At 35.3% G+C, this 72,089-nt stretch overlaps 6 protein-coding genes across 8 annotated transcripts; 4 read left to right on the top strand and 2 right to left on the bottom strand.

The window, feature by feature from the left end:
- Positions 1-1,639: 1,639 nt before the first annotated feature.
- LOC143532099 (uncharacterized) lies at positions 1,640-14,818 on the bottom strand. The gene is made up of 3 exons (XM_077027244.1): positions 14,108-14,818; positions 13,089-13,835; positions 1,640-1,855 (listed from the first exon to the last, which is right to left on the bottom strand). Exons 1-2 carry the CDS (start codon positions 14,816-14,818, stop codon positions 13,233-13,235), a joined length of 1,314 nt encoding a protein of 437 aa, XP_076883359.1. The 3' UTR covers positions 1,640-1,855; positions 13,089-13,232.
- Positions 14,634-20,038, bottom strand: LOC143532074 (uncharacterized). Of its 3 annotated transcripts, XM_077027222.1 has the most exons (5): positions 19,968-20,038; positions 16,826-19,459; positions 15,746-16,288; positions 14,993-15,619; positions 14,634-14,782 (listed from the first exon to the last, which is right to left on the bottom strand). In XM_077027222.1, exons 2-4 carry the CDS (start codon positions 19,448-19,450, stop codon positions 15,074-15,076), a joined length of 3,714 nt encoding a protein of 1,237 aa, XP_076883337.1. In that variant the 5' UTR covers positions 19,451-19,459; positions 19,968-20,038; the 3' UTR covers positions 14,634-14,782; positions 14,993-15,073. The 3 variants fall into 3 exon arrangements, with proteins under 3 accessions (XP_076883337.1, XP_076883335.1, XP_076883336.1); XM_077027220.1 differs by lacking the exon at positions 19,968-20,038 and having other exon boundaries at positions 16,826-19,607; XM_077027221.1 differs by lacking the exons at positions 14,634-14,782; positions 19,968-20,038 and having other exon boundaries at positions 14,913-15,619; positions 16,826-19,607.
- Positions 20,039-31,532: 11,494 nt separating this feature from the next.
- LOC143532044 (UDP-glycosyltransferase 83A1-like) lies at positions 31,533-34,439 on the top strand. The gene is made up of 3 exons (XM_077027196.1): positions 31,533-32,006; positions 32,893-33,105; positions 33,513-34,439. The coding sequence occupies exons 1-3, from the start codon at positions 31,541-31,543 to the stop codon at positions 33,968-33,970; spliced, it is 1,137 nt and encodes a 378-aa protein (XP_076883311.1). The 5' UTR covers positions 31,533-31,540; the 3' UTR covers positions 33,971-34,439.
- A 17,050-nt stretch (positions 34,440-51,489) lies between these two features.
- Positions 51,490-53,817, top strand: LOC143532076 (UDP-glycosyltransferase 83A1-like). Its single transcript, XM_077027224.1, has 3 exons — positions 51,490-52,034; positions 52,545-52,985; positions 53,147-53,817. Exons 1-3 carry the CDS (start codon positions 51,554-51,556, stop codon positions 53,590-53,592), a joined length of 1,368 nt encoding a protein of 455 aa, XP_076883339.1. The 5' UTR covers positions 51,490-51,553; the 3' UTR covers positions 53,593-53,817.
- Positions 53,818-56,919: 3,102 nt separating this feature from the next.
- LOC143532075 (UDP-glycosyltransferase 83A1-like) lies at positions 56,920-59,540 on the top strand. Its single transcript, XM_077027223.1, has 2 exons — positions 56,920-57,405; positions 58,416-59,540. The coding sequence occupies exons 1-2, from the start codon at positions 56,925-56,927 to the stop codon at positions 59,342-59,344; spliced, it is 1,410 nt and encodes a 469-aa protein (XP_076883338.1). The 5' UTR covers positions 56,920-56,924; the 3' UTR covers positions 59,345-59,540.
- A 1,890-nt stretch (positions 59,541-61,430) lies between these two features.
- On the top strand, positions 61,431-68,073 carry LOC143532078 (protein RIK-like). Its single transcript, XM_077027229.1, has 12 exons — positions 61,431-61,518; positions 61,867-62,026; positions 62,543-62,641; positions 62,736-62,770; positions 62,850-62,925; positions 63,524-63,619; positions 63,707-63,793; positions 63,988-64,078; positions 64,189-64,303; positions 65,221-65,608; positions 66,681-66,909; positions 67,835-68,073. Exons 1-12 carry the CDS (start codon positions 61,451-61,453, stop codon positions 67,957-67,959), a joined length of 1,569 nt encoding a protein of 522 aa, XP_076883344.1. The 5' UTR covers positions 61,431-61,450; the 3' UTR covers positions 67,960-68,073.
- Positions 68,074-72,089: the final 4,016 nt, after the last annotated feature.

The following is a 72,089-nucleotide window of genomic DNA, read 5'->3' on the forward strand; positions in this document are numbered from 1 at the left end:
TTGTAGGTCTCGTGACCGGATCAAACAACACAACAAACTAAGTACTAGTTGTTCTTGGATCAACCTCATAACTAGTTGGCGGAAACAACTAGCTAGACCGAGATCTCGGATCTTGTGGTGATGCTAAGGGAGGTCGAAACTAGGAGGGGTGAGGAGGTAGAGAGAGTTTAGGAGTTGGATAATAATAATAATGCAAAGGGTTTATTCACAAAGGTTGTTGGTGAAATGGGTTAACTGATCCTTTATATAGGTCCCCAATTTCTCCAAGTTTACATAACATGATACAAAATAAACGTACTGAGGTACGTATTACACCGACTCTAAGCAAATATTATAAAGATACACACAATCCTAAAACTAATATAGAATATTGTCCCTACAGCTTATATGTCTTATATGTGTTTCTATGTCTTATAATGACTTACTAGTGCTTATATGTCTTACAAGTGCTTATAATTAGGGCTGACAATAAATACACGAGACCGAATACACGACACGCACATACACGATAATACTTACTAGTGCATGTCTTATATGTGTTATGTCTTATAATGACATACTAGTGCATGTTTTAAATGTGCTTATATGTCTTGTAATGACTTACTAGTGCTTATATGTCTTATATGTGCTTATATATCTTATAATGACTTACTAGTGCTTATATGTCTTACACATGCTGATAAATTACAATGATACCAATCCCTATGACCTTATATCCTATTTCCATACTTGTATGTTTTTTCAGACTTACACCGGCCCGATTCAAATATTTTATTAACACCAGTTCATTTAGAAAACCGCTCCATACCCACAAATCTCATTTGTTGTAAATAAATCTATAATATAAATTATAAATTAATTAATTAAGATAAAGCTTCTACAAATGTTATGAAACCTTTGCAAAAATACATATATTAATAATAAATCAATAAAGAAACCGTAAAGACTCGTATATTTCTTCTAGGGGTTGTCCATGCCCTGGTTAACGGTTTTTGGTTCAAACCGTGACCAAACCATTACTATCGGTTTTTTTATAATTGAAAACCGAAACCCAATCGTCAACAATATATCAATACCGAATTATTACCAACGGTTTAGTTCCGGTTTTTGGTTTCACACGGTTTAAACTTATTAGGTGTTTATAATAGAAACTCACTAAAGATAAAATAAACTTTGCCCAAAATGCATAGAACTAGCTTGTTATATGAACATACTACCTCTTTATAATTATATATGTATCTCATTATACAAACAAAAATTTATCATAATTTTATCATAGAACGTAACTAGCTGATAGAGCATTAATCAGCATGTAATATTTACATTAAACAACATTTTTAACACCATAATATTATCATACCTTGCATTTGTAAGGATTTAAACTCATTATCATACTTATATAAGCGCAAACACCATACAATCCACTAGACCAATTAGTCATGAGTAATTTGTCCATTGAAGACTTCATACGTACACGCATACGTACTTTACTACACACATAGTTGAGTGAAAAAATAAGTTACAAATTGATGGTTACAATATTATTTCTTTTGAAATTAAGTTATATTTTCTTAGTATAGAAAATAGATGGTTGTCCTTTAACTTATTGGCTCACCATCAAACTTTGCTAACAAAAAAAACTTACTTGGATAATTGGATTCTACACATAAAACTCAACCAAAAAAAAAGTAAATTACATAACTTAGTGATGAAAGTTTACCTTAAAAAAACCTTGCAAATAAAACATATGATCTGCATGTACTAGAATTGATGCCCCTGCAGTAAAATGATGAACATAAAATTTGTGAAAATTAGCCTTTTTCATAACCATCAAAGAATGAAACAACATAATGACCTTTTGTAGGTTCCCAGCCGGATTTACACGGAATATCTCGTTCTACGTAGGTGCGGAATCCCTACGTAAGACGATACGAGCGTAGAAGACGATACACGTTAACACGATCAAACACACGTTACAATAAACAAAGACACGTTGTATTGCAACTGGAAACACGTGATTCACTGATCACCGATTACACAAACTGAATAACTCGTAAACTAAAACTCTAACTCGTCTCTCGATCTAGCCGTAACCTAGCAGTTTATATAACACGACAACTTCGCCTAGCATGTTTAGGCGAAGTTGTCCCTAACTTCGCTTGTTCCACAAGTTCGCCTATATCAGCGAACTTGTGAGAACTTCGCTTACATCCAAATACAAATCCAACTAACTCGATTATAGACACTAGACACTGAACTACTGACATCAAGTACCAACAGACTCCCCCTTGGCAGTAGCTTCATATCTCTATCTTCAAGCACGTGTCTTGTAATCTTCAACAATCTTGTATCTTTCATCTTCAAGCATGAACTCCTTCTCGTACACAAACCGAAACAACTCTTTGATATTTCTTTGCTTCTTCTTTCCAAGCAGGAATATAAAATATTTTCTTCTCGTTTAGCATCTGCAGATCAGCTTGAGACAAATTCACCAAGTGCATTGGATCATACACTCTCAGCAGCTCTTGTTCATCTTTATTCTCCATTACTGCTTCAGCTGTTTCACAATCAACATACCACCACTTCAAATCTTTGAGCACATCCTTGGGCATTTGTTTCATCGGCACTTCTTTTAAACACCGGATCGGCTTATACTTCATGATCATCCAAGGCTTGCCATCTGCTCTCATTCCTCTATATTTATCTTCAATAAGTTTTCCTTTCTGTGGTTTCAACAGCTCGAACTTTTTCTCCTTTATACTTTCCTTCCAAACAATCTTTCCAATGACCCTAGCCATGTTATCATCACTTCTGTTTATCAACCCCAATCTGGCTAAGTCCTTCACTTCACACTCAGGCAATGTATTCAACGATCTCAACAGCCTCTTGAAGTACTGAACACCATTATACCTTTTAATCACAAAGAGCCTCAACTGCTCATCATATAACCAGCATATAATCCCCTTTTTCGATTCAGCATAACCCCTGATGTTGTAACTTTTCTTGAACATAGTAGGGACCGCCGGTTTCTTAGTCTTTACGAACCACTGAGTGTAGCCTTCTTTCCATCTTGGCTGCTCTTCCCATTCCGTCTCATCGCTTCCCATATCTTGACCCATATCTGCCTTATCAACTTCCAGAATCTCATGCTCAATGTTCTCCTCTACAATCTCTCCTTCTTCAATCTCACTATCAATGACAATCTCTGCCCCAATATTCTCTATCTCATCAACCGGTAACACATCCTCATCACCTACAATATCACCTCTTCAGCATCCACGACCACCACATCATCACCCGAACCGCCAACTGCACTCGTTGACTCCCCCTGAGATGTGGAAGTCCCAAGAGCTTGTTCAGTTCTTGGCAACTCTCCACCTGCACCTTTCGATGCATTGGGATCATCGTCTCGATCATTACGCTTCTTCGTCCTCAGCTCATCACCCTTACAGCCCGTCTCCCCCTGAGATGCCAAGAACTGTTTCAAAGCATCAATTATTTTTCCATGTTCAATCAGTAGGGACGACTGTATCTGATTCTCTGCAACGAGGCGCTGAATAGCATGGGTCTGGATAAGATTTACCCTTGATCGTTCTGCCACTACCCTTTCAAGCGCTGCTATTCGTTCCGAGTCGGATAAGGTTGCATCGAAATCAAACCTCAGATGTGATATATCTTGAGTGTACTGAGGAGGGATTTCCAATGTAACCGGGACCTCAGAAGTAGGCGTAAACTTAACCGCAGGTGGTATCGTAACTGACAACCCTGCAGTAGCTACAACTGTCGACTCAATAAATCTTGCCACGACCTCCGTTGGAGTAAGAGTTGGAGGTGGCAAAGATACAATCTCCGGAGTCGAGAGTTGGAATGTAGTGGGTGGTAGGCCGAATGAGGATGAGGTAGCCACCACGGGAACATCCGTGGCGCTTGGCCTTGTAACTGGTAATAATGTCGGAACCATGGTCATACCGGACAGTGCGGGTGGAGTGAAACGTACCACCCTTGAGCTCTCACCAGCTCCCGAACCTGCACCTGTCCGTTCCCTTCTCGATCTACGAACCAACTGATGTAAATCTTCTTCAAAATCTGAATCACTGTCATCATCGTCTCTCTTTCTCTTCCCTTGAACCCTTTCTTGTGTTACTAAAATCCGTCTCGCTTCAGCCACATCATCATCTGACGAATCAGAATCAGCCACCGTCGGAGCTGCCCTAGCCACATTCACACTAGAAACCCGGGCTACCGAGACCTGTACATTTTCTTCAGGATCAACACGCTCCATATCAAAAAATCCTTGACCGCCAAACGCTGAATCAAGGTCTACATTTTCCTCCGGTGACACAACAGGAGCAGCAGGTATAGCTTGTTGTACCTCAGGTGGTTGAGGTGCTCCAGCCTGTTGTGGTTGAGGATCCCGAAACTCGTCCCCTCGAGCTGGAACATACTCTGGGTTGATTAAGTACCCGAATAATAGAGTATGTCGAGGACGGAGCTCAGGCTTGCTTCTTGCACTCGATGATCTACACTGAGCGAAGATCCTCTTGCTGACACTTTCCACATATCTAATTGGGCGGCGCTGAGGTAACGTGGGAGCAACATGATTCAAGATCATTTGTAGGAATCTTGGATACATAAGAAATCTCTCACGCGCCACCGCTCGTCTTTGACGATCTATCTCGTAAAATACCATCTGACTAAAGCTGTAACGCTTATTGTAAGTCAGTGCAGTCATCGCCGACTGCATGGTCGCGCCCATTCCATCTGTACCAGCCTTTCTCCCCGACATACACACGATCATCACGTGCATGAGAAAGCGCCACTAGTCTAGCAAGAACCCCTTGCGTCTCTGAGTATCCCCCAAAGGACCAGAATATCCCATCCTCAGAAACGCACCATCTCAGAATGGAGCTACAAAGTCTGTAGGATCGTCTCACGTTTCATCCCCAAACTGTAAAGCCACCCTGATCTGTTCAGACGAGAACTGTACTATCTGATTATTGACCGTTGCACGCATAACCGGGGGCTCGACTCGACAGTCATATTCCACTGTCTGCCAGAAATCTTCAATGTTTGGCAAAGATATAGGCAGTGTTGTGGTAATAGCGTGGAATATACGCGAGCGAAGTAGAAATGTGATGATCTCGCGGAAATCATCAACACCACTCGCATCCGGGTCCAATGTGATGTACATGTTATGCCCCGGGAAAAACTGTCGGTTGTTGTCTCCACCTTCATCACCACCTGCACCACTTGCTCCAGCTACAGCTGCCATTTCTGCAACAAAACAGACTAAGTTAGAGAAACGTCGAGGCAAATCACAAGTTCGCCTGTTACCATGAGTGAAGTTATGATTTATTCTGTATAGGCGAAGTTAGAGGTGGGGCGAAGTTGGGACAACTTCGCCTCAACTTGAACTTCGCCTAATAAATGTTAAATAAAAAGGGCAAGGCGAAGTTAACGATAACTTCGCCTAACCACAACTTCAGAGTAGTAAACAACTGCAAGTCCCGAATCTGGATCACTGCAGTTTCTTGACACGCTATCTTCACGGGAATCAGAACACTCACGGGCTCGTGTATGACTGGGTAATCGCTTTTCTGCCTATCATTCGGAAAGATATATATGGAGACATGCACAACTCCTAAGGAGTTTCCATGTAAAATCGAGTAGATTTAGTTAGTATCACTTCTACTTTTACGCACCATAAAAAGCTACCATGACATACAATGACTGTTCTAAAGCCTTTTAGGCCTAATAACTTCACTAGTTAAGCACACAGAATCAGTATATCTATCACTTTCCAAGGTTGGATCAATTTTCTATTAAACATAGTAAAGGAACTTCTTACGAAGTAGTAGACTTGAAAAATAATTTCATCTCCCAAAAAAAAATTTTAACTTCTATCGCCCCGATCAAGTCGAAGTCTTCAGGTAAACGGCTATCCTGAAGATCCAATGGATCAACTGGACCGACCACATACGAGTATGTGTCCTTCTAACTAAGTATGAATGACTAATTTTCAGCGAAAGAATAAAAACACATCATAAACCGCCCCGGTCACTTTTAGTCATCTGGTTAATGGCTATCCTCATATTCTACAAGTAGAAATGAGGACCAAACATATCCGAAGATATGTCCTTCAACCTGAGGCAACCGACATAATTCTAAGCGTTAGTGATTTTTTTTTTAAAACAAAGACAAGAAAACATGGTTACTCGGGATTGATCATCCCATTCAGCTCAACAAGGTTTTGAAATCGAGTTTTGTCAAACGCTTTAGTAAACAAGTCAGCGAAATTATCTAACGTATCAACCTTTTCGAGCACAATCAATTTCTTCTCAGCACAATCCCGTATAAAATGATGACGGATGTCAATGTGTTTAGTTTTGCTATGCTTTACGGGATTGTTAGTTACTGAGATAGCAGCAGTGTTATCAATGCAAATAGGAGTATGAGTGAAATTCAGACCATAATCGCGCAATTGCTGTTGTATCCAAAGAACCTGGGAGCAGCAGTTCGATGCTGCCATGTATTCTGCTTCACAGGTAGAAATGGCGACTGAGGTCTGCTTCTTGCACTGCCATGACACTAATCTGCCTCCAAGAAACTGACATCCACCTGTTGTTGACTTCCGATTCTGATTGCATCCTCCATAATCAGAATCTGTGTAGGCGACTAACTCCAAGTCTCCTCCTTTCGTGTACCACAACCCTAGCTTAGGCTTGCCTTTGAGATATCGCAATATCCTCTTCACACCCTTCAAGTGAGATTCCTTTGGGTTTGCCTGAAAGCGAGCACAAAGACAAACTGCAAACATAATATCAGGTCTTGAAGCAGTTAAGTACATTAAAGAACCTATGATTGCCCGATATTGGGTGGGGTCCACGTCTGCATCACTGTCTGAATCAGCACCCAATTTATGGCTGACGTAAACCGGAGTATCAAATGGAGTGCTGTCCTCCATCTTGAAGCGTTTGAGAACGTCATGGACATACTTAGTCTGATGAATGAACATCCCATCTTTCTTCTGATCAACCTGCAATCCTAAAAAGAAAGTTAGTTCACCCATAGCACTCATTTCAAACCTCTTTTTCATGACGGCTTCAAATTCCTGACACATGACGACTTTTGATGCAGCAAAGATGATGTCGTCCACGTAGACTTGCACCAGAAGAAAGTCGCTTCCTTTTCTCTTAAAGAATAGTGTGCTATCGATCTTTCCCCTTTCAAATTCATTCTCAAGCAAGTAATCGGATAGAGTTGAGTACCAGGAACGAGGGGCCTGATGTAGCCCATATAGCGCTTTACTTAGCTTGTACACGTGATCAGGAAAGTCTGGGTCAGGAAAACCCGGAGGTTGCTCAACGTACACAACCTCATCGACTTTACCGTTAAGAAACGCACTCTTCACGTCTAACTGGAACACCTTCATCTCCTTGTGTGCAGCAAATGCCAAAAACAGTCGAATCGCTTCCAATCTCGCCACAGGAGCAAACACTTCATTGTAGTCGATCCCCTCTTGCTGATTAAAACCCTTTACAACCAGCCTCGCCTTGTTCCTGATAATTATCCCTTTTTCATCTCTCTTGCATTTGTAAACCCATTTTGTGCCAATCGCATGCACATTTTTCGGTTTTGCAACCAAATTCCATACCTCCATCTTCTTGAACTGGGCTAACTCTTCTTGCATGGCTTCAACCCACGAGCTATCCTTGAAAGCCATTTGATAGTTCTTTGGTTCAATCTGGCTGATGAAGCAGGTGTACAAGCATTCGTTAATGATGCCTGTATCTTTAATGCTTGTGTAAACACAGGTGTGCTCATTCAAGCTTTGTCTTGTTTGTACACCGTCGGACAGATCACCTATCACGTTCTCCAAAGGGTGATTTTTGTGAACTCTCGTAGTCGGAACCGAACTGACTTGCAGATTGTCTTCCAGGTTCGAAGATAGCTCATCAATGGGTGATTGTTGTTGAGAGTTAAACGGATTGAAGAATTCCTCTTCTATAGAGGCAGCAGGGGTATCAACAGCATTTGACGAGGAAGGCTGACATTCATCGTACTGCGGTCGTTGCACATAATTGTCTTCCTCATCATAAAGCATCTTCGTAGCAATTCTCTCATCAACTTCTGCACAATCCAAGTAAGGCATGTTAAAAGATTTAAAAAGCCTATCATAGTCGAAATCCCCAGCGGGTCCCGTGCTTGGTTTTGGTGATTTGTAACTTGTGATACCAGTGTTACACACCACCTCAACCTTGCTGGTCGATGTATTAAAGACTCGTCTGTTGGGAGTCCCAACAACATATCCGACTAAAATACCTTCGTCGGCTATTTCACCAAATTTTGAGTTCGTCTTTAATATCGAACACGGGGACCCGAATGGTTCGAGACCACTCAAGTTAGGCTTTCTCCCATGCATAAGTTCATAACATGTTTTATTCAATCTTTTAACAGTTAACACTCTATTAAGGATATAACAGGCTGTTGCAACAGCTTCAGCCCAGAACACCACAGGAAGTTTCGAATCAGCCAGCATGGTTCTGGCTCCTTCAATTAACGTTCTGTTCTTCCTCTCAGCCACCCCATTTTGTTGCGGAGTATACGGGGCGCTGTACTGGTGGTCTATCCCTTTCTGTAAGCAGAAGATCTCCATCTGATAGTTTTTGAACTCTGTCCCATTGTCACTCCTGATGTATTTAACCTTTTTCCCCATAATATTCTCAACCTTGGTAATCAAATTTATTACCATATGAACTGTTTCATCCTTTGTCTTCAGGAAATATACCCAAGAATATCGAGAGAAATCATCAGTGATCACCAAACAGTATGATGTTCCACCTAGGCTTTTTACATTCACGGGACCGAAGAGATCCATGTGAAGTAGGTCTAGGGTACTGACTATTGAATTAACCTTCTTGGTGTGATGGGATTTCTTGTGTTGCTTTCCCTTTTTGCACGATAAGCATTGGTCTTCAAAGTTGAAATTCTTCAAGGGAACACCCAGCACCAGCCCATTCTTGACAATGTAGTTCATTTTCCGAAGATGAATATGCCCCATTCTTCGATGCCATAACTCGGACTCCGATTCAGTTGCTTTTGACAGAAGACACGATTCTTCTGTTGCCATCTCAGTCGATCTCATGTCCATAACATACGTATTCTTTTCCCTTGGAGCCTTCATTACTATCCAATCCTCTGGTATCTTGAAACCAGGATACAGTACGATCGCTTCATTCTTGGTAAAGTGCACAGTGTAATCTTTGTCACAGATCTGCGATACACTCAGCAGATTATGCTTCAGTTCTTCAACGAAATTCACTTTCTCTAACGTCATTTTACCATTAGTCACCGTCCCAATTCCAGTAATCCTTCCACCACTCTCTCCAGCAAAACTCACTCTTCCTCCCTGAACAGGTTTCCATTCGTGTAATAAATTCTTGTTACCCGTCATGTGCCGGGAACAGCCGCTATCCACAACCCATAGATTGTTTGCAGCCCTGTTCAACTGTTCCTGCACGATTAAAGCAGAGGATTAAAATCTGGGGACCCAAGACCTATTGGTCTTGGGTCGATACATCCCGTACTTTGGCTGTCCAAAGTTAGTATTAGTATGATTTCTGTAAGTCCTAAAAAGATACCTTCTTGTAGATTGACTATGAGGCCATCCAAACCTTCGTGAATTAAATGAATTATTACTAATGGTTTGGTTGTTAACAGGGAAAAACTAAGATCGATTTCTTTGAAAACCTGGATTAGACCAATATCTGAACTTTGATGAATTTTCATTTTTACAATTATAGTAATTACCGTTAGTTCTATTCTCAGTTTTTGAAGGCCTCATACCTCTGAATCTCTGCTTCAGACGGCAATCAGCAATCAGGTGTCCTAATTGATTGCATCTGAAACAACTCCTGTGTTCAACTTTCGTATCAACAGTTGTTTTAGATGTTGAGGCTGCATTACTGCCCGTTTGTCTAACATATGGTGGGACATACGGGTTTAGTGGAGAATTCTTTTCAGTTGGTTTATGTTCCTCTCCACGTTTTGGTAACACTGCCTCTTCTTTTGTCTCACTCGACTCGGATGACTTGTCCGAATTTGATGAGACAGGACTAGGAACAGAAATCTTAACATTAGAAACAGGCTTACTCGTTTCGCCTTTACTAACTTCTGGATCTTTAATCGTAACCTTAACCGGAACTGTCTGGCCAATTTCAACATCAACGGATTTCTGATTACTAGGATCATAAGTGTAGTATAAGGTGGTGGAACTTCATTATATCCAATTCCTCCCCTTTTAACTGGGGAACGTTGATCACTTACAAGGTGATCAAGTATAGCAGAGGAATTTCTAAATTGCTCAAGCTTTCTGTTAAGTTCCACCACTTTCACCTGGTGATCAGCTATCTGTTTATCCCTTTCAGCTATTAGTTTGGTTTTCTCTTCTAACACTTCATAGCTAAGATCAATTACTTGTATTTTTTCAGCTAGACTGGCTTTAAGACTTCTGATATCTTTCTCACTAGCTTTTATTTTTACCTTGTAACTATTTTCTCTAGCTTTAGTGTAATGATGATCTTCTTTTAATGTTTTAAATTGAGCATCCAAACTAACAAACTGATCAGTTATTGTTGTCAATTGTTCAGACAGATTTTCACATTTCGTACAAGGGAGTTTAGTACTTACCTCGGAGAGCTGATCTGTCACTTCTGCCATGCAAGCTTGATTTTCTCCAGTCACTTTCTCACTTCCTGCAGTTTCGATGTTCGCCAAATTGGCCTGTTCGAACACTTCCTCAACATGCAGATTCCAATTGTATTCCCCGTTCTGTCTGGATATCATCGCCCTATTCTCACTACTTCCACCACTCTGTTGTGTAGACCTGTTCTGACTACGTTCAACTTTGTCATTTGTGCATTCTTTAGCAAAGTGGCCATTCTGTTGACAGTTGTAACACCGAACCTTTGACTTATCAAAACCTGGTCTTTCACCAACAAACTTTCTACCAGTCTTCTTCATAAACCTTTTAACCCTTCTCACAATCATCGCCATCTGCCACTGCAGATCCATCTCTTCCAGATCATCAGCATCGATCTGATCATAGTCTTCGTCTAAAGTTGCAGGATCAACAATCTTGCCTTTAATGTAATTTTCATACGAAGCAATGAAAGATGCATAGAGAGCAAACTGCTGTTCAGCAGATTTAACACTCATGGGCATCTTAGAGTAGTTGTTGTTAGGAACACTTGAAGAGAAACTACCCTTGGTTGTTTGAGGTTTAGAAGCATTTGTACCACCAGCTACAAAACACACATCACCATCCATGTTGAGAGTTACATGACCATCATGTGTTGAGTTAGCGCCCGAGTCTCCCTTAGAGTAGTAAGTAGATGATTCAGACTTCGAACTTGAACTTGAGTTAACTTTTGCACCATACATTCCCGGATCCTGAACCTGATCAGCTGGTGTCTCTTTTCGAACCATGTTAAGTTCAAAAGTTCGTAGTTTGTTGACTGCTGTTTCCAAGTCATAGTCGGCAAACTCTTTGTCTTCTCTCATCAAGACAATGTACATCTCCCATTTCGGTGGGAGAGCATCAAGGAGTTTTTTCACGATCTCCTCTTCTTTGTAAGCAATGGAATAGTTGCTGAGTTCGGTCATCAGGTGATAATATCTCGTGATGATATCATCAAGTGATTCATTCTTCAAATACTTGAACACCGAGAATTGGGTTTTGAGTAGTTTAATCTTGGATGCACGAATCCCCACATTACCCTCAAATCGGTTTTCAAGTGCTTCCCATAGCTCTCTAGCGGTTTTATACTTCCTGAAGGTGTGAAGAATCTCTTGTGGAAGAGCCATTGTAATCGCAGCATGAGCTTTGCTTTCAGCCTCATACATCTTCTTTTCTTCCTCTTCCATCTTGTTGTATTTCTTAATCTGTTCACGACCCTCATACAAAGCAGTTGGTGGAATGTATCCGTCTTGAATGCACACCCACATCTTAGCGTCTTGGTATTTAACGTACTGCTCAAACCGATCTTTCCACGCCACAAAATCGGTACCCTTAAGCATTTTCGGTGCCTTAGTAGCTGAACCCGCTTCCACTTCCATCTTTACCAGTTCCGTAATATTTATTGAAGTCATCTTTTACGAAACGAAAACACAAAGAAACCCAAAATATAAAATTTTTTTTCTTAACAGTACTGTAGGCGAAGTTGTGGATAACTTCGCTTGAGTCTAAACTTCGCTTGAATTCTTAACTTCGCTCCCTTTTAAATTCGCCTGATTTGGCGAAGTTGTGGATAACTTCGCTTGAGATAAGCGAACTTGTGAGGTAGGCGAAGTTGTGGATAACTTCGCTTGAGATAAGCGAACTTGTGAGGTAGGCAAAGTTGTGGATAACTTCGCTTAACCTTATATCTTCGCCTAAACCCTACAAACAGTAGCGGCAACTTCGCCTGATGAACACGATGATTTTGCAGGTTTGATTTTGACGTTTTGCGAGGTATGCGAAGGTGTAATGGGTTGTTTTTGATGGTGGGAGGTGAGTAGGACACAACAACTCGGTAAACTCGTCCCGCGAATAGCCGAACGGAACGATTTCTACACCCGCGTGATAATACCGAACCACACAATCACGAGCAAAAGCTCTGATACCAATTGTAGGTTCCCAGCCGGATCTACACGCAATATCTCGTTCTACGTAGGTGCGGAATCCCTACGTAAGACGATACGAGCGTAGAAGACGATACACGTTAACACGATCAAACACACGTTACAATAAACAAAGACACGTTGTATTGCAACTGGAAACACGTGATTCACTGATCACCGATTACACAAACTGAATAACTCGTAAACTAAAACTCTAACTCGTCTCTCGATCTAGCCGTAACCTAGCAGTTTATATAACACGACAACTTCGCCTAGCATGTTTAGGCGAAGTTGTCCCTAACTTCGCTTGTTCCACAAGTTCGCCTATATCAGCGAACTTGTGAGAACTTCGCTTACATCCAAATACAAATCCAACTAACTCGATTATAGACACTAGACACTGAACTACTGACATCATGTACCAACACCTTTAAATACATACCTCTTCTTGTTTGGTCTTAATAAAGGAGTTGAGTTCTCCTCGTACATAACACGACCCAAAACTTGTTTCTATTACTTTCAGCTTCGGCGTAGCCAAATGTCCCTTGGTGAAAACTTTGATCGAGAGGCATTCATTGATTTGTAGCGTATCCAACAATGGCCATGAAAAAAGATTTACTCCCTAAACAAAATCCCTTGAGACTCGAAAGATATTCTAGTTTTAGGGACTTTAGACGAGGTAACGTAATCTCGTTTACTTTGGCGTCGGAGCCTTCTTCGTCTTTGACAATTACCTCTATATTGTCACACATACTAATATGTAAATTTTGGAGTTGAAGTAGACTACCAACCATAGAACATGTAAAAACATGTTCCAAACTATAGCAAAGGTGAATAGACACACTTGTTAGATTTGGGAACTCCAATACCATCCACTTATTGCACTTCCATAAATATTTGAGACCATCTAGCCACTCTAAGTTCACTTGTCTAAGGTTTGGAATCTTAACAACAGTTTGTGATTCATTGAAACCGCTATTATCTATCACTTCAAATACCTCCTCTGCGGAATTACATGACTTTAAGTTAATTTGTTCAAGTTTTTGCAATTGTAGCAGCACATTAGATGGAATAATTGTATCAACATCTCTTTCCCGCATAAATAATTCTACCAAATTATGAAAAGAGCAAGGCATCCCTTTTGAAATAATAGGATATGAACTTGGGAATGTGGTCTGCATCAACATCACAAAAGAAAAACACAAGGCGTTAACGTCTTAATAACCCAAGCCTAAAACATAAAGAAAATCCTTACTATTTCGGCAAATTTGTATCCCTACGATATTTTAGCATGAAATTTCTTACAACTCACATTATTATAAACCAAGTTGTTATTTATAGTTATATGCTAATTAAGATATATCCAACATTTTTTAAGACTAAGCTAAATACCTTTACATGGGATTGTTACTTTACTAGATAATCCAAAAAAAATTTTTAAATGTACCTGATTGATCGTTCCGTGAAAGTTAAGACCACATTCAAGGCTATGCTTTCCTAAGCTTGTGTGTATATACTTGAGCTTTGCAGTGTTTGACTCACCAGATGTAAACACCATCAATTGAGGACAATCTTTGATCATAACATTATCCAATGAGGGCCAACGAAAGTTATTCGCTCCCAAGAAGAAAACCTTAAGGTTTGGTAGATCATCAAGTTCAAGAGTCTCTATACGAGGAAACACCACAACTTTTGAGGACATCCCATTTTCTTCCTTTATGATCACTTGTATTGCGTAGCATCTTTCTACTTTCACCTCTTTGAGTTGCTTGAGGCTTTCAAGAGTGGAGAAAGTGAACACATGCGATAGAATGTCGCACCCGATAATATGCACGCTCTTTAGGTTGGAGAGTTGAGGGACAACAACAGCAATATTTTTTAGTGTTGGGCTTGTTAATGTAGCCTTTCCTCCGTCGACATTGTAAGTACCGTCGTTGATTGGATCACTTTCAAATACCTCCATCATGGTTTTGCAAAACTTTATTTTCAGTTTTTCAAGCTTTTTCATTTTTCCCGCTGCGTACCATGGAATTAGATTTGGCAATGTATCACAATTGTCTATGGAGATCTGTCTGGCGTATTGGCACAACGACCAACAAACACTGATAATCACTTGAGCAGTCTGCAATAAGTCACATATTAATATGTGTAATGTCATGATATATATGAGTTTTTCAATCTTAACATATCATATTTATTTTACAATATTTAAGTTCTTAAATGCATGTTTTATATAAGACCATAAACTATTTCATTCTAAATCACATGCTTGTGATTTTTTTTAATAAAAAAGTTGTAGGTGTCTACATGTTATATAATCCTAATAACATACCTGGAATTGATCATGAATGGTATTAGTAATATTGGAGGAAATTTCACCGCTCCTCCTTGCATCACGACCATCAATACACTTTTAACATGACAGATTACTAATCACAAGAATATCCAAATGAGGAAAAAATGTGGCGTTTTTGTGGGAAGATGTCAATGCAGTATTTTCTCCATTTTCATCATCTCTATCTGAAATAATTTCTTCAATACCATCACATTCATCTATATTGATCCACTTTAACTGTGATATATATTTCACCATTAGAGGTGAAAACAAGTACTTTACTTTGTGACAATTCCACAAGGATATGTCTACCAGATTATGGAATGGAAATTCCAAAGGTTGATGTTGAGGAATTATGAGTTTATTCCAATTACACTTCCAAACATGACTCATCTCCTTCAACTCGTATAATTCTAGAATATTAAGATACGGAAGCAGTAGTGGCGATGAAGTATCTTGAATTGTTGGTAACTCTCTACTAGTTGGATTATCCATATCAAACACCACCTTCACTCTTTCATCGTCTCCTAATCGAAGATGTTGAAGGTAATGGCATGTATGCAGAAGATAAGACGGATATGTGACATTAGAATTATAAGCATCCATTTCTGATATAGTCCTAATCTGCATGTTTATAAAAATAAATTTAGTTAACAATTTCATTCCTCAATTGAAAACATACAAACTCACACGTGCGCGCACACATGTAGTTATCAAGAAAATGAAAGCATATAGGATCATATGACATACCTCTTGGTCATTATCGGGCGATTTATTCATTCTATTCCTTCCTTCCAAATCCTTCCCCGTGTTATACGAAATGTACGTAGTAAGTGCTTTGAGGTCAAAATTGGTTGTGGTAGGTGTGAATATATTTGCGAAGTTGTAACAGCGTTCTATCTCGATCCTTTCTACACATTTAAATCCATCGATAAGGGTTTCATAGTTATATAAACCTTTCATTCTCCATATCTCTTTTAGCTTCCCTAAATCATCAACTTTAATGCTTCTTAGCCTGCTAATGTATCCTTCCATTCCACAAAGACTTTTGCAGTTAATGTTGAATAACACTTGAATAGACCCACACTCATGAACTTCAAGCTCTTCTAAATGATTCAGTAATGGCAATGGATTGGCTGGAAAAAGATTTATAAGACTATTACATTCTCTCACAATAATGTGCCTCAGCGTCGAAACGCTATTAATCTCGGTGGTAGAAATATGACATGGCCATATCTGCTGCATATTCTCCATTCTAGAAATTTCTAATTTCTCCAAATTAGAAATCACTACCTGCATAATATTTAACCTAGCTTGTTAGACCTATAAATATCATATATATAAGGGGAAGGTTCATGTACATTTTAATATTAACATGAGATGATGAGAACGTAGAAACCAATACCAATTTATAACAAAATGAGAACGTAAGAAACAATACCAACTACAATAGCAATCTACATAAACAATTATTTATAATAACAAAGAAAAAAAACCTAAAAATTACAACAAAAGAATCAAAATCAAGAACAAAATAATAACAGCAAATACCAGCAAATATTTTTAACAGCAAAAGAAAAAATCTAATGTTAACAACAAATATAAATCAGCAAATATTTTAACGTCTCATAATCGAAAACCTAGCAAATACAAACAAAAATAACAACAAACACTTATAAAAATAAACCTAATAATAACAGCAAATTGGTTCTTACTGTTTTCATGTTAAGAATAAAATGTATTTAATCTTGTTTCTCATATATCATATGGCATGTGTAATAAAATATAAATTATCTATAAGTTTAGATGTTATATTAAAATGAATTGTACCTCTTTGTTCAATAATGATTTCATTGCTGACATATTATTATCAGGATAAATGCTTGTGAAGTTTGGAAGGCTATCAAGTATCAACTCCGTCAATTCTGGTAATTCGATCCCGCTGTCACAAAAAGTTGCCATCACCGGTAGACCCTCCAAAGACATAAACTTCAACTTGTCAAATTTAATCACCTCACCTCCATTAATCTCATCAACCAATGCTCTAAATACAGGGCATTCGGAAATTGTGAGTCGCTCAAGTTTCTTCAAACCACGTACCATAGGAACCGTGAAGAGGTATATCAAGTCGACACACTTATAAACATGAAGAACTCTTAAACTAGAAAAAGAATGTTGCATTGAAACATCTTCGAGATGATTCATATCATTCACTTGTAAATGAAGTTCTTCCGTTTCTTCAAACAGGTCACTGATCTCGCATTCTAGAAGCTCGTTGCAATCAATGGAAAGACTGATTGTGTTTCTGAATGAGTCATTTTCATTGTAGTCCAACTCGCAGCCGATAGATATCCTAAACCTTTCAAGGTTCTTTAAAGACACATTTGTTGGTTGGGCCTTATTCTCGTAAAACTCCAACTCTAACGTGGAAAGACGTTGTGATAGTTTCTCTAGTTCGTCACAGTTGGCATCGGTGAACCTAATGGGACTACCATTGTAAGCTCTCATATAAAGCTCTTCAAGACTTTCCAAGTTTTGGAAGACACAATCGTCAATACAAAGGTCAACACATCCCGTCAAATCTAGCAACTTTAGTTTTCTTAAGTTCCCTATTGACGACGGCAACCAACTTATGTTACATCTAGAAAAGCTCAATGTTTCCAAGTTGGTAAGACTTCCAAGAAAAGATATGTCATTCATCAATGTGCATGATTGAAGACATAGCGTTCGAAGTTTGGTTAAGTGTTTGAGTGTATCCTGAAGCGATGGAATAGAGAAATTTTCATAAGCCACAACTTGAAGCTTTTTCATTCTTTCATAATTATCTTCACGAAACTTAAAGAGCTTATTCCCATCCATTAAGATTAAGAGTGTGAGTTTTGGGTAATTAAAGTTTATAGGAAATTCAGACATACCCGTGCATTTTAATAGAATCCTTTCATAAGACTCGTTTATATCTTTCGTAAATACAGACATGTTGTCATGGTTGACAAGTGATGCTTGTTTTACTTTTGAAAAATTACTTAAAACAAAAGCACGCACGAGATCATGCATTTTGACACATCCAATGTGATCGCTTTCGATCAACAAGTTTGCACGTATGAGATTGCTAACACAAATCTTCACATGGCGTCTTGCTGTAGCTATAGTTTTGACATCTGTAAAAAAGTTCAATCCCCATCCGTACCTCAACAAGTCCTCTATACGAATATCAAAATCATATGGAAACAAGCCGCTAAGAAGAAAAAGCGCTTTATCGTCTTCCTCTTTTAGATTTTCATAACTCATCTCAAATATTCTATGTGTGATGCTTTCAAGATCTTTAAGGTCATCTTTCTCTAAACGCCAAAGCGCCTTTTGCCATGCCTCCTTTATGTTACCGCTAAGACTTTTAGCAATGGTTATTATAGCTATAGGCAAACCACCACATTTCTTCACAATATTGTCTCCTATCTTTTGGAGTTGAGGATCATCACCTTCTGAAATAGGTCCCGCAATTCCAAAAAACAACGTTTTGGCTTCCGCTTCATTTAAGACACGTAAATTAAATATTGAATCACGTTTAACACCCATCTGAGTGCAAACGAATTCAAATCTTGATGTCAACTTGAACCCATTTGGCAAAGGGCTTAGTCCGACATCTTTGAGGTCGACCTCCTTCCATATATCATCCATTATTACCAAAATTTTCTTTTTCCCGTCTTCTGACATGTCAACCAACTTTTCACGAAGACGATCAGCCCTTGCATCCTTATTTGTTTCGGTTAAATCTTTACCAATGTATTGTGCAATAGCTTGTTGAATAGAAATCGGGTCAGTGTTTTCCCCAATCACCACCTTGACAACCCAATCAAACATTTTTGGATCTTTTACCGCGTTCTTTAGTTGTTCCATCATTGTGGTCTTGCCTACACCACCCATTCCACATAAAGCGATCATCGTGTGGGTCTCGTTATTTGGTTGGAGGGATTTCAATGCTTCCTTGAATATCCAATCTCTAGACCCGAAGATAAACTGGGTACCATCACGTGTTGTGACAACGTTGGATAGTACCTTAGCAAGAGATTTTTGTTCATTCGTCCAACTGATATCCAATTTGTTTCGTTCTATGAGAGCTTTTATCTGGCGGAGAATAGCATAAGAACGTTTTCCTGTTTTGTATCGCTTTGCCACATTGAACCATCTGACTCCGTTTGTTGGAATATTTAGCGTCTTATCCTTCATACTTTTAACATCTTCGAGCCAAGCATACACATGGTGAGATACCTCATGATTGTTTGACTTAGCTATGTTCTTTTTATCTTGAATATCTTGCTCTCTGAGTTTCAATCGGTCCATTTCCTCCTTCATATCTTTAACGTACTTTGTCGAGTATACCAAGAAACATAAGCGTTTCTTAACGGGGATATACAAAGATTCAACAATAGGACTAATAAGTGGACTTACAAAATCCATTTCTGACAACTGCATATACAAACAATAAACACAATTAATAGCCAAGTGTGCCAACTATTAATACCATAAGTCATGCATTCCTTACTCTATTAATTTACAAAACAGTGTCTTTCATTTTTAGATATATACAATGGTTATTATTTAAAGTTTTCCCTCATAGTCAAATTATACTAAGCAAATTATCTGAATTCTACACAGAGAACTCAAGCTTTAAAAGAAAAATGAACTAATAATCAACTAGATTATAACCCCTAATCGCCTTCAAACTATTGTTAATTAGCACCAAATTAATTAAATGAATTAGCTCTTGTAGGTATTTAGGAGATTTTCAATATTTGGTTAATTGAGTTTCATTTGAAAACCACACACTTACTGCCTTCTAGCTTTAAGTATTTCAAAAAATTGTAAAAACACACACACACACTGACACACACTTGGTCTTACACAAACCTAGATTAATTCATTCACTATTTGAGATTGAAACGCGTAAAAATTTAAAATAAATAGAAGAGAATACCTGTGCAATTTATCCTTTGAGGTTGAGGAATTATACTTGCATTTTGTAAGATAAGGTTATGACTTTTGAGAAATGACTATAAGAACAACTCCAAGCCACAAGTTGTAAGGTGTACATGCACCTTTGTGTTTATAGACACCGGCTATTAACCAGAATGTGACACTTACTTTCAACTCTCAACTCTCAAGAAATAGATAACAAGTTTAATACATTACACCACATCTCTGTAACATTTAAATACTATTAAAGCAAAACATATTGTTCACATGTCATTCAACTAGCCTCTCCACATCAATTGTCCACATGTCATTCAACTAGCCTCTTCACATTAATGCCACATCATTGCCAAGTCATCTATTTCGTTTCTTATTATTGCCAAATCATCTCACACACTATATTTAAACCTAAAGATTTTCCACCATAATCATTTTATGCTCTCTCTCTTTCTCTCTCTCTCTCTCTCTCTCTGCTTACTAACTCCACCATCCACCATCTTCTATATTCCGGTAATGTAGATCGGGATTAATCATTTTCCGGTAAGGTTATATATTATACTCTAATGGCCAACAATATTATATGATTTTCCTGCAAGGTTATATCTTTTTCCGGTAAGGTTTTCCGATATGGTTTTATATTTATTTTAATTGGTATATGACTTTTTAATAATCTCTTTAGGTTGTATATCAAAATCCAAGATTGAATTGATATTTTGAAGTTATTACGGTTTTCCGGTAAAGTTTCCGGTAAGATTTTAGTTTTTCGTTTTTTATAATATTAATTATTATGTGATTTTTTTATAATCTCTTTAGGTTCTATATCAAAATCGAAGATACAATGGAGATTTTCCCTATTTCGTTTTTCCGGTAACGCGATTCATATGTTCCGGTTATCAACTAGAATATTTGTTTACATAATTCAAATCTTCTATAATTGGTAATTTATTTATTATGTGATATTAATATTTAATTTTCTCATTTCAGGTTATGTCTCCAACTTGATATAGTTAATTTCATGGATTGATGATTTGTTGATAAGATTTCTTATTTTTTGTTTAATATTGATGTATATTTTTGTTATTATTCATGTATTTATGTATTTTTGTTTAATATAGATGTATATTTTTGTTATTATTTATGTATTTATGCATATTTTTGCACTTCCAAAAAAATATTTCTCAACTGTCAATATTATTGTCAATCTCCATTAGTTAGATTAAGTTTTGAGTAGTTCCTAAATTTTACACACTTTCCATCTTTTTTGTTTAACCAATGTATAATGAGGCATAAATGTCACAATTAATGCTTATGGGTGTCATCATTTGGTTATGGAAACTGTAACAATTAATACACTATAAAAAATCAAAATATTATTTGAATTTGAATTCTAAAAAAAAGATATATTACAGTTGGTTATGGAAAATTTTGGTTTCCATTGTCAATATTATTATGTTTATTAGTTTCCAATCTCGAAAATCTTCCTATCTTATATGTTTGACCAATTTATAATTAGACATAAATGTCACAATTAATGATAATGGGTTTGTAACAAAATTGAATGCTGATTTCATTGACGATAATAAAATAATATTAATTATGGATCGACTAAAAAAACTAATAATTTCAAGATTACATTATGCCATGATTTTTGTAATATTTTTTGTATATAGGATCTTTGACTATAACAAATTTCAGTTAACGTTTTTGGTAAACAAATTTATAACTTAAATAACAATTTATTATATTCTAATTTAATCAAATCATATAATAAAGTTGAAAGTCATTATTTATAATAATTATTTTTTACGTGTATTCATGTAGGTCCCGTGACCGGATCAAACAACACAACAAACTAAGTACTTGTCGTTCTTGGATCAACCTCACAACTAGTTGGCGGAAACAACTAGCTAGACCGAGATCTCGGATCTTGTGGTGATGCTAAGGGAGGCCGAAACTAGGAAGGGTGAGGAGGTAAAGAGAGTTTGGGAGTTGGATAATAATAATAATGCAAAAGGTTTATTCACAAATGTTGTTGGTGAAATGGGTTAAGTACCCCTTTATACAGGGTCCCCAATTTCTCCAAGTTTACATAACATGATACAAAATAAACGTACTGAGGTACGTATTACACAGACTCTAAGCAAATATAAAGACATACACAATCCTAAAACTAATATAGAATATTGGCCATACAATCTCCCTCTAGGATTGAGTATGTCCAGGAATCTTCATCAAGTTCCTTGCTTCGTATTTAATTCTTGAAAACTAGTACTTTTCTTGATCCAAAAGCTTGAACGATATTGGATCTTGAACAGTTCTTTATTTTTCGATATTAAAGACTTGAACTTCAATCTTATTTCCAGGGAAGGATCGGCAACGACAAATTTTAGAAACATAAGATGCGGGAGGCTCGGCATCTAATTTTCCTTTGTTGACTTTCTTGTGCCGACTTGTTTCTTTGCTTTGTCCTTCGACTGATCTTCAAACACGATCAGTTCATTTTTGGGTTCAACCGCCAACTGTCACGTTCTCGTTTTCTTTTAAGCGCTTCAGCATCGGCAACTTCAGTCTATGCAGCCCAGGACACTTGATTTTGATCTACCTGTCCATGTACTGCTGCACAAGACATAGAGCGAATAAGATTCGTTCACAGACCCTCTCGAGGGTCAAAGAAGAATTTTCTTTTTCAAAACATGCCCTTGGTTTGAAGTATTTGCAGTATAACTCTGAAATTTTATTTTATCTTGACTTTTCATAAAATATTAATTTCAGTCCCTCAACTTGTAAATGATTCGCTTAAGTCCCAGGTTTCCAACGAACTTTGTATGAACGACCTTGACAACAAAACACATGATTTTGAATAAAACAAAGGTTTAATAAAATATGTACAAACACATAAAAACTTAAAATCTTTTTGGAATTTTCATATATCAAATATTTCAAATATATATGCATATAATATTTTGAAGTTGAAATATAAAATAAAACAAGAAAAATGAAAAAGGTAGAAGTAAAGATGAATTTAATATTATATAACAATAATATATACATAATTTTCTAGTGACTTTAATATTTTTGCGAAAAATATCACAACATAGAATCACATTGTCTATAATGTCCTAGATCACACATCTATTTGGATATTATTATGCCAAGAACCCAAAGTCGATTGTAGATATATTTTGTCCACTTTAAACTTAACAAGTATTTTGATTTCACCGTGATACGTTAAGTTATTAATTAGGCACAATACTTATGTGGTCCCCTGGTAATCCGACATGTTACAAACTCCATCATACCTCGGGCATAGTTTGTGTTCATCAGTATCACCCCAAATTGACTCTGACCCCCTAATGATTGATTAAAACATTTTGAGCTTCTATAGACTTTTTGCAAACTTTTCTTTCAAACAATATGTAAAGGTTGAACCATGGACTTACTAGCCTTGTTGACTTATGCCTTCATATAAAGTGTTTAGGACTTACTTGTTTGTCCCACGTTACGTGGTTCTAATTAACCCTTTTTGTTTGATAAAATTATCAACATTTTTGTTGTTGATTTTGAATATTTTTTGAGTATTTTGCAGTTTTTCTGCTTTTTCAGTGATTTTTGACATTTTTCAGTATTTGAAGCTCAAGCAAGAATTTTTTTTATTGTGACCAATCACTAACGGGCTCGTGTATAACTGACTATTACGATTTTTACCTTCAATGATATGACTTATTTGGAGCGGCAACCGCTTCATAAGAGTGTAACCACTAGCATAGGCAGATATTTAAGTTTACATCACTATGATATTTACTCATTTGTCAAGCCTATCTACACATCAAGCAATGATCTTGTTGGCTTTTGATCTACTCTTTTCATGTTCTAGGATTACTAAAGACAATTTCTTATCATTTTCCAAAGGTCGGATCAATTTCTCAAAATTTTATAACTTTAATATTATCCGACTCCCTCTAAGCGGGAGCTCTCTCTAAACAAGAGATTATACTTTTAAGTCTTTTTCTGATTTTCTTAAATAAAATAATAATATAAAATATTTTTGGAAAGTCAAGTGACTCATTTTTGTTTTTCTTAACAAAGGTAAAATCTTTTTGGTGAGTTAAAGCTAACTCATTTTCTCCCTCTAAAATTGTGACATATTTGAAAAATATTTATAATTTATATAGAAAAAGATAGATAGGTTATTTTAATCAAAATAAAACAATGGCTTTAGTGAAAAGGTCAACAAAGTTGTAGTTAGATGGACTATCCTAAACATGCATTATCACATCATATAACAAAGTTGAAGAGATTCAAACCGAAGCCCCAGCAACTGATGCTGGATCCATCACTTGAGAAACGCTCGACAAGTTGTGGTTGATCCATTTGAACAAGGTTGGCATTGTTGAAGCAAAAAGTATGAAACATTTCCCTTTTCCTAAAGTTTGTCATCCCATGTCGCTTATGAAAGACTCGAATCCGCTATCGAATGGTTTAGCATCAAATAGCATGGGTACGTCTCCCATCATATGTCGGGTGCAACCACTATTTGAGTACCGAATACTCTTGATAGTCCTCCTTGATTGACCCTACATGCATTAAGCGTTTAAATAGACATGGGTTCCTGAGACTTAGTTATCTCGGGAAATTCGACCATAAATTGACAAAACTTGATTTTATTTCCTGAAAACAAATTATTTTTTCGGCGACTCGTCGCTTGAAGAACAGTCCTTAGGAATCCAAGCACAAACTTGTTCCTTGATTTTGGCAATTTTGGACTTTTGTTTTATATATTTTAAAACTGTTTTTGGTGAATTCTTAGACTTTTCAGTCTTAGGATCCTTTTTGATTTTATCCTTTTTAGTTTTCCAAAATGGTTTTCTCTTGCGTTTTACTTTATTGACTTTGGATCTCACATCCACTTCACTGGCTTCACTATCATCGTTGATCAGTCCTTGAATCTGGGCTACTAAAAGCACCTTTTTAGGGACTGACTAAGCCGCATTTGAATATCAAGTTGTTGCTTGAACCAGTGCTTGCAATGTCTTGCAAGAAGAGAAGAATGACCACAAACAAAACAACACTTTCTCCTAGGAGCACTATAGAACTCATCAGAACTATAAAATGGTTGGTGTGGTGGGAAATGTGATCCGTGGAAAGGAACATGATTATAAAACACATTTGATGATTTACCCCCGATCATCATAGACATTAGTGTAATATGAATCAACAAAATTTTGTTGATAATGACCATAGTTGTAATCAAAACAATTGTATGACTGAGGATTTTTTGATTGATTAGTTGTTTGAGAAAATGATCTTTTATTTGGTGTCACATATTTACATGAAGTACTCGTTTGATTATCATTTTCAAACACTTTGCTTTTACTTGAATTATCCTCAGTCTCACAACTTGATGATGAACAACTTGATATGTTCACCTCAACAGGCCTTTCCACCGACCCTTTCTTTTACACAAACTGTTGAAGAAGATGAACTACTATTAGGACTAACTGAAGGATTAATTGGATCAACTGTTTTGGGCACAACAGGAACAAATGTTTTAAGTTTTGGCACGTGACCAATACCATAGAACATTTCGTCCTCGGGTGGGGAATTAAAGTTAAAGTGAGGAAGGCTAGTATAGTTGTTGTTATTTGGAGGTGGAACTTTGGTACTATCATATCCTATTCCTGTTTTTATTTTTAACCCCATCTATGCCCCAATTATTTTATTCAGCTTCTCAGATGCTAACTCAAAGTTTTCTATGGTAATTTTTCGTTGGGCTAACTCAAGTTCTAACTTGACAATTTTATCGTTTAGCTCAAATACATATCTTTTATGATGTTCAGCTAACTTTTCAGCAATAAAAACTTTTTCCCTAAGTTTAGCCATGTCATTACCATGAGTTTTAATCCTAGTAGCATATATCTTTTCAGCCTTTTTATATTCATCATTATGACAGTTGATGCTACGAATTTGATCTAGGATTTTAGCATTGTGATTTCTATATTGCAGGACTTTATCAATACAATCCTGTGTCCAAAGTTTGTGTACCTCGGGGATGCGAGAGGCAGGTGTAGGTATTCAAGCAGTGGAGCTTGACGAGGTGCTTGCTTGACTACTTCCACCCGCAGCACACTCGGGGATGATACGACTTGCTTGACTGCTTACACCCGCAACAATTGTCTCATATTTATTTTCTTTGCACCAAAACTTGATGGTAGAAGGCAACTCTGAGATTGTTAAGGTATCGAGGTTTGTCGTTCTCTTGATGGTAATCACACTACTATTCCATGCGTAAGGCAGTGAATCTAATAACTTCATGTTGATCTCATACAACTCGGGATGATACCGACACTTATCAATTTAGTAACGAGTGACTCAAAGCTGTTGATGAGAGAGGCAACCGATTCTCCTTGAGTATGTTTAAATATGTTGAATTCTTCTTTTAACATGTCCTTTTGGCCTTCCCTCATGTTGAGACTTCCTTCAAGCTTAGAATGCAAGACATTTTTTTTGTCAACGGGTCAAAGCCAACGGTCAACTGGTCAAAGTCAACGGTCAACGAATCAAAGTCAACGGTCAACCCTTTTCTCAAAGATCAACCACTCTTGAAACAAAAACTGCTAAAAAAACTAAGTCCAATGTATTCAAATGAACAATTGTATTCAAATGAGCAAATGTATTCAAATAACGATTGTATTCAAATGAACAACTGTATTCAAATAACATTTGTATTCAAATGAACAAATGTATTCAAACAACAATTGTATTCAAATAACAATTGTATTCAAATGAACAAATGTATTCAAATGAATATTTGTATTCAAATGAACAAGTGTATTCAAATGACAAAATGTATTTGAATCACAAAAGTGTATTCAAATAACAATTGTATTCAAATTAACAAATGTATTCAAATAACAGTTGTATTAAAATGAACAAGGATTCGAATACAATTACCTTAGAACTTTGAAGCTTGGAATGTATTTTATTTGAAGGATATGGAATACAATGCCTTGTATCAGAAAGAACCCCAACAACATTGTATTCAAATGTGATTGTATGTGAGTTCAAATTGTATTCAAGTGACAGAAGTATTAGGATCCTGAAAAGTATTTGAATTCGTGTTTTGGAAGGTCACCAACTTGCGTTCCTGTCACCTTTCTCAAACCAACCCAAATGCATGCATAACACTTCTTTTATAGTAAACTACACCAAAACCAATATAAACACCAAATATTTTAGATTCAAGCACCACAATTATCAACTTTTTAAACCAAACTTTAGCATTCTTGAATATGAACAACTCATTTTATTGAAGCTTGAAGAACTTATGAACCCGAAACCCACATATTTTCTTGAAAAACCGTCTTTTCACACACACAAGACCAAAATCCAAGGTTGTGACCCAAGATCTACAACTAGTAGAGCCCGAAAGCTCTGATACCAACTGTAGGTCCCAAAACGACCACCGAGACGGTTTTGCTCTTGATGAACGTATCGAGACGGGTGCGGTATAAACAAATGATCGAACATAAATATAAGATAATATAAATGATAGTGAACGACTTTGTACTCGGTAAAAGATTTATATAAAAAACGAACTGATCCCACCCAAGGTGAGCTCCCCTTGGGTGGTTGTTTACACCATACGAACACACACTAAAATAGAAATACAAGCCCCTATTTATAGCATAACATATTCTAGAAGCTTTATCCCGTTGAAGCTAAACGCGTATTCCCGAAGCTCTCGTTTTGTGTTTGGTTTTGCTCGCCGACATTAATAATTATCTTGACCAAAATATATAACGGGTTTCGTCATTTGATATCGCAAGTCACTAAAATTGGCCTTACATAAGCACTAGTAAGTCATTACATGACATATAAGCCCATTTAAGACATGCTCTAGTAAGTCATTATAAGACATATAAACACATATAATAATGGAATTGATACCATGTATTGAACACGAACGTTAATTTGGCTAACTTCTAAACACGAATATTATTATTGAGAAACTTCACAAAACTCAGTTACCCAATTACAATCTCTATACCTCAAAACACGGGTATTTATAATCTAACATATCACGATTAGACTACAACTAGGACAACTAAATACTATGACATAATAATTATACTAAAAATTAAATCTAAACACATATAATTGTTTATAATTATCCACTCCATATTTAAATCTTGTTACTTAACGTTGCGCGCCAGGTAACGCTCTTGAATTGAAATTCCCAACATATAAGACATGCACTAGTAAGTCATTATTAGACATATAAGCACTAGTAAGTCATTATAGGACATATAAGAAACCACATGAAATTAGCATAAAAAGCCTACATTTCTTCTCAGGTCATCATCTTCTACATCATTATGCAGAGCATATATTCTTAGTAATTGATGTTTGCATAATGTTGCGGGTATAGGAAAAAGGCGCAAGACTTATATACACATTTTTATGTTTGTGTATGCGGAATATTCTTTTTTTTAGTTGAATGTGAATACGGGTGTTCACGATACAATTTTGATGGTTTTTAGGTCAAACGTGAGCCAAACCGTTAGTATCAGTTTTTATCAACGAAAACCGAAATCAAACCGTTGCTAACGGTTTGGTTTCATGGTTAGCAATTTGTGTATCATAGTTTGTTAATGAGAACGAATCCCCACTTTGTCTATAACAATTTGTGTATCACACCAACAAACCGGTCCTCACTTGTGGTCTAGTGGTAGAAGGATTGGGTAGAAGGAATCCTCACTTTGTCTATAACATTTTTTTTCCTGAAAGGTAAACTTTATTAAAACACCACAACAAATCGAACACCAACAAAACTTATTTGTGGGCCTTGGCCCAATCGTAGGAGGTTTGGGCTGTTAAACGCCCTTGAATAAAAATTTAATCTTATATAGCTATAAATCTCAACTAATTCATTAAACATACACTTCATGAATCATGATACATATCGACAATAGCTAGTAAACAATTTATTATTTACTAACAGGATGAAAAGTGACAACTTAATGGGATCTAAGTACGCACAATAAATAAAAGTACTTGTTGCAATCGAAGCTTGTACTATAATAATTGAAGAGAGAGATTCGAGAATTGTCTCTAAAACAAAGGAATTCAATGCATGTCCCCTCCGCATGTTTTCTAATTGAAGAGAGAGATTCAAGAATTGTCTCTAAAACTTTTGGTTAGAACACATAGAATTTTCAAATTCTTGATCGCTACACATAGATTTTTCAAATTTTTGGTCAAGACAAACTTTTTCAAATTTTTGGTTGGGATGCATAAATTTTTAAAATATTTGGTTGGGTTGCCTTCTTTTTTTATGACACGGGTCATCTTCTTGTTGGACGAAAAAGTCGTCGTGACGACTTAACGACAAGTCGCCGGAAACATAAAGTCACCACCAACATCATCGCTGCCACTACCACCGCCTTCGATCACTATCTCTTAACTCGCGACCAGTAACTTTTGTGAACCGTTAAGAACACCGAATTAAATGTAGACAAAAAAATTGAACCACACACGCCCATTACGACGTGTTAACACTGTAAAATTAGACCGAAACGTAAACCATGGAAAATAATAATTAAGCTAACTTAGGATCTATACGTTGCAATGGACTATTAAACGATAAAAAATAGACGTAAAATAGAAGAACCACACACACGCTTTGCAGTGTGTTAACTCACAAAATTTACACTGAAACGTTAAACACTCGTAATCTTACAATTTACACCGAAATGGAGAGCGAAAGGCATAAACAGAGAGTAGAAGGCACAAAGGAGCTTAAAAGGCACAAAGGAGCCCAAAAGGCACAAAAGAGCTTAAAAGGCACAAACAGAGTCCAAAAGGCACAAACGGAGCCCAACATGCACAAACAGAGCAAAAATGCACAAACAGGCCCAAAAGGCACAAACATGGCCAAAAATGCACAAATGGAGCCCAAAAGAAACTTAAAAGGCTCAAGGTGCTTAAAAGGCTCAAACGGAGAGCGATAGGCACAAACGGAGAGAGGAAGACACAAAGGGAGACCAATATGCACAAACAGAGCCCGAAAGGAACAAATGGAGCCCAAAAGGCACAAGCAGAGCCCATAAGGCACAAAGTGGCTCAAAATGCACAAACGGAGCCCAAAAAGCACAAACGAATCCAAAAAGACACAAAGGAGCATAAAAGACACAACTAATAGCGAAAGGCACAAAGGAGGTTAAAAGATACAAAGGGAGCCCAAAAGGCACAAACGGAGCTCAAAAGGCACTACCTGAGCTCAATAGGCACAAACATAACTTAAAATGCACAAACTGGGCCCAAAAAGGCACAAATGGGTCCAAAAGGCATAAAGGAACTTGAAATGCTCAAACAGAGAGCGGAAGGCATAAATGGAGCCCAGAATGCACAAACGCAGCCCGAAAGGTACTAACGGAGCCCAAAATGCACAAACGGAGCCCAAAAAACACAAACGAAAATGGGTCGGGCCGCATAAACTTTTATTCCCATATTTGGTATGGACACAGATTTTCCAAACTTTTGGTTAGGACTTATTATGCATAGATTTTTCAAATTCTTGGACGGCATAGATTTTTTAATTTTTGGTCAGGACAAATAGCTTTTTCAAAATTTTGGTAGGGGCATAGATTTTTAAAATATTTGGTTCGTATGCCCTTTTTTTATGATAGGTGTCATATTTTTGTTGGACGAAAAACTAGCCGTGTCAACTTAATGTCGTGTTGCCGCAACATGTTAGGAAGGGAAAAAACTTAAAATCAGTTTTTGAGAGGACAAGACAAGAATCACTCTCCAGTAAAAGGACGTATTTTTGGGAAATTTTCCCCAAATTAAAGAGTCAAGCCTGGATCAAGTCATGTAGAAAATAATACCTAAATATAAATAACTATTTTTACGATGAAATAATTTTTTTGTTTTTCAAACCAAGGTCACAAGAGGGTTACCGTCAGATTTAACAACTTAAAAATTAATGATTTAGGTCATAAAAAACATAACATTTTGAAAGTAGAATGTGGGGTAATCCTGACATTGGGCTATGGTATACTAAGAACGATAGCTTTGAACTGACTGTCTACATAGATTCTGATTAAGGGGGATGCAAAATCAATTTTAAATCAACAACGGCGTGTTATCAGTTCTTGGGAAACAAACTTGTTTCTTGTTTCTTGGCAGTGTAAAAAGTAGACGGCGGCCTCTACTTAATCTGCAAAGAAAAACATACATTTTTTATAACAGAATTGCAACATTTTTTCTAACTTTTTTTCTGGATGATGCCAAAGTTGCACTATTGAAATCATCCCCAAATCAGATCTTTTTTTGTCCACCAAATCACATAATTATATGTATGAAAACAAAACATATTATTTATAGACAAATAACACATATTTTAAAAATTAAAATTGTTGTTTACTAGTAAAGGATAATAATCAGCATGCCTGGTTTTGTCACATATAAAAGTTCCAAAACATTTTATATCAAGGAAAGAAAAACATTCACTCAATTCATGTGTGTCTAAAACAAGTCATACATTATAACAAATATATTCTAAAAGTAATCCCTATGGCTCATGTTATAATCATACCTTATCCAGCACAAGGACATGTAATCCCTATGATGGAACTCGGCCAACGTTTGGTCGATCAAGGCGTGCGCGTCACATTCGTAAACACAGAGATTAATCATAAACTTGTAACAAGCACATGGACCGAAAAATATAAAGAACTTATGCATATGGTTTCTATTCCAGATGGGTTGGATGCATGGGAAGATAGAAGTGATCTCGGTGCGTTGACCGAGTCAATATTAAAAACTATGCCAGGTAAGCTGGAAGAACTTATAGAGATGGTGAACGAAGGCGCGCATAAGGTCACATGTGTTATTGCTGATGGTTGCGCAGCGTGGGCTGTTCGAGTGGCGAAAAAGATTGGGACCAAAAGAGCGATCTTCTGGCCCGCGTCGGTTGCTTCATTGGCCCCCGCGTTGAGCATTAGAAAGCTGACTGATGAGGGAATCATAGACAGCAAAGGTAAGACTAATCGGTTTGAAACTGATTAAACCGAAAACCAAACCCCAACTGAATTCGGTTATAACGGAATCACATATATTAACCGAATAACTGAATATCCATAGTATATGTTTTTAATGTTATATATGATAATATATCAAGTGACTCATAAGTTTTTTTTTCTCAACCATAGGTTTTAAAATCCCAACTCAGTTTTTTTTATAGTAACATATAATTAATTTTATGTAATACTCATTAATCAAACTAATTACTTAATGAAAAAGATATAACAATTTAACTTGGAGTGTAATAAATATTAAAGAAGTTAAAATAACGTTATTTACCCATAAACATGAATGTGATCTGCTTCTTAAATTGAAAAGTAGTGATTACATTGTAAAGTATCTATTTATAAAAATATTATAGCTAAAAAATCAACACGGTTAAACTGAACCGAATTCTATATTCGACTATTCGGTTCGGTTAGGATATAGCGCTTAATTTGGTTTGGTTTTTGACGTAACCACGAACACCAAACTCAAATTACTAGGCCTGTAAACAAACCTAGCGTTTGGTGAATGGATCGTGAACTGCTCGGCGGGAAGTTCGTTTATGTTCGTTTATTTAATAAAAGAATGAACATGAACACAAAATTTTTGTTCGTTTAATTAAACGAATGAACATGAACACATGTTTTGTTCGTTCATTTGTGTTCGTGAACGTTCATTTATAAAACCTTTCAACCTTCCATGGTCCTTTGTTGGTGACATGGCAACCACAAAAGCAGTTTTTAAAATATCAGTAGATGTAGAAGAAGCTGCAACAATGACAGAATGGCTTACATGCAACTCTGCTAATGAGTTAGAGCCTGCAGCATTTAGCATCTATCCAAATATTTTGCCAATAGGGCCACTATTAGCAAGCAACCGACTCGCAGACCAAGCCGGTCACTTCTGGCAAGAAGACTTCACTTGCTTAAAATGGCTTGATCAATTTCCAGTATGCTCGGTAATCTATATAGCATTTGGGAGTTTCACTATTTTTGATCAAAAGCAGTTTGAGGAGTTAGCATTCGGTCTTGAACTTAGCGGCAAACCGTTCTTGTGGGTGGTGCGACCAGGTATGCAGTGGCGAATCTTGGACAACAACGTGTGTGTGTGTGGGGGGGGATGTTTGGCTCAAAATTTTGGACGGTAACGAGTAAATTCACACTATGTATAAAAATTCCGGGGCGGAAAACGGCTTTACATTGCTGCGCAACAAATCGGGGGGGGGGGGGGGGGCTAAAAATTTTGGACGGAAATGAGTAAACTTACACAATGTATAAAAATTTCCGGGTGAAAACGGCTAAATTTACACTGCTGCGCAAAAATGGGGGGGGGGGGGGCTCAAAATTTTGGACGGAAACGAGTAAATTTACACAATGTATAAAAATTTTTGGGCGGAAAACGCCTAAATTTACAAAACAGCGCAACAAAACCAGGGGGCGGGGCCATCCCTGGTCCTCACTATACTTTGCCCTTGCAGGTATGACCAAGGAGACTACAACTAATTATCCGGATGGATATATGGAAAGAGTAGGCTCTCGTGGAAGAATCGTGAGTTGGGCACCGCAACAGAAGGTTTTGGCTCATCCTTCGGTAGCATGTTTCATGAGTCATTGTGGTTGGAACTCGACTCTGGAAGGCGTGACAAATGGAGTCCCGTTCTTGTGTTGGCCATACATTTCTGACCAATTTAGTAACAAAACTTATATTTGTGATATTTGGAAGAATGGGGTCGGGTTTGAGAGAGACGAGGCTGGATTAATCACGCGTGGCGAGATTAAAAGTAAACTAGAAAATGTGCTCGGTGACAAAACATTCAAAGCGAAAGCCATGGATTTAAAGGAAAGGATTATTAGTGATGTTGAGGAAGGTGGGAGCTCACACAAGAATCTCAACATCTTCATTGACTGGATACAAGATAAAGATACTAATGCTTAGAATTAGCATGGCTTTATTTATACCAATGTTAATGTGAAATAATCATGATAACAATAGAGTTGTGCAAGTGTATGATATATTGGCACAATGATGTTTGATTTCATGCTTTTATCATACATCATGTTTTTGAGTTTAGCTTAGTAAAACATTTGAAATATGCTAGGCTACAATGCTACATATGGCCCTTAATTATTAGCTTTGGAGTTTATGTACAAATTTACACATGCCTAAGTGATACATGACCACTTTCAATAATTTGTTTTTTCAAATCACATATTATTGTTATTATAAAACTGACAAGTAGTGATTACATTAAAACAAAACAAAAGCCAAACAAGCAACAAGTTGTGTAGCATTTGTCTTTAAATGGCTAAGAGCCGTCTATCATAGTTCTACAAGCCCGGCAAGGATCTAGTTCGTTTCTAGCACTCCATATAGAGTATCCAGGCATCGGTTGGGTCCTGGAGGTTTAAGTGCTAGCTCGTCTGAGTGTCCTAACCAGAACTCAGCTAAATAAATTCAATATCGTAAGTGATACCCTTGTCTCATTCGAATTAAAGCAAGTCACAAATTAGTTTAGTTCGTTTAAGTTATATACTAGCTAGATTAAACATTGATAAATGTCTAGTATTAGTAGCTGGACACACCATATCATTGAATCGATACTTGGTTCTCACCCTAACTATATTACACTGTAATTGGTGCCCTTGCCTATACGTGTTGTTGGTTAATTATCATATTAAAATGTCTAACCCGACTATGCAAAATTACTCTATGATGTAATTACATAATTACTATACTTGTATATATAATTACTCTTATTGATTCTCACGTTCAGCACATTAATTTCATTTGTATTTGATCCAAACCCTTATCTTATATACCATCCATCACACGTCAAATTTTTGGTACTGTTGCGAGGATACTTTAGGCATTGCTAGGAACCACCAAATTCCTTAGTTTTAAGTATAAACAACAAGAAAAATCCCAAAAATATTTTCCTTTTAGTTTAGTACCTTGTGTTCGCCCGCCCTACTGGTGATCTCGTTCATCCATTTACGAGTCTGAGAGCGAGAAAGAATTTGAAGTTGAGATGGAAGCTGATAGAGCAACCCCGAGATTCTTGTCAAGACTACTACGAGGAGGAATAGCACGATGACAATGCAACACCCACCGTGGATGGTGTACAACTGACGGGCATGGTTAGGCCTACCATCCATGCTAACAATTTTGAGATTAAGTCGGGCACAATATGACTAATGGAAAATGTAGCTCATTTTGATGGAGCAACCGACGGCATAAGATGAACTACACAAATATCGGTTGATATCATGCATCTATTACAACTTTTTATATCAAATTACACTGCATTTCAAAATGTTATAGATGATAATAATTTACATTACATTTGCAGTTGTGATAGTTAGAACTTTATACAACACCAACGTACTTGCGCAATTTATTTTCTATTCGAGTAATATCCAAAACTTCTTGTCATATTTCAATCTGTTATAATGACTCGCTAACGTGTTCTCTCGACATATTATGTAAATACCACGCCCGATAATTTGACATTTATAGGTTTATTATTTCTGATGTGTACAACGTTGGCTATTTATAGAAAATTAACACTTGTTTTTGTTTGCGGATTTTAGAAACAAACTAAGACTGATATTAACATAGAACATTACCGATTGAATTTACGATGGATTTCCGTTAAAAATGTTAATAACAAAAAATAGGAATAATTTTTGAACAAGCTAACTATATATGGGTGACTATGTTTTTTGGCAAGTGTTCAGTCTCCAATTAATTATCTGTTAGAAACAATTAGACAAAGGCGGACAATGACATTTATTGGCCTCTTATTACCAATGGACTATTGAATCGTTGTAGATTTCTGATGGATCACCGATGACTCATTAAAACTAAAAAGAAAGTTGGTAATGAATTTTGACGGTATCCGTCATATACACCAGAAGATAGATTGTTACGAACCATACTTGGCATGCAGATATATACTTCAAAAGAAACTTGTCTAAAACTGTCGGTAATATTCAGATGACTGTTTTTTTGTGCTGTGTTTGTACTTTGTAGTGACATGTTTTTGTCTTGATTTCCCTTGGTCACATCACGCATATTTTGTGCTTTGGATTTTGTTAACTGCTTTTTATTTAGAAATAAATTGACTGATTAAAAAAAACAAGAATATACATAATCAAAAGAAGGGATATATAATAGCCAACAGAACACCTCAGGCAACAAATACATGTCAGGACACTGCCATGGGGCAAGTTATGCCTAGAGAGTAACATGGTTTCATTTAAATATGATAATTGTTATTGGAAAACTTATGGGATCCGTCAATACCGTGCTAATCAAAGGAATTGGATAAAGTTGCAACTTTGTTGTATATGTGGCCTTAAAAAGGTTATACAATCAAGATTTGAACCAAAGACCTCTGTTAAAACTTAACGGGGTTCCTTTTAAAGGTTTAGTGAATAAAAATTCTAAACATACAGTTAAAATTTCTGTTGGGTTAATCGGGTTTTTAACGAGTTCACGGTGATGGACTCATGGTTCAACGGGACTCAAATGTGTTGCTAGAGTTGGGATAATTTTAACACGTTTATTTTATGTTGTACTGTTCAAACTCGTGATCACCTACCACTTAGCAACAACCAAGTTTGCCATCAAACTAGTACAAAATTTTAAATTCACTTTGCCCATTACATTATATCCATGTATAATTCTTTTTTAAAGTCCTTAATTAAGCGTATGCCTAAAGCCATTGCCTGATTTTGCTTTTGCTGGCCTTGGTAGAGTGATAGGTGAGTTCCGGTAAACAATCTCCTATCGTTTATATCTATCTAGTTATTGGAGCTTACCCCAACAATTTCATCACTCAGTGGGCCAGCGTAATCAGGTAAAGGCTTTAAGCTCACGTTTAATTAATGCCTCCAAATCCAAAGAAAAAACATTATATATTGATATATTATAATAAACAAAGTAAACTTAAAAGTTTTTTGTCGTGGTGGCAAACTTTGTTGTTGCTAAATTGTGAGGCCCAAGTTCAAAACTTGTAGTAAGCGTTTTTGTTTTATTATTATTTTTAATTTTTCACAATGGTCATGAAAGAGTCACTAAATGACATTTCGATTTAGGCCTCTAAACTCATTAAACCGGCAATATTCATCAGCCACCTCCACATTAAACTTCTATGAATATACTTTAACCAACAATAAACAAGACTTTTTTTGTTTTCCAATTTTATAATAATAGTTAGTTTTAGATATATAGTTTAAAAAATGAAACCATATAGAAACTGTACTTTTCCAAGAACTTGAAGCAACAATGATCACCAGCTCAATCACTCCATGGACCATATATAATATTGCTCTTCATGAGCTACACCCACCACATGCTGCCAAGCCTACAATTCAATTCAGATTTGAAAAGAGATGGCTGTAATGGCTTTGTCTGAAGTTATTACACATTGCCATTTAATGTTGATGGAGCAAGCAACTAAAACCATATGGCCCATAATCACTTATCTTCAGTGTTTTCAGACTCGGCCCGGACGTTGACCCGGACGCCTTACTGGGTCAAAGGTCAGACCTACCCGGGAGGGCGGACCAGTGTTTGACCCGGATGATGTCATAAATAATTTAAATATATATTTGCATATATATATAATTCATATACATATTAAAAATAATAATAACCAAAAATAATAATAAAACAAACTTTAATGTTTATATATGTTTTATACATTGATTTTTAAATATATATGATTTATGTTTGATCAATAGAGACATCAATGAAGTTTGGTTGGTTGGCTCACAGGTAATTATTAAACTTTCTATCTCCGAAATGACCCAAGTTCGAATCCCGACATGCGCATTTCATTTTGGATTTAATGAAAAAATGGGTTTTACCGGGTCAACCGGTCCAACCGGTCCGGGCCGACCGCTCACCCGCAAAACCGGCCTTTGAAAGCGGCCCAAATACATTGACCCGACCCGGTATAGAGACCGGGTCTCGGTCGGAGCGGTCCGACCGGCCGGGTCATGCCGGGTTTCAAAATAGTGCGTATCTTAGTATCTATATCTATACATCCTACACATAATGCATAGTAAATAACCTCTTAAATTTTATACTATATATAAGAGCATTCACATTTCATTCATCATTTTTACCTTACAATTTAACTAACATTCATATTTTTCAAAATTTGATACTCATTTTAAAAAAATATTCCGCAACCCATCCACCATTTCTATATATCTTTGTCATACTCATAAACAATTATTTTAAAATATTTCTCATTTTTATTCACTCTCAATAATTTAAAGAACGGTGAATAGTAATTTTTTATATATAAAAAGTTGGTATAACAACTTTTTATAATTTAGGGTTGGGGTTAAACATATAGCGGACGGGATAAAGTTAGTTTTTAGTAGATTTTAAAAAAAAATATAAAGACGATGCGGAAGATGATGGATGAGATGAGAATAGTCAAATATATAAGTGAGAGCTCTCTTGAATTATAAGAAGTATAAATGTCAATGCAAAAAGTGTAACATGCTCAAGATTAATAAATTTTATGAGTAATATTGTCTTTAGTCATATACTTTTAATTTCTTAAAAAGATAGTTACAAGTTTGGTTCTTTGATTTTAATCAACTTATAGATATCTAAAATAGTTACACATTTAACTATTTATTCAAAGCCAAATACGGCACAACTTTTTAATGGTTATAACTTTCTCACACGTTAATAATTTTGTTAAATTTTTAAAAAAAAGTTACACCATAAAAATGAGCATTTTATTCTCTTCAATTTGAGTATGGTATTACTATATTTTTTTAATTTTAAAAAATAAAAATATTATGCGATTGTTATGAGTTTTCTAAAGTTCTTGAAACTCATAACAATCGAGCTCATGTCATGCGTAAGACTAGATTAGAAAACTAATATTAAATATAAGAAATAAATACACAAAATGATCGATTGTTATGAGTTTTCTAAAGTTCTTAAAATTTACAAAAACCGACTGTATAGTATTTAAGTGATAACGTTTCACCACCAACATATGAAAGGTATAGAATAAATCAAACAAACGAGCGACAACAAAATTCTATTTATGTATAGAATAGGAGTTAACACAAGACTGACATGGATGAAGTAAAAACTCTAATGGTTTCTATATTCCTAATCTTAGAAATAATGTTCTTAGAATGCAACAATTAGTATTTCAAGGTTACAACTAATATTGAAGGAGGTGTTTGTCATATGGCAAACAAACATTTGGTGAATCACAGAATGTCTACATTTGAATTTAGTAAAGGTGACACTACAAAAGTATATGTAAAAGAAAATGCTAATGAGTAGTGGGTTATTCTAGAAAATGGGTCACATCTTTTACTAAAAAGATATTAAATATTAACAAAACTAATAAAGATATTCTTTTGTATATTTGGAAAATTGTAGTACGTGTGTCATATACAAATCTAAACAAAAATAACACAAAATACAACATATATAAATACATTGATCCAAACCATGGTCTTCAACAAGAACTTGAATCAAGTACTTTAGTATGATCTTTTGTGTAGTCTTCAACAAGAGCTTGATCATGTATGATCCTTTGTGTAGCCTTCATCTAGAACATAATACCGTGTTTTCTTGTACGATCATTTGCTACAAGAACGAATAAACGAAATGTTAACAATTGTGGTTGAGAATTCATGTTAACCACGGGTCATTAAAACAGATTTATGGTCTCTCGCGAACGAAGTTCAGAATCAACAAGGGTTCGTAGAACGGAGGGAGTGTACAACTGGGTCGTAGCCCCAGTTTTTTGTTCGTAACTAGGGAGAGATAGAATGGAGTTCTTCACGAAGTTCGAGACAAAGGAATAAAAAAGACTTTCTCTATGGCCTCCTCGTTTTGAGACATTATGGCTTTGGGGTCGACCCCGGTAACAAAGAAGGAATCCATAAAAACTTAGGATCCGACACCATGATAAAATACTACCCTCATGATTAGACCATGTCCCTGAGATTTGATAAAAGAAAGGTGCATTTGCGGTTAATTCGTTGTCATTGGATAAGTTATTAGGAATATGACGGAACGGAAGACCAAGGAAAGAAAGAAGAATGCACCAAAATGCAGGTGCTGCGCCAAACACTGGTGGTTCTTTCTTGTTGTAAGTGAATGCAACGAAAAGACCCGGAAATAACGAATAATGAAACAGTTCATATATTGACGTGCTCATTTCAAAATTGATGCTTTGTTATTCCTATCATCCTGTGGTTTCAGGATAATCCACAAGAAAGGTGGCAGGATTCGAACCTACATTCTGACCATGCCTCACCGCCTTCAACCCATTAGTCTCCGTTACAAGGTAGGGCGGGGGTGAGGAAAGGCAGAAATGAGTTCATGCCACAACGATCCCTATGGAAGGGAAATTGATCAAGATTTTTGGCTCGCAATAAAGCTAGGTTCCTGTTCGGGCAAGCTATTGATTCCATTACCGAACCAAACAAGATTATTCCCTTAGTCCTATCTATCCACCTCTCCAGACACAATATCTTGAGTACCTATGATAGTGACCACATCTGCTGGCATGTGATGTTTGGGCATAGAATCGAGTCCTTGTGAATGCGCAGAGCCAGGTGCTCTTATTTTACGACGGTAGGGACGATTGCTTCCATTACTGACCAGAAAGACACCAAATTCTCCTTTAGGTGCTTCAACTGCGGTATAGGTAGAAGGAGCTGGTACGGAAAAACCTTCTGTATAAGGTTTGAAATGGTGAATTGAGGTAGAGTAGACCGATGATCCTGTAGTCATTTGGCCGGGTCGCGATCTCCCAAGGTAAAACAACCGAAGTAGTAGGTACCGCCGGAAGAGGTCACGCGCCCAAGGTTTTCACTGGATTAAGTTGAAGTGATTGAACTTGTAGAAAAGATTAGGATGTGAATGTTGAATCGAATAGAGAGTATGTACTTCACTTTATGTAGTTCTCAACACATGAACATGAAGTGTTTACCTCTTCTCAAAGAATTCTTGTATCTATTAGCTATTCTTGTAACACCCCAGCATTTAGGGCTGACGTGTCATTAGATACGGTAAATAAAAATAAAAATTTAATTCATTCAATACCAATTAAAAAGATTCAATGTTATTGACAACGAAAATAAATAAAGATAATTAACTCAAAAGAAATTATTTAAGTTCTTCATTTTTCAAATCTCTAGACTTTTACTTTTACTCTCTTATCACACGTTTTCCTGAGTACCTGTAACAAAGAAAAGAAAAGAGAAAACAAAGAAACACGGCTGAGCAAAAAATTGCCGAGTAACGAAGGAAACAATAGCAGTAACAATATACGATTGAAAACGATACGATGAATAATCAAGGAAGAAGCGATTATAGTTTGTTAAGGAACACCTATGATTTCAATTTACCGATAACAAAGACACTATACACTGAACTATCAATTATGAAGATGAATTAGTGCAATAACAATCTATCAATGGAAATACCCATTGGAGCCAATAACAATAACAGTATGTACATTAGCTCTAGACTAATGCACCAATAATTAAGTGAGATAGGAATGTGGGCACACACACCTAAACCATCTCACTCCAGTAACAATCTACCTAGAATCGATCACGCCTCTCAGTAATCCGTTAATGCTCTCATCACACAACAATACAGAGACGTTGTGGACTAACCGCTCTGCCACAGATAGAACACATCAAAAGTGCCTCGATTGACGCCCTATGTCCCCGTAGGTGGATAAATGCTCGGGTATTGAGGTCAAATAAAAGACAATAACAATGGTCAATATCAATATAATATGTCTCAATAACAATCAATCAATGCACAATGGTCTATTAGAAACTTGGTATAACGAGTGCAATAAAATATATTATATCGCATGCATGACAATTTAACAATAGCAATCTAACAATTTGCAATGAATAAAGAACAAAAATATTTAATAACGGTGACACGATACTATGAAACAACTTAATAATTATAACGTGATTAAAGATTTAAGGACCCATATATTACAAGAGCGAAGACACTGTTTGACGCTATAAGTGCAAGACCACGAAGTCCGTACACTACAAGATCGATGAATAACAATATTACGCTACAATTTAAATACCACATAATCCGTACCTTATAAGCGAATGACAATAACTGTAAGAAGACTTAAACTTGCTTAATGTCACGAGAACGTACAATATTATTATAATTTAGATTTTGCTTTGGTATTCATGATTATGTTTTGGTATTCATGCACTGTTTATTTATTCGGTGATGTTCGCTAGTTCATTCGATAAAAGATGTGATATACATATATATTTTACCAATTATTAACAACTTATATAATACGGTGATTTAATTTAATATTTGAACAACCTTTGATCAAGTTTCAAATTTTATGGGCTAATTATAACCTATATAGAGTTTTACCCAATCTAACTATATAATTAAAGTAATAGGCTTTATGTCAAAATCCCCCTTCCTATTGGTTGTTTCTTATACTTTCCATGTATATCAATGACTTCTCTAATTTTCATCTTAATAAACTAAATCAATCATATATTAAAATAAGATTCATCAATGTTATTAAAGTATTATCTTTCATATTTCATTTAATATTTAATTTATCATTTTGAATATTCTAATTAATGTAATGTTTTAAAATCGTAGTTATAGTTTCTAAAACCAAATATTCAAAATTTCATTTTGAATATTTTATTATTTTTGGTTGATTTCATTCACCACCTTTGTTTATTTTTTAGATAATATATAATATATAATTTAGATAATTATTTGATATTTCATTAATTGAATAGATTACGGATTTTATATAGATATTACGAATAATATATATATATAATATAGAGAGATTACCGATTTAAAATATTAAAATTTTGTTAAAATATTATATTTATTTAAAATTATCAAATTCTTAAAGTTGTAAAGGTTTGTACCATTAATGTTAATTTTAGGAAATGATGACCCGTTTTATTAAGGAAATGGTTTAATTACGGAATTTGTAAATTTGAATTAATTATTGTATATTCTTTGAATGTAATTAATTTGTAAATATGAATTAATTATTGTATAAATTATGGTGTAAATTTTTTTGAATGTAAATTTAAATTAATTAACAATCATTAAGTTTTACCATATTTACGGATGTTGACCCATTGACAAATTAATTAATTACGGTCATTAAGTTTTAACAATTATAATGCAAATCCATTGACTTATTATTGTTTAACAATAATTGTAACGATTCCGACGAAACCCGGTATACCCTAACCGGTAGACAATAGTTACGTCATATTTAATGTCGGGTACATGAATTACCATAGTAATTATACGGGAATACATGGTTCACTGTATTGATTATACGTGAATATATAATTCATCGTATTGAATATGCGATTGATCGATCGATAGTTATTGAAACCCGAACGAATCGAGGGTTCAGTTATAGACGATATCTATAATATTTAGTGATCTTACGAAGCATTAATGCTTCGGGATAAGTAAAGTACGGCACAGAAAAAGAATTTCGATTTAATGGTACGTCGGTACGTAAACGAAACCTTTAATACCAAACCGAGCAAGAGACAATCGATCAAGCCGAAAAAGATGTGCAATAATTAATAATATGATGTTTTAAGTTAATAAATGTCGTGGTTTAAGTTTTTAAAGTTTTTAAATCGGTTTTATATAAATTTCATTTTTAAGCCGAAAAACGACCGTTTTAACCTCGTTTTAAGCCGAATTAGACATTTAACCGAAAAACGAACTGAACCAGATTATCCAAAACATTATCCGGATATCCGAAATCCAAACATGTGGCCTAGAATGGAGAGGTGGGTCCCACCCCACCCCCCTTGACAATCCGATCGGACTCCCCCCCCCTATACCATTCCTTTGTTATTTTTTTTACACAAGTATCTCCATGTTATTCAAATCCTCTCTACAAGATCATCAAAAACCCGGAATTTTTAACAAGAAAACCGAGGAAAAAACCGAGTTATATACGTTTCCACCTTCGTTTCTTGAGTTGGTTTGCAAGAAAATGAGGTGTCAATGATGAAAACCGATTCTTGCATGATCAAGTGATGTATACGGGTTATACAAAGGATCTTGGTCCAAGAAAGGAGTTAAACGAATCAAAAAAACGAATTTTTACGGTTAAATCTTTGTTTTTGAATCATAACCGAAACCATGAAAGAAATGGCTTGATCGTGAGTGTAACTTGCTTGGTATTGTGGTATGTTGGTTGTAGGTTCTGTGTTTAGTGGTAGATGAGGCGGAAAGACGAGTTTGTAGCTTGTAGTGGCGGAAAACGAAAGGTATATTCGGTTATGTTCGGTTTTGGAGTTTTTGGACAGATTGTGGTAGGTTTAGAGTTAGGTCATGAAATTTTACAGGGATGTTCTACACATGAAAATAAGAGTTCTGTGAAATTTTGGTAATTTTTGGATAAAGGATGAATATTTGGTGAATTTAATGCTCGGTTTTGGCTAAAAATGGTGAAAAATAGTTAAATATCATGAAAAATTCTGGAAAATTTCAGATAAGCTTTTTATAACATTTATAAGTCACACACAAAAGTTTAGGTCAGTTGGAGAAGTCTAAGTAGGCTTTTAGGTTAAACGAGTTCTAGGGTTTTCTAGCTCGGTTTTAGTGAAAATGGCATGTAAAATAAGATTTTGGTTCTGGAAAAATTACAGGGGACTATGTGGATGGCAAGGGACATCCAAGAAAAATTTGGGATTTTTCTAAGGTCGTTTGGTATTTACGACATATTTAGTGTTTAAATGGTGTTTAAAAATAGATAAATAAATTTTAAATATAAAAATTAATTCTGGAAATATTTTTATAAATTTCCCCACTGTCAAAATGTTATTTGTGCAAAATCTCAAGATCCGAGGATGAACGGATATTTATTTGGAATAAAAGTGAACTTTTATAATATAAAACGCGTAAACCAGCAAAGTTCGGGTAGACGAGCTGACTGGTGTATAAAAACCCTAAAAATGAACTATTTTCATATAACTGAGTTAAATGTAAATCATCTGAAAATAACTCGGATGATTTGAGTAATCTTAACCGATTTAACAGTTTCCGGTACGCTAAAGACGGAAACGGGTCCCGCGGCCAATCGGGACGTCTAAACCGAGCTCTAAATTCACAACTTTAATTAAATTATCAGTCAACCACTACTTTCGGGTCGTGTGTGACCAAACTCATTTTTGAAACGTAAAAACGAATAACCGTGCTAGGCACGCAAAACGAGAAAATCGACTAATATTGGAAACTTTTAATTTGTATGTTTAATATATGTGATACGGGACTGTTACTTTTGTATTTTTAACTTCTCTTTTGTTATGAAGGAGAAGATATCCTTTGATAAGAATAGTGCTACTCATATGAAAATTGTTGAGGCAAACTTTGTTAACAAATCTAAAGAGGAACATCAAGGATCTTTATGACAGTGTTGACGGTGCAGTTTTAAAAGTAGTTACAAAGTCTAAAACAAAAGATGTTATAGTTGATGTTGGGATCGGAAATAAAATCTTATGAATCATTTTATATGTTATTATTATAACATATATGAATATTTTAACTTTTGTAATTGTTTATAACATATGAATCCATTTTGTTTATAACATATTAATTATACAAGGAAGTATTTAGGGAGTTGTAGATACTAAATTTATGATACTTTTGTTAAATAAATAGTTAAATTGCATAGAATTTTTTTCATGTTTATTTTAAATTACACTTTAGGTAGTTCTTCATACACCTTGTAAAAGCACAAGGTATTTAAACTATTAAAAAAAACGAGGCTCACAGTTAGATGTCAATCCTTACATGTTGAAGAGATAAAATAATTTGCAAATTGACTATTGGATATATGTGAAGGGAATGTTGGGGGGGGGGGGGTTTCAATTGACGACATATGAATGTACAAATTCCGATGATCTTCTAATTAACAATTCATTATATCCAAAATCTGATTTAATAGACTTTGTCTTTTTGTCTATCCTTCAAATTTAGACAAGTTCTGTTAACTTACTTTCGAGGACGAGAAATATTGTCATTTGAAATTAAATGTGTTTATTAGACGATTTCTATATTTCCATCCGTGACACCCATGGGACAATAATCTAGTTATAAATAAATTGACAACAAAAGCTTATGTTCAAAACGTTAATAATAAGAAACATGTTTGAGATAAAGTAACTATTTTATATGAAACTTTTATTTTGATGATCGGGAGCTTCTATAGGAACAATTTAAAAGAAAATAACTACAATAGACTAAACACCATTTGTTTGTTTTGTTTTGAAAACATCACACTCCCTAAAAACATAAATTATTTGTTTCCGTTTATTGGATCAATTGTTCAAATAGAAACAAAACTTCAAGCATGAATCGATCTTGCGTTTCCTCCAATGGTGGCTACAGCGGCGTCAGAGATAGCAGCAATAGGGCTGTAAATAAGCCGAGTCAAGTCAAGCCAGAGTGTGCTCGAGCTGGAGCTCGAACTTAATCGAGTTGGCTCGAGCTCGGCTCGTTTTCTTTATCGAGCTGAAAAATCAAGCTCGAGCTCGGCTCGTTTAAAGCTCGAGCCGAGCTCGAGCTCGTTGAGCCGGGCTCCTTTAATTTTTTCAAATTTTTTAATTTTTTATTTATTATATTTTGTTTTATATTTTACAAATTTTGATATATAAAATACAAAAAATATAATTTTAACATACATATTATATAAAATTTATAAGCTAGAGAATTTATAAATTTATATGTTTTATTTTTTTATTCTTTTATAAGGTTTTAGATATCGAGTGATATAATATATGTATAATTTTTATTTATTTATTTCTTGGTATGATATTAATATATATAAATATTAAAATTTAGGGTTTAATCTAAACGAGCCAACGAGACGAGCTAACGAGTCGAGCCAAGACCGAGCCACGAGCCGAGCTGACCCTGGCTCGAGCTCGACTCGTTTAGCAATCGAGCCGAGTCGAGTCGAGCTCATTTAGAATCGAGCTTTTTCGAGCCGAGCTTTTTTCGAGCTATTTTCAAGTGAGTTTCGAGCGAGCCACGGGCTTTTTGAACAGCCCTAAGCAGCAATGGCGAAGGATATTGAGGGCCAGGAGTGGCCCCGGACCTCGATGCTTTTTCGCGCAACAGTGTAAATTTAGCCGTTTTTCGTCCGAAAATTTTTATACGTAGTGTAAATTTACCCGTTTTTGGTCAAAATTTTGAGTTCGTCCCCCTCGTTTATGATTTTTTAAATACATTTTAAGTCCCCCCCCTACATTCGTGTCCAAGCTTCGCCACTGGATAGCAGTTATGTAAGGCCCCGTTACCGGTAGCCCTACTTTCGTGTTAGATTAACTCATAAACGCAGTTCTAAATATCAGAGTTAATTAAAACATTCGCGGAATATAAAAGCTTTCATAAAACATTTCATAACAAAACACCTCTTGTCTTAAAGCAACATCTTGTTTTTTAAAATAAACAAAACATTAAACTTAAACGTCTTGAGTCTTCCGATGCCAGCCCCTTTATTCAGTGCCACGTGTCTCCTCACGCGAGCTGTCTCATCCTACTCACCTGCGTGCATACTAAAAGTCAGCTACGCTGAGTGAGTTCTAGTTAATCACATAATCATACAATACCTTCTTACATTTCATACTTAACCTCTTAACTTTCTTACATACACACGTAAGTGCATATACTTTCATTCTTCCCTTCATACTTCCTTTACATACATAATCATACGTTTTAAAGAGTCTTTCGCCATATAACCTCACAGATATTATAAGGGTCTGGTCCCTAACATCACAGATATTATAAGGGTCTGGTCCCTTTGTTTCGTGTAACTGTACCATACCTGTTCATACATGCTTTCCTTGACAATACGTGCAATCTCCGAAGAGCGTTCACGTACCATCATCATAACATACATACATTATGCATACATCATATATTCATACATACATCATATCTCTCATCATACTTATCAATCATATCTTAACTACCACCTGACGGTTCATGCAATATCCGAAGATCGTTCACGCACCGTCAAGCAATCATCATACGTAAATCATACAAGGCATACACTTATCACTTAAGATAAGTGTATTCACTATCACATCGAGTATGCACACAGCCCGAAAACATAACAAGGAAGTGGGGCTAGAAACTCACCTCAAGGCGGTTGCGTTCACCGTTTACGGTTATCCCCTTCTTTAGCTGTGCGCGACTAACTGTATAATAATTATACGTATCAATAACTATCACTACACATATTGTCTTTCTAGTTTAATTATTACCCTCAACGAACGGGGGGTCCGGGGGCTGCGCCCCTGGCAGCGGGGTTCTAGGGGAGGCAGCCCCTAGTGGGGTCCAAGGGGCAGAGCCCCTGGCTGGGGTTAAGCTGCCAGGTCAGCTTGGAAAAATTATATTTTCATTAACTGTCTTATCACATTTTCCATTAGCATTTTGAATCATTGAATAATATGCTACTTAAAAGTTCAAGGGTTTATTTGTAATTAAATCATTCTTTTTCTAAGTCCAGGGACTGTTCTGTCATTTTATTAAACTTTCTAGTTCGTTATTCAATCTTTAACGAATTGACTTATCTTAGCGAACTGGTCATTTGTAACGAACTGAGCCCTCTAGCGAACTGGACCTCTGACGAATCCGTCCTTGTACGAACCAGTCAACATAGCGAATCAGTTCAAGTAACGAATTGGACCTTCTAATTCGTTATCTCCTTTAACGAATGGCTATAACAAAGGGGGGGGGGGGGTTAATTCGTTATCTTTTCCTTAACGAATCAGGACACGAACTAAGGCTAGTTCGTTATCTTTCCTCAGCGAATCTACTTAACGAATCACCCTTAATTCGCTAAATTCCCGTTAGCGAACTAGGGTTAGGTCAGGGAATGTCAGAACATTCCCTGACATACCCTTAACCTCGTACTACTTTTCCGGCGCCGCCTTTCCGGCGCTGTCATTGCCGGAAGGCCGCCGGAAAAACGCGAACTCACCAGAAAAACGATTTTTAACTCGTTTTTCACCGTTTTTCGTCCCGTTCGATCCAGATCTGAGCTAGGGTGATCCCTAAGCTCATCATAGGTTCGGTTTATACCCGATTCCACCCGGATCTCGTGATTTAAACGGTTTAACGGTGTCGGCTCGTTGTTTCGCAACTTTATCTAACGGGTTAAGCTCATACAATATTAAACTATCGTTACCTCGGACCGGTGCTCGGTTTCCTTCTTGATTTCGGCTAGAGATAAGGAAGAACTAGAGAGAAATCTTAAGTGTGTGTTTTGGGTGGTGTATGGAATGTGTGAGAATGAATTAAATGAGGGATTAATGGTTTATATAATTATGGATCATGGGCTTAAGCCCATGGTCCTTTCCTCTTTCTTTCATAATCCAAGTCCATGATCCATATCCATTTAACCCAACACTAGCCCAACTCGTATTCTATTTCTCTAAACCGATAACGACCCACTATAAAATAAACGATATTTATTCTATTAATAAAACCGAAATCAGGATGTTACAAGTTAATGGAATTTGAACAAAAGACGGAACGACAACGAGTCCTCGATTCCGACAGCTATAGCGCTTAATTAGGGTAGCAGAGAGCTGTGACGGCTAGCTTCGGCTCCGACGAATAGGGCGACTTCTCTTCAAACAACCAACGACGCTGGCGGTGGTTTCCGGCAACTTATAGGGCGGCTGCGGTGTGAATATGACAGGGAGATATAGATAAAGATGATTTTTGAAAGAAATAATAATCGTTTGTTATATTTATATCTAATAAAGCCAATCAAGTAACATAACGGAAACTCTACTTACAAGTTTATCTTTAACTCACAATATGAAAAGTCTCATTAATAAGGTCATGAGTTATACATTCATCATCCTTAATTTCATCTAGGCATCACATCGCCTACTTTTCCTATTTCACTCCGGGTCACCCTATAAAATTTGTTTAACCCTACTTTATTTTCATTTATTTAATGTAAATTTGATTCTTAAATTATTGTGTGTGTTAGGTAGAGGGTTTTAAAACCCGTTAACATTTTAACCCACCTTGCATTTTACGTCTTTTAAACCAAGAAGGGAGTGCTATGACACTCGTTAACTTTTGTCAACTCAGCTTTAACGCCCGGGGCGTTAAAATATACCCCTAGGCCTAAGGTTAAAGGAATTCAATACTGGAAAACAAAAACATGAAAGCCTCTCCCAAAGTTAAATCCTCATATAAAAGTCTAGTTTAATTCGAGGGTTATATTAGATTTTTATAAATATACTTTATGATATATAAGTGTTTTAAATATGTCACAATAATAGTGACATAATAAATTTGAGTCGGTCTGTATGGTGGTAATAGTTTTCAACTACCACGAATTGACATGTTGCCTTGGTTTAATGGCACATCTCCAATCTTCATCACTTAAATATATTAACAAAAAATTAGTCTTTTGTTTGTGTACGTATATATTAACTTACTAGCTTTTGAACCCGTGTATTACACGGGATTTTTCAAATGACCAGTATTTAGGTATTTAATCATACATAATTTAGGGATTTTTTTTGAATTTATAGATTAATTTTAATATTATCACACACACTTCAAATATAATTTTTTTTTTAAATTTATAGATTAATTTTAATATTATCACACACACTTCAAATGTTACATATTTAAAATCACATTTTCCTAAGATTAAAATAATGTTTTAAGATGATATAAAATCAATTATTGATACCTAAACATATTAAAGATGTTTTATATGATCGATACGAATGTAAGTTAAATAGTGATTTATAAATTGTAATATTATAAGTATTGTATTTATTCAACAAAATATGAAGTACACGCATAATTATATATCTATTATAAACAAAGGTCAACAATTATTATACGATAATGTTCGTAAATCATTATTTAACTAATTTAATAATTCACTGTTTGGTTTTAAACTTATTATAGATATTTAATAGTTTATATATTTTTTAAAAAAATCATGGTCGGATGTAACGGGTTAGTAAAAGTTATTGTGATTTAGATTACATTAAATACATTTTTTTCATATGGGTTACAACTAATTAATGGGTCATACCAATTAAACCATGTCCCATGAATTAAGGAGAGTAAAGATTAGAAAATATAAGAGAATAAAGTTAAGATTGAATATGGTTATGACACATCATCATTATTTTTGGTTATTAGTATAGATTAGATTATATTAGATTAGATTAACTTAATAATATTATTGTGTCTTTTCAATCAGTTAAATAAAACCGTGAATTCTGACACTAAGAACAAACAAAAATTGTATATTTTGAGGTTATATTTTTCCCAACAAGGACAACTTTGATACAAAAAAAAGTTAATTAAAATATATGCAACATTATTTCTGTCTATATAAACAATGCCAATGAGTCATAGTAGCTCACAAGAAAACTTCACCTAGAATTAATCATGGCCAAACCTCATGTTCTAGTAATACCTTATCCCGCGCAAGGCCATGTGATCCCTACACTAGAGCTTACTCAACGGCTAGTCAAGCAAGGAATCAAAGTTACATTTATGAACACCGAGGTTAACAACAAGCTCGTGACGAGCAATTGGCTAGACAAAGATAGTTTTGGTGATCTTATATCGATGGTCTCGATCCCTGATGGTTTAGAACCATGGGAGGACAGGAGTGACCTTTGTAAGTTGACCTTGTCAATATTACAAACCATGCCAAACAAGCTTGAAGAGCTAGTAGAGAAGATTAACAAAGAAGACGACGATAAAGTTACTTGTGTTATTGCTGATGATTGCATGGGATGGGCTATACGAGTAGCGAAAAAGATGGGAATTAGAAGAGCAGCCTTCTGGCCTGCCTCAGTTGCTACATTGGCATCCATATTGTCCTTTCAGAAGTTGATTGATGATGGGATTATAAACAATAAAGGTGAGACATGCATGTGTGTTTATATATAGGTGACAATTTTAACTTACTTTGGCAGATGAATTACTAGATATATATTTTTTTGTTTTTTATTATGAACGGCAAACTCCATTCAAACAAATAGTGAGACGCTAAAAACCAACAAATACAACGAAAGTTACATAGAGAAATTATACTTATCTTCACATACAACGCTTTTAATCGTAGAACAATTTTTTATCCAAAGTTAATCCAATGATTTTATACAATATAAACTAAAGATAGTACAAATACTAAATATCATGATATCAAAACTGGTGGTGTACATGGTAATTGTTAACATAATTAACATATCTATTATTGAAAAGAATGGAGAGAGTTAGCGGCTTAACTAAACCTAAATTATGCGTTTATGACCGATTTCAACCTGAACCAGTTACCCAACATGCTCAACATGTGTGTTGGCACGGTCAATATGTTACATCAAGTAAGAGTACTACTCTAGATGCTATAACTCCAAAACTTTTTATGTAGGCTTACCTCTAAAAGAAGAGACAATTCAACTGTCGGAAACCATGCCTCCTATTAAATCCGAGAACCTCGGATGGGTGTGTTTTAAGGACGTGGCTACCATAGAATCCACCTTCAAACTTATTCAAGAAGCCGAAGAGGCTTTTAAAATGACCGAATGGTTTATATGCAACTCAACTATTGAGCTAGAGGCTGCAGCATTTAGCATGTATCCGAAACTATTGCCAATAGGCCCTCTGCTTGCAAGCAATCGACTTGCTGACCAGGCAGGTCACTTCTGGCAAGAAGACTCGACTTGCTTAACATGGCTAGATCAACAACAACCAAGCTCAGTCATTTATATTGCATTTGGGAGTTTCACTATTTTCAACCAAACGCAATTCGAAGAAATAGCACTTGGTCTTGAACATACCAATAGACCATTCTTATGGGTGGTTCGACCAGGTATGCATTGGTGGACCTACACCTTTGGTGTATGTATCGGCCGACCTTGTAAAAATATTTTTTTAAACGTATATATGTTAAAATCACGATAGACCCCTATAAAATTTTGACACCGACCCTCTTTCGACCCTTGTGATTTTTTCCTGGGTCCGCCACTGCAGGTATGACCAAGGAGACAACAACTGAATACCCGAATGGATTTATGGAAAGAGTAGGATCTCGTGGAAGAATCGTGAGTTGGGCACCGCAACAGAAGGTCTTGGCTCACACTTCCGTAGCATGTTTCATGAGTCATTGTGGTTGGAACTCTACTTTAGAAGGTACCACTAACGGCGTCCCTTTTTTATGTTGGCCATACTTTGCTGATCAGTATCACAATGAGAGTTACATTTGTGACATTTGGAAGACTGGGTTACGGTTAGAAAATTATGAATCCGGAATCATTACTCAAGGAGAAATAACGAGTAAGGTGGACAAGCTTCTTAGTGACAAAACATTCCGAGCAAAGGCGTTGGATTTTAAAGAAAAAGTTACAACTAGTGTAAGAGAAGGGGGTTTCTCACATAGAAACCTAAGCAATTTTATTGAATGGATTAAAGAGATATGAAGACAATTCTCCTATGTGATATGGCTTATGATTGTCAAACCACAAAACTTTCTATTCTCTTGTTTAAGTGCTAATAAGTTCCAACATCTATCACAAAATGTTTATAAGGCGTGGTGATGCCATTAGTTGTGGTTAGGCTATGTTGGTATTGAACTATTGTTGATGTACTGTTTTCCTATTTCTGGATGTTGTTACTATTTGAAATTAATAAAAAAATTATTGTTGATTACTAAAAGAAAGGGGAAATAATATTAGACATTTTAATTCACTTTTTTTTAAACACAAAGATATAACCACAAGTCCACAACCAACCAATTAATCAGAAAACACCATATAAGCTCAACTAAATTTAACTCTACCAGAGAATACAAAAAGTACTATGACTCTACAAAATAAACATTCAAACCACCATTGTCACCATTGCCGCCAACACTGTCACTGTCATTGCAGCCGCCACCACCACCGTTACTGATATGTGTCTTACATTACATTGGGTTAATGAAGACCGGGTTTCGAAAATAAAATTCTAAGTTTTTGTGAGATTTTAAATCGTAAAGGTGAAGTCACTGACAGGTTGGTATATAGATGCTAAGGCTATGTGTTATACACTAATCATATCATTTTCCATCATCTGTCACGTCAATGCATCTCACCTTTTCTTCCACCTTTCAACCGTGCTTGATACCACTATAACCCATAGCATTAACATGGATAGGCATTGATAGGGTTTTAAAATCATGATGAATGGTGCTTCATTGAATGATGGAGTAATTATTTTTGCAAGAAAAGAAAAACTTTAGGGTCTTATTATGTCCTATATTGCAATAAATTTTTAAGCCATATGATCAAGTTGACTTCCGCTATCTTTTCAGTTCATTTTTAAGCCAATTTATAAAAGATATTTTAATTTACTTAATAAAAACTTTTATTATTGTAACAACTTTGAGGTTTAAAGCAATCCGTTAACTTTTCTGTTAACTTTAGATAGAATGAACATGATACCCATTGAGAGACTATTTGTGTATTTGCTTAAAAGACTATTTTGCTAAACCATCACTTTTGATCGACTAATTCTGAAATATACCTGTATTAGTTATACTATACTAATAATAATAATAATTCTAATATACAATAATAATAAAGTATATTTTAGAATGATGACTATGAAAAAAAGTTAGTAAATCATAATTTTTATTAGAATGATGTGGTTGGATGTGGTACTTCCATCCGATAAAGGTCCGAAAAGCATCGTTGATTGGTTGGATTCCGCTAGATGGTTGAAAAAGAAAAAAGACGTGCCCGAGGCGATTGTCTTTACTACTTGGTACGTGGTTCATTTGGAGAACTCGTAACAAGATTATTTTTGGCTCCCGGGAAAGTTATAGATATCTTCCATTGTTTCTGTTTCTTTTTTATGGATTTCATCTTGTAATTGTAAGTTACATTTAAACTTGGTAGAGTGGCTCAGAAACCATTTGCTCCATGTGTAATTCTTGTCCTTTGGGTTCGGCTTTTCTAACTCGAAGTTGTGTTATTTCAAGTTTGCTTTTCCAAAAAAAAAAACTTGCTTTGTTTTTATTCAATTTTTAGTTTCATCAAGTATCAATAATGCAAAAAATCTATACATTTTATGCACAATTGAACAGATGAAAAATAAAAATAAAAATTGGAACTAATCCATCTATGAGACTTGACTGACAAAACGAACTAAGTAATACAAATTAAATATGCAAATTGAATAGGTAGAAATTGTGGCATCTTTGGTATAGGATATTAGGAAGTAGATTTAAAAGAAGGAATATATAGTAGCAAAATCCCTAGCCGGCTGGAATAATAATAATAATAATAATAATAATAGCAACTGATTTAACTGTAATGATTAGTGAACAAGGAAAGAAACAAACAATTTCAAACAACCAACATATGTCAGGACACTAGCATAGAGTCTGGAAAGTACTGGCCTTGTTCTTTTCAAGCTTTAGGATCAACATTCTAAACATACTGACAATAATAATTCATCACTCACTTCCACATCTTAACTTTATGTTAAAGATCATATACTTTAGCCAAAGATATATAGACAATAATAACAATATTACCATATGTAACAAACATATAATTACAATTTAAGAAATAAAAGACCGTCCATATGTCATAGTAACCGAGGATCGCATCGATAAGGTGTTTTGTATAAGTTAGCTTGGATAGGTTAAAATGAAACCCGGTAGAAACTATGGTGTGATGAAATCCTAAGCGTTATATGTTATTACCAAAGACCAAATATTTTTAATCTACAAGGTATATCGACAATTTGTCAATTTTAGCTCGAAATATTTCTAAATCATGAATTATTGTAACTATATAATGTAAAGAAACTACAAAGAATGAAAATCTTTTGCAGGTTTTGCCATATCTTACATATACGATTGTAAGTAGGAACAGTGAGCGATGGACTTATGGTTTTTCTTTATTGGGATTGGTTTTGATGGCGAGTTGTCTTTTAACTTGACATCTTGATGTTCAAATAGAGTCGCATAAATAATGATATTTTGTCATTGCAAGCGGCAAAACTAAGTGCTACAATGAGGGTTTGAGGTGATCATGATCTCGTTCAATCATCTTTTGGAAAGAAAAACCGAAAATTTTAATTGAATTTGAAACTTATATTTCGATCGTATCACACATTTATTACTTTTTTTGTGTTGTGTGTAGATAACTGCAATGGATTTGCATGTTTGGAATTGAGTTTGAAAAATATTTACTGGCTTATTGGTGTTTTCAAAAGGCCAATAATATAAAATGTGTTTGGCAATAACGAAAATTCTTTTTATTTTAACCTTTTGAAATGGTTAAAAAACAGTTTTCTAAAAGCCTCAAATCCTGTCTTTTCAAAGTGGCTTTTTGAAAAAGCTAATAAACATTTTTCAAACTCTATCCCAAACATAACAAGAGAAGTTGTTTTTGTATTTAAGATGCACACAGTTTGTAAGAACAATGTAAACTAAAATGGGTCATCAAACCATTAAACATAAAATGTAGTCTAGAGTAGAAAGATACAATAATAATATTTACATGTTATGTGGTCCAGTAATAAAAAGCATCGTGACACTGAGAAGAGACAAAAATAAGTTGAGATCCGGTTAATGTCAACAAGGCCACAAGATAATGAAACAGTAACATGCCATACATGACAAAACAAACTCAAGATAATAACTAAAAAAATATTTTTAATTCAACAAGGCTGTTTCTGTCTATAAATAATGAACAATATTCAAGTATATACAAACCATCACAAGTTCTTAAATCTCCCTAGAAAATTATACTTCAAAATCATGGCAAAACCTCATGTTCTAGTAATACCATATCCGGCGCAAGGCCATGTAATTCCTATAATGGAGCTTGCTCAACAATTAGTCAAGCAAGGAATCAAGGTTACATTTGTAAACACCGAGGTTAACCACAAGCTCGTGACGAGCAATTGGCTAGACAAAGATAGTTTCGGGGATCTTATGTGTATGGTCTCGATCCCTGACGGGTTAGAACCATGGGAGGACAGGAGTGACCTTTGTAAGTTGACCTTGTCAATATTACAAACCATGCCTCACAAGCTTGAGGAACTAATAGAAAAGATTAATAAAGAAGATAATAATAAAGTTACTTGTGTTATTGCTGATGATGTCATGGGATGGGCTATACAAGTAGCTAAGAAGATGGGAATTAGAAGAGCTGCCTTTTGGCCTGCCTCAATTGCCTCATTGGCATCCGTATTGTCTTATCAGAAACTCATTGATGATGGCACCATAAGCAAATATGGTGAGAATACATGCATATATCGAGAAAATATATAATACAATAATTGTTTAATATACATTAGGTATAAGAATTCTTATTTTTCATGAAATCGATCCATGAAATTACATCATAAGATCTCGAAATCGTCAATACATATCCAGTTAATCATTGGTTCACCGAAATAAACAGTTTTGGATCGTTAATCGATCAAATTTTTTACTTTTCTTCACGAAAACCGTTTTTGAGCGTTTTAGTTTTTGGATGAGCGTTTTAGTATTTTTGCCTTGAGCGGTTTGCATACCTATCGCGCGTTAAACAATTATTGTATAGTAACATCACCCTATATATATATATCACACAACATCTATTTTTATTTAAAAGATTAAGATTTTTGTTTTGATAAAACTTTATTTGTAATCATGCAATTATAATTTGAACCCGTTACCCAATCCGCGCAACCTTTAATATCATTCTTTAATGAATGGTAAAATCACCAAAATGAGCATGTTGTGCGAAAATATTAACAAAACGAACATTGAGTTCCAAATTTTATCGAAAGAGACAAAAGCGTCGTCTATGGAAGATAAAATTTAATTAGTTTGCGATGTGGTTTTTTTTTGGTCTTAAGGTTGAAGATTTAGCATGCTTTTTTATTCGTAGTATAAAATTTGGCCTATACTTTTTTAGATGACGGCTAAAAAGGTAGGCTTAGTCTTAGAGCTAAACTTAGCCCACACTTGACACGTGTAAAATTTTAATTGGATTGTTCGTGGACTCTATTGGACTTTTCATGTTTTGTTTGTTAGGCTAAAATTTAACGCACCCTCTACCGTCTTAGCGAGCGGTACTCATTTGTCCACTCCAGACTGGTCTTTTCTTTCTTCGTTTTTTATGTGTTTTTGTGCAAATGATGCTTTTGAATGTCCATTTTGAGTGAGTAAGGTGGTAAACTTGTTTATTTACGTAATTTTCGTTAATGTCTATGTACTATGATTACTTTCATATAATCTTTCTTGACCCATTTATTGTAGGCATACCTCTAAATAATAAGATAATTCAATTGTCTGAAACCATGCCACCCATAAAACCTAGTAACCTCGCATGGGCGTGCTTTGAGGACTCGGCTACGGTAGAAGCCTTCTTTCATGTCGTAGTGCAAGCTGTAGAGGCTTCGAGGTTGACAGAATGGTTTATATGTAACTCAAGTCCTGAGTTGGAAACTGCGGCATTTAGCATGTACCCACAACTATTGCATATTGGACCTCTATTGGCAAGCAACCGACTCGCTAACCAGGCAGGACATTTTTGGCAAGAAGACGCCACCTGCTTAGCATGGCTTGATCGACAACCAATGTGTTCAGTAATTTATATTGCATTTGGGAGCTTCACTATTTTCAACCAAACGCAATTTGAAGAACTGGCCCTTGGTCTTGAGCTTAGCAATAGACCATTCTTGTGGGTGGTGCGACCAGGTATGACCAAGGAGACTACAACTAATTATCCGGATGGATATATGGAAAGAGTAGGTACTCGTGGAAGAATCGTGAGTTGGGCACCACAACAGAAGGTTTTGGCTCATCCTGCCGTAGCTTGTTTCATGAGTCACTGTGGTTGGAACTCTACTTTAGAAGGTGTCACAAACGGGGTGCCTTTTTTATGCTGGCCTTACTTTTCTGATCAGTTTCACAATGCAACTTATGTTTGTGACATCTGGAGGACTGGTTTAGGGTTTGAAAAAGATGAAACGGGAATCATTACTCGGGGAGAAATAAAAAGTAAGGTGGATCGGTTGTTAAGTGACGCAACATACAAAGCTAACGCGTTGGGTATTAAAGAAAAAGTAACAAGTAGCGTAAGTAAAGGGGGGCGCTCTTACAAAAATTTAAACAATTTTATTGAATGGATACAAGAGAGTGATGCAAATGCCAAGGACACAAACAATGAGAACTTGAATTTGTAAAACATGTCCAACTTTGAAAGAGGGGTGTTTGTTTGTCTTTTTGTTTCTACTCTCACTTTGGTTGGAATTAAGATATTTCATATGTTTCACTTCTTTCTGTAATCTTTGGGTTGTATTGGATATTAATAATACTTGCTATTTAACAACCCCACAAGGCATTGAGGCATCATATATTCATATCCAAACTTATGATATTAAACTTTCGTATGTGACTTAGAGCACCCGTAATGGGGTTTTGAAAGACGTCCCACAATGTAGACATGTAGTGGCAAAAAATGGCTCGGGTCGATAGAAAAAAAAAAGATACAGTACTGACAAAATAATTGTCAAGTCCAAATTCGTACGAATTGCGGATATTTGGAGTTAAGTCACAACGAACACGGACAATAAAATGATGTATATATAGATCCAAACGAATGATTACTTCGATTGCATTGATTAGGCTATGGATAAATCGACATAGCCTTACAAACCGAATGCTTTACATTGATACTTAAGGAGGATACGTGAGCCAACGTGAGCCCTCCTTGGATGGCTGAGTTCACTACAAACACACACATTAATTATGAACTACCTATTTATAGTAAAACCTAGTACTTGCACTCGTGTACCCGTGAACCACGAGTTCACGCATTTGGTGAAGATCTTGCATGCCTTGAAGCCTTCCTATACGGTAGTTCTCACACAACCCGAGATCTTTGTGTTAGATCCAAGTTTTCGCACATTGCGAAAATTCCAAAGTTATAGTATTTTAATACCATAAGTTATATATTGGGTCCTACAATAATGATTTAATACAAGTTAAACTCTAAACTTCATTAACAAGATTGATGAAATACTTGCAAGAACCAGAAGCCTAATTTTCTCATTTTGATAGATGCAAAGCTCAACACAGTTTCAACACCCGGGTTAACCGACTGACTAAACATCGTTTTAAATATGTTTTACAACAAAAACCTTGTAGTTTTAAAAAGTTATGAATAAATACACAACAAAAACTTCATAAAATCTGTAGCTAGTTTCATAGAAAAATATAATACAGTTCATAGTAAAATAAATAGCTAAACTTCATAGCGTAGCATAATCTGTAGTAAAACCATTTCTTAATTAACATGTGCATCATTCATTTTTATCCATTCAATAAAACTATTTAAATTCTTGTATGAACACCCCCTCTTTACTAATGCTACTTATGACCATTTCTTTAATCTCCAACGCCTTAACTTTGCGTGTTTCGTCGCTGAGCAGTTGTCCCCCCTTACTTTGTATCTCGTCTTGAGTGATGATACCCGCTTCATTCTTTGTGACGTTTGGAGGACTGGCATAGGGTTTGAAAAGGGGACACAACAACTTGTTTGTTGATTCTTTTAGTGGTTATGATGTTTATTGTGGGTTAAGGTTGGTCTAGCTAAAACGTCACATCATTATCATATAGACAGTGAAGTTTTTAACTAGTTCATCCTAAACTATTGTGTTATGGTTTAATTTGGTTTTAACTAATATTTAATAACATACGAATATGTATGTGTGCACGTATGATTGGTGAGTTTGAAGTGGACCTGGACCCCACCCACCAAACTCATGGCATGGCATTAAGGGGATGGCGCCAGAGGGTAAAATGGGTTGGCGCCTGCACGATAGCGGTTGTGTTCTGATTTGGTAGTAGCTTTCGCGGATGAGTTGGATTTCGGCGCCCTCTTGACTAGAGGTGCAAAAATAAATCGGTTAACCGAACAACCCGGAAATTGCACCGAAATCGAATTGGTTTGCAATTTTCTCTACCAAATCCGATAAACCGAACCGAAACCGATTAAAACCCCAAAAACCGATCGTAATCTGGTCAAGAAATCAACAACAAATATGAAACTTTTAATTGATTTAAGCCCGAACCAAAACCGATCATAAATTGGTTTTGACTTTTGTTGATCAAATCGAACCAGGTTTAACGGGAGCCTTATAGTGAAACTTTTAAAAGTTAAGGGCATTAATATAACATACACAAATATGAAATACCCAATTGTTCATAAATCCTGTACCAGATAAACCAACAACATTATTATTATTATTATTATTATTATTATTATTATTATTATCCTTCAATCCAGCATGACAGAAGACGATCGATCTAGGGTTTCAATCCAAGAATCACATGATTCATCCAACACCAAACAAAGGTAACCCATTTTTCTAAATTTCAATCCTAATGTTATCAAGATTTTACCTTTTTATGGTTTTGAAGCTGAATTCATGACAGTAATGATATTATTTGATAACCCTTTTCTCAAATTTTTCATATAATTTGAATACAATCAATCTTAATGAGTTAATGTTATAAAGATTTTACCCTTTTATGGTTTTGAAGTTGAATTCATGACAAAAATGATATTATTTGATAACCCTTTTCTCAAATTTTATATCTAATTTGTATACAGTCAATCCTAATGTTATCAAGATTTTACCTTTTTATGGTTTTGAAGTTGAATTTGTGACAAGAACGATATTATCTGGTAACCCTTTTGCAGGAAAAAGAGAAGATGGGATCAGCCTGCTGAATCTTTGGTTTCAGCTGGATTAGCAGTCCCTGGGATGCCTCCATTGGGAAATATGGGTGCTTTTATTGGTCCGGTTTCGACTGCTTGCTATGGGAACTTGCAGCAGGTTCTTATGGCTCAAAAGATTCAAGTAAGATACCAATTTTTTTTAATTATTGGTTGTTTTGGTTGCATATATTGTTCCTTGCTATGCAGTTGATATCGCTGATATCGGTCCCTTGGTAAAATATCGGTGCAAAAATAACGGTCCCGATATTATCAACTATATTGACCGGTATTTGATCGATATATCGCCGATTTTCCCGATATAAGGTTTTTAAGTCTAAATTGTCAATTTTTAGTGTTTAATGTTTTTCAAGCTGCAAAAGGTTAATTTGTTAATGGTAGGAGAGTATACTGAATTGTTAGTGTTAAATTGCTATATATATAAATTCTACATGATATTAAAATTACAGATATCTCACCACGATAATCTGTATCTCAAGGCCCTTGACTGATTTCTTATATTTTTCCGCATTAACTGCATAGTTTCCTTGTGATTTGAGATATGTTTGATATAAGTTAGTTATAAGATTGTTTTTAGGGTTATTGTTTTGTTTTGTAATGGTAAGAATGCAGTAACTGAATTTGAATGTCGTTCTTGTAGCCGAAGATTCAGGAGGAGTTGATTGCTAGAGAAATCGTTATAAATGACGCAGAGTCATCTGTTCGGTACAGGCTCACGAAACGACAAACTCAAGAGGAGGTTAATATACACTCTATTGTTTTTTTTTTTTTTTTAATTTTAATGAGTTAAAATAACTGAGATATACACTGACTGTGTGTTGTAACTTGTGCAGATTCAGATGAGCACTGGTGCCATAGTCATAACTAGGCAAGTAGCTCACTTTAATGTGAATTTGGGATATATATATATATTTTTTCGTTATGTCGATATAGAATGGCTTCTGCAGGGGTAGATGTCGGCCACCAAACGCACCATCGGACGGTGAAAAATCGTTATATCTTCACATTTCGGCTGGAACTCATGTAAGTTCGCCTTTTGTTTCCGTTTCCAGATTGTTGACTATTTTGGTGAAAACACAATATATGTAAAGCAAGGTATTCAGTTAGAGGTTTTAGTTTGCAGACGGGAACTTTTGTGTGTTATCTTTATGCAGACCGCAACTGGTTTAGAATAGGATCTAAATTTTCTGATTATTAATAGTCACTCTGTTCCTATTTTTTTTAGCATACTTTACATCCTTCATATGTTCCGCTAATGTATTAGTATTGATTCGTATTCAAAGTTTATTTGAAAACAGTATGACTTATTCAGTAATAGAAAAACATTTCATATTCTTTGAATTTATATAATAAGTCTAAAAATATATGAATTTAAATTATATTTTACCTAATGATCTAAAATGACTGTATTTCTCGTCACACCGAATCAAACCTTAAAATCACCGATGGCAAGCAGTTATTTAGATTTAAATACAATAAAATTGAATGTAGGACTTAAAGATGACATACTTCAAAAAGTTCTACTTTTCTAAATTCTACGTGTTCATTTTAAAATTTTAGGCATTTAAGTTTACATTGAAACGTGAATTTTCAAGGTCTTAATATTCGTTTGCGACTGTAGTTGGAAACAACAGCAGACAGGATAAAAGCGGTTGATCAAGCAGCTGCCATGATAGAAGATATCTTGAAGGCTGGTCCTCTAACCAATGGCTTAAAGGTGAAATATCGATTAATAATATTCTTAAACGGTGCATTGACCAAATCTTTGACTTTGAAACACTTTTAACACAGTCTTGTTTGTCAGGTGGTTCAACCATTTAGTACATGTGTGTTCTTGGGCTTTGAGCCAGACCCCTCCTTGAACATCACCGCGCGTATCCGTGGACCAAATGTGAGCTCCTCTAACGTTTACCCCGAGTTTTATGATATTGATCTTTTCTTTTCCATTATTTACTTTTAGTAAATTTAATAAAACTTCTTAGTATGATGAGGTTGAAAAATTCTAATTTCGAAGCTTTCCCTGAAATCTCCGTACGATCGGGAGAGTTCTTTTTTGTTGCTTCTGGTTGGGTTTTGTACATGCAGGATCAGTATGTAAATCACATTATGAATGAAACAGGATCAAAAGTGTTACTAAGAGGACGCGGTTCAGGAAATTTAACAACAAATGCTGAAGGTAGTGTTTAATACTTAAATATTTATATCACTTTTGTGACATCTTCTCGTACTTTATTAAACGCGTAAATTGTTATATACTTATTATATTCCCATTTATTTGCATTGCAGAACAACAACCGCTACATCTGTTTTTGTCAAGTAGTAATCCTAAAAGCCTTGAACATGCAAAGCTTCTTGCCGAGAATCTTCTAGATACAATATGTGCAGAATGTGGTGCCTCTAGGTAGTCATGCTGTGCATTAACATGAAATATATACGTATACATATATATATAGGGTGAGGATCCTAAGAGAACTCTTTGGAAATTGAGAACTTTGAGAACCATTTTAAGCCACCAAAAAAACTCCTTTAATTAATTATAAAACAAAAAACACGAAAATTTTAAAAAAGTAAAAAAACCAAAATATTTTTTTTCATCCCGGTTTCATAAAAAAAAACCTAATTATACTCATATGTATATTTTTATTTAATATTGATTTACATAATGTACACATATGTACATTATCATTTATCTTAATTGTACATATGTGTATAAAGAATAACTTGTCTAAAATTAAAAAATACGTATTATACATATATGTATATTTTTGCTAAACCGATTTTTTTTTTATTTTTATATATGAAACCGGGTTGAAAAATAAAAAAATTTTGGTTTTTTTTACTTTTTTTATTTTCCTGTTTTTTGTTGTTTTATAGTTTTTTTTTATTTTTTATAAAAAGAATTTTTTTTGTGTTCCAAAATGGTTCTCAAAGTTCTCAATTTCAAAATAGTTCTTACATGATCCTAATCCTATATATATATATATATTTTTATAACTTCAAAAAGTTAATAACTTTAAGATCTTGTAACAACCAATCTTTTATTTATTTATTTTATATATTTAATATTCTTTGAGGGTAGTTTTGTCATTTATTATATGTATGTATATCATTATATAATTACATATATGTAATCACAAAGTTACATTTAATAATTGACGCATCTGCCCTCAAATAATAATAAATATATAAAGTAAATAAATAAAATGATCGGTCGTTACAAGCTCTTAAATTTTTTGATATGTATATGGATACATATGTTTTACATAGCCATTTTATTAGAAAAAAATATTATTTTTTATTTCCATTTCATTGTCCCAGGGTATCATCGGTTAAGGTTTACAGTGCGGTCCCACCACCGCCAACATTGTCATTAGGGGTCCAGAATCTGGCTGTTGAAGCTGCCCCCATAATAACTGCCAGCTCAGCACCGTTGACTGCAGGCTTCGGTCAACCCCCTGCAACTTCTTTAGTTACATACCCTGTGGTTTCACATGGTACAAGCTATAACGGTTATGGTGGAATATATCCACAAGCAACGCCTTTGCAACAAGTTGCATTAGCCCTCAAGCAAGTAACTTCTCCCATCACTTCTACGGTTTCTGTTACCGAAAAAGTTGGAAACACGGCTGCAAGTAACGTTTCTGAGAAGGAAAAACAACCCGTTCACAAACGCAAGTTTCAAGAAGGACCCGTTAAAACACTTCAGGTATCTGTGATCTAAACCGTATGTATGTATTATTTCTATAAAAAAATATAAAATCATAACTCAAAATTTAAAATCCACACAAAAAAAACCCTAAAAAAATTTAAAATAAAAATAAATAAAAAAATCATAACTCAAAAATTAATAAAAAAACGAAAAAAGTAAAAACACAAAAATGCTTCCACCGTCTTTCTCGTTCTCATAAAAAAATGGTAAGTGAAAAAAGTCGTGTATTTTTTGTTTATCATTGTGTCTTGTGTTTATTTTCGTCATTGACTGTGTCTTTTTCCTTGACATTGTGTCTTTTTTTCTTTATATTGTGATTATATTACTCAACATTGTGTTGTATTTTGTTCAGCATTGTGTTATATTTTGGGATCTATTGTGTCTTTTTTTAGTTATAATTGTGTCTTTGTTTCATTTTCGTCATTGTGTCTTTGATCTCGAAATTGTGGCTTTTCGTCAATTTTTTTTATTTTTTATTGTGAACCGGAATGATGGCGGAAAGTCAGAAACATTTTAATTTTTATTTTTTTTTCGTTTTTTATTTATATTTATAGTTATGATTTTTTTATTATTTTTTTTGAATTTATATTTAAGGGGTTTTTTGTATGGTCTCAAATCCTTCTCACGCTTCTCATTTTTATATCCCTTTGTATTTTAACTTTACCCTTGTTAAATAATATTAGTTTAGTAAAGATATTTGTAAGAAAAAAATCTCAAAAGTATTAAAAAGTCATGTATATCACAAAATATAAATTTTAAAAAATCCCGACTATTTTTTTTCCTTGTATCTTTAAATTTTAACAAATATTATTCTATTGACATTATATATACCGTTTTACGTTTATTTTTAAATTTTAACAAACATTAGTTCTAGTGCACGTTTTACGTTTATTTTTATTAATATATCGTTGCGATGATTTTGGCTCTGACTTTTGTTACTTAATATTATTACAGGTATTTACTCTGACCTTGTGTGAAGTTTACAGCTGATAAATGGATCTTATGTTCTTATCGATTAACCGATAATTAAGAATCATATTGGATTGTATATGCTTATGACTTGTAACAGGTGTCAGAAATGTTGAACCAAAGTGAAGTGAAACCATTAATTCCACCACTAAAGAAGCCGGTCCAGTCAGCATTTAATGGCATGCTGCCATCTCCTCCACGGGCCATGCCCCCACCCCCGCCGCCTTCAAGGACAGCGGTCCCCACACCTCCAAAGTTCGATTCATCAAAGGCGGTGGAGGTGAATAATACCTCCGGACCAGAAACCAAAGCTGCCAAATCAGTGCCCGGTAAGCAAGCATGTCGTCTCTGAGAATCGTGAAAAAATTTTGGGCTGAAGGCGGAAAAAAAGTTGGGCTTTAAATTAGTTTAGTGGTTGGGTTTAAAGTTTAAACATTAAAACAGAAAAAAATTTTCATAAAAATATATATAATTTAAAAAAAATAAAAATTCGGGCTATTGGGGTGTCAGGGCGGGCCGGGTTGGTCGACTACCGACCTTGTCGGTAAGCTTACAATCTTAACTTCGATCATGAAAAAAATTTGTGCGTTAAATTAGGTTAGTAATTGGGTTTAAACATTAAAAAACATATATTTTTTTCAAAACAATATATATAATTTAAAGAAATAAATTAAAAATTCAGGCCTATCGGGGTGTCGGGCCGGGGCAGGTCAACCACCCGGCCCGGCCTCATAGCTGGCCTTGCCGGTAAGCTTACAATCTTAACCATTCGATCATGAAAAAAAATTGGGCCTTAAACTAGTTTAGTAATTTGGTTTAAACATTAAAAAAACATTTTTTTTCTCGGAAAAAGTATATATAATTTAAAAAAAAAAATAAAAAAAGTAAAAAAAATCGGCCCTATTTGGGTGTCAGGCCGGGGTCGATCGACCACCCGGGCCCTGCCTCATAACCGGCCTTGCCGGTAAGCTTACAATCTTAACAAATTTGGGCCTTAAATTAGTTTAGTAATTGGGTTTAAACATTAAAAAACATTTTTTTTCTTAAAAAAAGTATATATAATTTAAAAAAAATATAAAACTTTTGGCCCTATCAGGGTGTTGGGCAGGGTTGGTTGACCACCTGGGCCCTGCCTCATAGCGGGCCTTGCTCGTAAGCTTACAATCTTAACCATTCGATCATGAAAATTTTGGACAAAAAACGTTACTAAATGTAATTGTGAGTTTGTGACTTGTTGTTCTTGACCTGTTTCAGAAACGTTAGTTAGTTTGATGGCGTATGGAGATGAAGATGATGATGAAGACGAAGACACCCCTGCGGATGCTGTAACGAAAGGTTCAAAATCGTTGCTGGGTTCTAAACCTTTCTGGGCCGTGTGAAACTATAGGCGGGGCATGCTTGTATTTTTAAGTGCTAGTTTTTAAGTTGATTATATAGATATGTCATTGTACTTTGAGTTTCAAGAAATTTGCCTAATGGCAAATTGAAACTTGTTATAACTTATAGTAAAGAGTAGAACACCAAATGTATTTAGTTGCTTGTGAAAGTTTTTTTATTTTTATTTTTTCTTTTTTTCGCATCGAATTTTCTATTTGCCTGGTGAAAGTTTACAAAATCCGAACGTGATGTGAAAAATGATTAACGGTAGAGTTTAAGTAGGGATGAGCTCAGTGGGTATAGAAAACGAGTGGATCATAAGATCGTACCAAAAATATATGGTACATGGATCGTACTACTGTTGATTTTACATTTTATGGTTTTTATGATTTGACCATAGGATTATAAGATTAAGATCTAATATGATCTTGTGTAATAAAAATCTATAAATTATCTTACTTTGCTGATAAAAACTATAAATTTTACACCCTAGCAACCATTGTTGATGTCGTTAGGGGTGCACAAACAAGCCGAGCCTAAGCATTGCACAATATGAGTTTGACTCGTTAGCTTTTCTGTAGCTTGAGCTCAGCTTGATTCAAGTCTACGTTTTTGGGGTTGAGCTCAGCTTGTATCGATAAATTGATGCTCAAGTTCGGCTTGGCTTGGCTTGGCTCGGCTTAAGCTAATTTGTGAGTGTGTTTAAATGAGCCTAGCTTGACACAAGCTTGTGTGTGTTACCTTATACGAGCCAAAGCTCAACTCGAGTTCGGCTTGTGGTGGGAAAATAATACATACAAGTCAAACAGTGTTAAAAACATTAACAACTGTACAAGGCTCGATGAGCCTAAACAATCTCCTCGTTCAAGGCTCAAACTCGGGCTTCATAAGACTTGACTCGATTCGAGTATATTATCGATCCGGTCTCGAGTAGCTTGTGAACAACGGATTATTTGCACCCTTGGCTAATTCCATTTTAAAAAATAAAAGTTCACGAATAAGACCCACCCAAACTAATGTTAAAAAAAATTGAACCATTTACGAATTTATCACATGAGATTATCTTTGATACAACTCATACAAGTTAAAATGTATATGAAAAAGACTTATTTGAGTTTGATCATATATATATATTTTTTCTTTCAAACCTGATAGAGAATATTATATAGAAATATCAACCTGAACCCGGAACCGGCCTTAGAAAAAAAACCAGAGATCGGGTTTTTTTATACCTGAGTTTTTAATACATGAACCCATACCTGATCATACTCACAGGGTACAGATATGATATGCATTTCAATACCAAAACCCGTACCATGAACCAAATTCGATTTACACCCGGTAATACCCTAAAACCGGAATCGGTTCCATACGCGGAACTGGGTTTTTCCAATAGTCGAAACCTAGTTAAAACCGGAACCGGTTCCATACGCAGAACTGGGTTTTTCCAATAGTCGAAACCTAGTTTTTCAAATACCCGAAACATTGTTAATATTTTTTTCAATATATACAAAAAGCCACCAAACCATAAAGATTATGTCAAAAGAACATTCAAACAATCACTAGAATTAGGATCATTAAATTGGTCCTCAATTAAAACATTGCTTGTTGTTGGAAGGTGGGTGTCACATGATGCCATTTTAGGCTTGTGATTGGGATCATTAAATTTCATCACATGGTCTCAACCATTCTTCTTCAGAATAATAATTTATTTTCGTTTCTTCTCTATATTATCTCATAACTACATATAGCATAGGTTATTTACATATCATATAAGTTATTCAAACACCAGATGCTCATATATGAGTTGTATAGAGGCTATACGAGCCGTATAGGCCAAAATTATGTCATATTGTGTCGGATCATGTCTAGTCTATACTGTCCATACTATGGCTCGTATAGACTGGAAAATTGTCATAAAGTACATTTGTCAAGTATACGAATCGTATAACCTATATACGAGTCGTATACACCTGTATTAACGAACCTTTGATTTGGCACCGACCTTTGAGGAAAATCATCACATATTTCAATTGCTTATTATACCCTCATCTTTAGTTACTCTGATTTAAACAAATAAATAAAAGGAAAATTTTGAGGACCAAATTTATAAATCTTTAAACTAAATTTGCATGTTTAAAATTGAGGACCAAATTTGTAATTTTCTTTAAATAATAATAATTAAAAAGACAAAAATCTAATGAGTTGATATTAAAGTGTTAATGAAGAGAACATGTATTCCATGTGCCACATGTTCGATTCCTGCTCCTATTATTCAGTTTCGTCAGCATCATCAAATGATGATGGGAGATTATGCCAGTAGATAACATTTACTAACTGAATTCTTGAACTGAATGTGGTTTACCTCACCACACTGTCGAAAGACAAACATAATAACTCATTTATAGATTTCGTTGTCCGTTTGAAAAAAATAATAAAAAGATATAAATAATGGGTAAGCATGTTGGTCAACGGTCCAAGTTTGACTTTGACAACACCCAATAACCTTCCGCCACGTCAGCAAACCTTCATCTACGGCGGATTAACCGCTGAAAGACCACCAGCTGCTGCAGCTGCCTCTGTATAATAATAATAATAATAAAAATAGTCACAAACACAAACCTTTGAAACCTCCGAAACACAACTGTCAATTGTCTGCCTGTTACTAATTCATCATAAACCCTAATATTTTCTTGATTTAAAAACCCTTCAAATTAGGTGTGTTTTGTTTGCTTCTAGTACCTGTCACATGTAAGTTCTTTTGTACTTTTGTGTAAGAACACTTAATAATAATATTAATAATAATAATCATTATTATTATTCATCACGTTCTGGGTACTGAAGCTTCTATTTTGATTGTTTAATTAATATATTATTATTGTTATTATTATTAGCAACTTTTGAAATTTGGATCTACTTTACTTTTTCTCTTCTGGGTCGGCAACAGATTACGAATATTGATGATGTTTATTATTATTACATGTTTTTTATTTGCACACCAAGTGTTTGTTGAAATGCCTCTGTGAGTTCATACTCTTTTTGGGTGTCTATTTGTGTCTTGTTTAATTATTTCTTTTGTATATTGTACTGCACACAAGGTGTTTGTGAGTTTATAGTTGTTTTGTTTCTTGATTTTTTTTTGTATATTGTATTGCCCACAAGGTGTTTGTTGAAATGCCTCTGTGAGTTTGTAGTCTTTCTGGTGTCTAATTGTGTTTTCTTGATTTATGTTGCATATTTTGTGATATGCCTTTCTGGGCTCAAAAGGGTGTGTATTTGTGTCTTGTTTCTTGAATTTTTATTTTATTTTATTTTTGTATTTTTTTGTATTTTGTTGCAGACAAGGTGTTCGGTAATATGCCTCGGTGAGTTCGTACTCTTTTTGGTGTGTATTTGTGTTCTGTTCCTTGATTTCTTTCTATATTGCATTGCACACCGAGTGTTCGGATATGACTCTTTGAGTTCAGCGTGTGTATTCTTCTGTTTAATATTTTACACAAGGTGTTCGGTGATACGTCTTTGAGTTCTGAGAATTGTTGGAGCTTAAGAAGGTGCGTAATTGTGTTGTTCCGTCACTTCTTTGATTGATTTGTATATTTTTATGGGAAGTTGTAACCTCATGATGGAGACACTAGAAGAAGAGAAACTGATAGCTGCTGCTAAGCTTATTATTAACGAATTGGACTCCAAGACGTTATCCGACAAAGCCGTTAGAGTTTTGGAAGATCTAGCCGTGCGATTAGCAGCCATAACGAAAACTACCGAAGATAAAGACGAAGAACAAGACGGAAACGAAGTGTTAAGTGATATGAATTTGCAGATTGATTCGATATACCGTAAGGTCACGACATGGGAAGTCGGTCAATCCATGATATGGGAATCCGGACCTGACGAAGCCAAGGAGTATTTGAACGCGGTTGACGATGTTCGAACGTTAATCGAGAGATTAGAAGGTTTGAATCCCGTTAAAAACAGTGAAGAACACGAGATTTTACGAAAAGCTAACGACGTTCTTCAGACGTCGATGGCGAGACTCGAGGAGGAATTTAAACACTTGCTTGTTCATAATAAGCAACAGTTCGAGCGTGAACGGTTTTCCTTTCGGTCGACTGAAGACGTCGGGTTTGACGAC

This window comes from Bidens hawaiensis, unplaced genomic scaffold, assembly GCF_021521415.1.
Source record: "Bidens hawaiensis isolate Kalapana, Puna unplaced genomic scaffold, B.hawaiensis_p1.1 tig00009343_1, whole genome shotgun sequence".
NCBI lineage: Eukaryota > Viridiplantae > Streptophyta > Magnoliopsida > Asterales > Asteraceae > Bidens > Bidens hawaiensis.

Excerpts from the sequence above, each read along its gene's own strand:
- LOC143532076 (XM_077027224.1), top strand. The coding sequence starts at position 51,554 with ATGGCCAAACCTCATGTTCTAGTAATACCTTATCCCGCGCAAGGCCAT. Across the intron at positions 52,035-52,544 it reads TGGGATTATAAACAATAAAG|GCTTACCTCTAAAAGAAGAG; the intron begins GTGAGACATGCA and ends CTTTTTATGTAG. Across the intron at positions 52,986-53,146 it reads CTTATGGGTGGTTCGACCAG|GTATGACCAAGGAGACAACA; the intron begins GTATGCATTGGT and ends CCGCCACTGCAG.
- LOC143532044 (XM_077027196.1), top strand. The coding sequence starts at position 31,541 with ATGGCTCATGTTATAATCATACCTTATCCAGCACAAGGACATGTAATC. Across the intron at positions 32,007-32,892 it reads GGGAATCATAGACAGCAAAG|GGCCACTATTAGCAAGCAAC; the intron begins GTAAGACTAATC and ends TTTTGCCAATAG. Across the intron at positions 33,106-33,512 it reads CTTGTGGGTGGTGCGACCAG|GTATGACCAAGGAGACTACA; the intron begins GTATGCAGTGGC and ends TTGCCCTTGCAG.
- LOC143532099 (XM_077027244.1), bottom strand. The coding sequence starts at position 14,818 with ATGACATTACACATATTAATATGTGACTTATTGCAGACTGCTCAAGTG. Across the intron at positions 13,836-14,107 it reads TTCACGGAACGATCAATCAG|ACCACATTCCCAAGTTCATA; the intron begins GTACATTTAAAA and ends ATGTTGATGCAG.
- LOC143532078 (XM_077027229.1), top strand. The coding sequence starts at position 61,451 with ATGACAGAAGACGATCGATCTAGGGTTTCAATCCAAGAATCACATGAT. Across the intron at positions 63,620-63,706 it reads CTCTAACCAATGGCTTAAAG|GTGGTTCAACCATTTAGTAC; the intron begins GTGAAATATCGA and ends CTTGTTTGTCAG. Across the intron at positions 63,794-63,987 it reads CGCGTATCCGTGGACCAAAT|GATCAGTATGTAAATCACAT; the intron begins GTGAGCTCCTCT and ends TTGTACATGCAG.
- LOC143532074 (XM_077027220.1), bottom strand. The coding sequence starts at position 19,465 with ATGCAGTTGTCAGAAATGGATTTTGTAAGTCCACTTATTAGTCCTATT. Across the intron at positions 16,289-16,825 it reads AATCATTATTGAACAAAGAG|GTAGTGATTTCTAATTTGGA; the intron begins GTACAATTCATT and ends AATATTATGCAG. Across the intron at positions 15,620-15,745 it reads CGCCCGATAATGACCAAGAG|ATTAGGACTATATCAGAAAT; the intron begins GTATGTCATATG and ends ATAAACATGCAG.
- LOC143532075 (XM_077027223.1), top strand. The coding sequence starts at position 56,925 with ATGGCAAAACCTCATGTTCTAGTAATACCATATCCGGCGCAAGGCCAT. Across the intron at positions 57,406-58,415 it reads TGGCACCATAAGCAAATATG|GCATACCTCTAAATAATAAG; the intron begins GTGAGAATACAT and ends CATTTATTGTAG.